General features: G+C 37.7%; 5 protein-coding genes across 5 annotated transcripts; 3 read left to right on the top strand and 2 right to left on the bottom strand.

Moving 5' to 3' along the window:
- Nucleotides 1-1994: 1994 nt before the first annotated feature.
- On the bottom strand, nucleotides 1995-4105 carry LOC104436713 (putative GDP-L-fucose synthase 2). Its single transcript, XM_010049572.3, has 3 exons — nucleotides 3898-4105; nucleotides 3144-3573; nucleotides 1995-2941 (listed from the first exon to the last, which is right to left on the bottom strand). Exons 1-3 carry the CDS (start codon nucleotides 3914-3916, stop codon nucleotides 2416-2418), a joined length of 975 nt encoding a protein of 324 aa, XP_010047874.2. The 5' UTR covers nucleotides 3917-4105; the 3' UTR covers nucleotides 1995-2415.
- A 12625-nt stretch (nucleotides 4106-16730) lies between these two features.
- LOC104436715 (probable LRR receptor-like serine/threonine-protein kinase At4g30520) lies at nucleotides 16731-21532 on the top strand. Its single transcript, XM_010049573.3, has 11 exons — nucleotides 16731-17152; nucleotides 17244-17376; nucleotides 17491-17562; nucleotides 17847-17990; nucleotides 18226-18297; nucleotides 18531-18590; nucleotides 18673-18770; nucleotides 18900-19031; nucleotides 19128-19472; nucleotides 19692-20071; nucleotides 20606-21532. Exons 1-11 carry the CDS (start codon nucleotides 17047-17049, stop codon nucleotides 20972-20974), a joined length of 1911 nt encoding a protein of 636 aa, XP_010047875.2. The 5' UTR covers nucleotides 16731-17046; the 3' UTR covers nucleotides 20975-21532.
- A 6933-nt stretch (nucleotides 21533-28465) lies between these two features.
- LOC104436716 (AFG1-like ATPase) lies at nucleotides 28466-35110 on the top strand. Its single transcript, XM_010049574.3, has 15 exons — nucleotides 28466-28705; nucleotides 29080-29400; nucleotides 29504-29583; nucleotides 30575-30675; nucleotides 30822-30944; nucleotides 31067-31136; nucleotides 31402-31488; nucleotides 31590-31655; nucleotides 31771-31863; nucleotides 32009-32065; nucleotides 32167-32298; nucleotides 32392-32482; nucleotides 32932-33020; nucleotides 33427-33620; nucleotides 34655-35110. Exons 2-15 carry the CDS (start codon nucleotides 29181-29183, stop codon nucleotides 34758-34760), a joined length of 1509 nt encoding a protein of 502 aa, XP_010047876.2. The 5' UTR covers nucleotides 28466-28705; nucleotides 29080-29180; the 3' UTR covers nucleotides 34761-35110.
- A 6515-nt stretch (nucleotides 35111-41625) lies between these two features.
- Nucleotides 41626-43871, top strand: LOC104436717 (cinnamoyl-CoA reductase-like SNL6). Its single transcript, XM_010049575.3, has 6 exons — nucleotides 41626-41991; nucleotides 42102-42262; nucleotides 42373-42561; nucleotides 42811-42964; nucleotides 43295-43487; nucleotides 43596-43871. Exons 1-6 carry the CDS (start codon nucleotides 41844-41846, stop codon nucleotides 43675-43677), a joined length of 927 nt encoding a protein of 308 aa, XP_010047877.1. The 5' UTR covers nucleotides 41626-41843; the 3' UTR covers nucleotides 43678-43871.
- Nucleotides 43872-44799: 928 nt separating this feature from the next.
- On the bottom strand, nucleotides 44800-52027 carry LOC104439150 (5'-deoxynucleotidase HDDC2). The gene is made up of 8 exons (XM_018870043.2): nucleotides 51669-52027; nucleotides 50818-50942; nucleotides 50038-50075; nucleotides 49237-49347; nucleotides 49089-49168; nucleotides 46402-46438; nucleotides 45831-45872; nucleotides 44800-44983 (listed from the first exon to the last, which is right to left on the bottom strand). The coding sequence occupies exons 1-8, from the start codon at nucleotides 51840-51842 to the stop codon at nucleotides 44916-44918; spliced, it is 675 nt and encodes a 224-aa protein (XP_018725588.2). The 5' UTR covers nucleotides 51843-52027; the 3' UTR covers nucleotides 44800-44915.
- Nucleotides 52028-67025: the final 14998 nt, after the last annotated feature.

Raw genomic sequence — 67025 nt, 5'->3', positions numbered from 1 at the left:
AACCACAACCAATACGATAAAAATAAAGCATATGAAAGTAAATTTAACGAAGTGTCGAGGAAGGTGGTGACGTGTGTGGGGTGAGCTCGAGCAAATGCGGCACAGAGCTGCTATGCAGAATGTGAGAAGAGAGATGAGTGATGCAACACGGCAGCGAGTGCAATAGGGCATGAGGGTGACGGTGGCGACACCAGGGCCGCGTCAGAAGCGGCAACAAGAGCCGCCGAGAAGGCAGAGAAAAGTAGGGACAGCCTGGCCCAAAACAGACCATGGAGGAAAGAATGAGGCTGAGACCTTTCATATATCTTTCTTTCTCTGATTAGATAAGAAAAATCGGACCTGAAAACAGTAGAATCAAGCTAAGCAATTTGAGCATTACATACAATGCATATTTTCCTTTTGTTTGTGCTCGGTTAGCAAATGACCATGAATCGTCACGAGCGTTCATAAGCTAGTTAGTACATTTTTCTTCTTTTGCCAAACACAAATCGGTCGCAAAAGCTTCAATTTATCTAGTTAAGCAATAACATGCATCACACATCATACGGAAACGTATCACAAATAACCATGTGAATGTTCATGCTAGAACGATGACGAACACAATGCCTGAGTTCCACAACCGTGTGGTCTTGCAGGTAACAAATCTCCAAGTTGAAGAAACCATGAACAATAATCTGCACTTCATCTTTTCTCTAATCAACCACATCAATCTCAGGCTCCTAACCCAATGCTCTGTTTCTCAATACATTGACTCCAACCATCGAGTTACCATAATATTATTACATGGCTAATCGTCAAAAAAAGAACACACACACACAGACACACAGTTCCAAAGGATAGTGATGGCCACCTTAAACCTGATCCCAGATTCAATGTAGTGACACTAGCACTGAAGTATCAGATCCATACAAAGCAGAGAAGGATGAATAATATGCTGGACATCCCAGATACGCTGCCTCAACTTGAGCTTGAATAGGTGCAGGCAAGTACAAGATGAGAGCTGCATTATAGGCGCCGAACTCACTAAGGAAAGAAATCTCAGAATTCTACTTGATATCACCTTTAACAAAAAACAGGTCTTTTTGAAGAGTCAAAAATACATCAACACAGAGGTTGTGATGCATGCCGTTATGCCTGTAATTCGACTCTCCTTACCCTCACACACACCTCTTAGATTGTCCTTGAGTGGGTTGGACAATATCAGAGTTGATATGTCCGCTTGGTATCTGACTAATTGGATCTTTTGCAAAAACTTAGGTAATTCACCATTTAGGAAAAACAAAGAAGTGTAGGCATTTAAATTATAAGGGCACATAACAGAATTCATGTGATTCAAGCAACTTCTGTAGCCACCTAGCGATGGTAGGAATGGAAGAGGAGTCACTGGTCAACATAATTCCCATAAGCTTAGCAGCAAGATTAGTGACTCCTTGAAAATGGAGATTTTGAGTATGAAAACTGGTCTATTTCATGGTGAAGAGTTGAGTCTTTACTACATGATCACTGTTCGATATTCTACCAATTAAACAATTTGATAGGGAAACTATATCTAAGTGCTAAAATAGGGAACTACAACAAGAAAAAGAAAAGTACTGGTGCAGGGAATGTGTTGTTGCACCTAATCAAATGTATAGAAAGAAGCGGCTCAATGAAAATGTGAATTGAGAATTACAAACATTTCTACAGGAATGTCTAAACAAACAGTTAGCCACATAAGTAATCAAGTAGTGTTCTTAAGCCAACGACAAAGCAATCTCAATAGATGAGCATCAAAACACAAGACCTATAAAATGATCCATATAATAGACAATACATAATCAAAATGGCTAATTTCTTCAAAGAAACCAAGCAAAAGGTTCATTCAGACTGCATAATGGAAGAAAGGGAAAAAACAATACTCCATATCTCTCTTTTTCTGTTGACTAAATAAAATAGTACGTATATCTTTATAGCACATGTCTGAATGAAGAACAGCATACAATAATTCAGCTCAGTTTATGGAATCCTCAACATTCTCCATAAATGCTGATAAAAATAACAAAAGGATTACAGTGTTGAGTTTTTGGAAAGAATATTTGACTAAAGCATCCAACAACATATATTATACACATCTAAGCAACTGACAAGATGCAGTAACTAAGAGCAGTACTATAACCGGCAGAAGCATCGACATCATGTATTGTCTGCAATTGACAAGGTAATAGGTACAACTCACAACTCTTATTCTCTCAATAATAACACTAACTGGTGACAAATGCTCATCGAGTGGTAATTGACACATGGCAGAACACCAATATCGGAAAGACCAAAGCATTGTTATACATGTTCATCTCTACTGCAATGAATCAGTGAAACAACCAAAGAAAACAGAATATAAAGAGCACCACAATAGAGATCTCCAGTGAAGCACCTGCATCATTGCTTCACGTTCTCCAAGTACCATTTATAAGTATCGCAAAGACCCTCCTTCAGAGAAATCTTTGGCGTCCAACCTAAACTTGCTAGTTTTGAACTATCCATGAGCTTCCTAGGAGTCCCATCTGGCTTCGAAGAATCCCAAACAAGCTCACCCTTGAACCCCACGACCTCCTTCACCAACTCAGCCAATTCCTTGATAGTCACCTCCTTCCCGCTCCCAACATTTACATGCCCCAACCCACTATACTTCTCCATCAGAAAAACAACCGCATCAGCTAAATCATCCACATGCAAAAACTCCCTCAATGGACTCCCTGTTCCCCACACCACAACCTCCTTCGCTCCACTCACCTTTGCCTCATGAAACCTCCTCATTAATGCTGGCAAGACATGAGAATTCTCAGGATGAAAATTGTCATTCGGTCCGTACAAATTTGTGGGCATTCCTGATATCGCATCCCAACCGTACTGAATCCGATAAGCCTGACACATTTTAATCCCAGCAATTTTCGCAACTGCATACCTAACCATAAACAGACAGCTCCAAATCAGAGACCAGAGCGCCATTGACAAAAACAACAGATCATGACAGATCCCAAGTCTCTAATGAAAAACAAGATAAGAAGAAATTAAGGTAGACACCACAGGTAAAATTAAGGTTGACTTACGAGATAGCACTTGAATAAAAAACCCGAATTCAGTAAGAATAGGACTAGTGGCATTACCATTCATTAGTGGGTTCGAGGGGCCCAGTTAGCAAAGCATCTTCCGGAATCGGCTGGGGTGCAAATTTCGGATAAATGCAAGAAGATCCCAAAAACAAGAGCTTCTTGACGCCATGGCGATGGGCGGAGTCAATGACATTGGTCTGTATCTGAAGATTGATGGCAATGAAATCTGCCGGGTACGTGTTATTGGCATGGATGCCGCCGACCTTAGCAGCAGCAAGGACCACGAACCGCGGCTTCTCGGCAGCGAAGAAGTCCTCGACATCCGACTGGCGTGCGAGGTCGAGCTCAGCGTGGGTTCGAAGGACCAGATTGGTGAACCCCAGGTCCCGGAGTTTCTGCACGATGGCCGAGCCCACGAGACCGCGGTGGCCCGCGACGAAGACCTTGGCCGATTTCTCGGAGAGGAAGGAGTCACCAGCTGCATCTGCCACGGCAAGAAGGAAGATAAAGACAGCAAATCAGGGTCAAAAGACTGGAGATCTGGAGAATTCAGGCTCTGTTTCGGTTGCAGAGGAAGACCCAGATCCCAAAACAGGCAAATTTATCCTTCCCTCAATTCATCCGGTCAAACGAACAAGAAATACACGAAAAACAGCATGGATAGAACATCCGCATCGCACGGTAACTGAACAAAACAAGCAAATCGCATCATGGGTATGATTGATCACGAGTCTTTTTCTTTCAGACATTTCTTCAGCAATTTGAAGTGCATTCCCACATCCACCAGAGAGAGAGAGACAGGACATACCGTTGGGTCCTCCCATCATGAAGAAGAGGAGATGCAGGCGACGGAGCTGGGCAACAGCACAAAGCGGGGACTTTCGTATAGGGGGGAAACGGGAGTGTCGTTTTCTTCGGGGGGGAAGCTCTAGGGAAGTTTCGGACAGTCAGATGCTGCGCGGACAGCCACGTTCCACGATCCAAGCGAATCGTGTGACCGTTTGTCGGAGGAAAGAGAGTTGAATTGAAGGGGAAAGGAAGCCACGGTCGTCCTGCGGATCTTGGATCGGGCTTTGGCATCCGTGGATCGAGCAGCCTTGGGTCTCGGCTTGCTTCTTTCTTACCGAGAGACAAATTCCTTGGGCTTAAAGCCCATTACACATACCCATCTTGGATTTTTGGACCCAACCGATGAGCGGGTTCGGGGCGACCCGGGCCCGATACCGAGATAAAAAACCCTTGCCCCGACCTAAATTTCCCATGTGAGACGGATCGGAGCCGGGCCGTGGTGGACCTGACTAGATCGGGTTAGTTCCCAAGGCGCAAACGGGTTTGTCCGAGGCTCGCCTGTTCATTTATGCCTCGGGCATAGTAGACCCGGGTTGGCCTTCGCAGGCTATCGAGTCGTTGAATCCATGATCACCTCTCTTATGGATTATAGCGACGCTACTCTTGTAGGCCAGGGAGAATACAAACATTATTTGAACTATCTACTCAATGATTTTACTCCTCTAGTTTAGAACCTTGCATTTTGCACATGTATCTCACATAGATACTTGCCTGAGTGGTTTTGAAAAAAAAAAAAAAATAGGTACTTGCCCGTATGGTTAGACTTTCACCTTTTTTTTTTCACTTTCTAAACTTAATTTAATGGTTGATATTTTTCTACATCAAAACTCCAAAAATTTTCACTCACTCGAGTTTTGATTCATAGATTCACTTATAACCTTTTCACACTTTTAGCAAGAAAAAAAAAAGTATTCTTTGCTTTGGTTTGAATGGAAAAAAAAAATGCACTTGAAGGTGTAAAACCGTAGAATTGAGGATAAATTTTGTAGCAATTTTGACATGGTACTCAATTCAGGCTATAAAAAAACCTCCTTTTTTTTTTTTTTTTTTTTTTTTAAAGGAAAAGGGAGATGTCAATGTGCCCCACCGCGACGGTCAACGAAGTGGTTGTTCCTATCTTTGGTGTCGTTTTCATGCTATTTTGGCATTCAATGCTTGGTCCGGATTATGAGGAACCTTATCTGTAGAGAGCGGGAGTTGGTCCAAGTTCTAAAAGTAGCAGCAAAGAAGATATGGGAGAATCATCAGCTTCTAAAAATGTTAAAAGAAATTACAGGATAAATAAATAAACAAAAATAACTAAAAAGTAGAAGATAGGAAAGCAACACAAATAGTTTCTAAACTTTGGTTCAATATACAATATCGTCCATAGACTTTTAATTTGTTTAATTAAATACCTAATTTTGATCCAGTATTCAATGTAGTATGCGAACTTTTAAGTATTTTCATGTAGCTTAGGAACCATATCAAACATTTATCAATAGTTCAATGACTCACATTAAATAAGTTAAAAAGTTTAGAGATAACATTGTACATTAAACTAAAGTTAATAAATTACATTGCACAAATTCAAAGTTTAAGGACAACATTATATATTGGACTAAAGTTCATTGAAAATTTGTACTATTATTCCTAATAAATACAAACTCCAATCCTATAAAATTGCGACTACGGTGCATGAAGAAATTGCTTTTAACATATTTAGAAAATGATAAAAGAGTATGTCCAAGATATGTTTAATTAAAGAGAACAACGAGACATAGATTTTGATATTGTCTAGAAAAATGAACTTAAATAGCTGGAGAAATCCGATATATCTCCTCTTAATCAATGCACCTACTAATTTGAGACCTATCATTGTAAATTAATGAAGCCTATAAGTCATGGTAATGTTTAATGTAATTCCACTATTGATGCCCTTCATTGACCTTAGAAATTGTAAGTCTTTCAAAAAATCAATATGGGAAAGTTATACTTTTAAACTCTACGGACAAAGATTAATTCAGTAGCCATTTTTTCATGGACGGTGAGATTTAGGCGGTTTTAGAAACCATATAAAATGTCTTGACATAGCTATCTGGCTGGCTCTCTATGCATCAAAACTCAAATTAAGGATGGAGGGAAATGTTCAAAGTTTAACCGCCACACATGTTTTTGTAGTCGCCGGTTCAAACATGCTTATTATTATAGCTCTTAATAATCAGATGTTTCTAAAGAGGGTCTTTACAGCAACAGTAGATTCGCTCGATCGAGAAGAATTTCAAAGACTCTACAAAGTACAGTAGCTAATGCCAATTGTCCTTTCCACCTTCTTTCGTCTATCAAATCAAAAGAAGAAAGCGTCATTACATGGAGATTGGAGCTTTTTGACCCAAGAATATTGAGTTGATTTAAACTCAAATCAATTCAAACATCAAATTGCCCCAGAGGAAACTCGCTCAGGATCAGTTCTTTTGCCTTCGGTCCGGAAAATATAGGAATCTTGATTTATTGAGATTAACCGGGTATCCAAAAGCGAAGAGAAACTTCCATATTAAGTCAAGACAGCTCACTTTTTCTATTCCTTCCAAACTGTCCTACAGAATAATATGAAAAACATTAGCAACTAAATTCTTTCAATAATCCAGGCACCCACTTCACCACTCCATTGAATAATTACCTTCACTAAAAAAAAAAAAAACTATCTCAACAACTCTTAATCTTTATTTTCTTTTATTTCTCCATTCGTTTCGTAAAAAATAAATAATTTATCTTTTTTCCTAAAAACGATTAATTATATTATATCATTTGAAATAATTAATTAATGAATAATATTCTCATTATTGATGACAATTTTTATATAGGTATTTTTGTATATGATGAAAATGTTATCCGTCTATTCATTTTTGTAAGTAATACAAGCAATCATTGTTAAAAAATTATTTCACGAATCATTTATTTTCTACGAAAATAAACCGAGCCTCTACATTTATTGATTTTTCAAGTACATATGGCGCGCGCTCAACCCTAACATTTTTTTAGGGAAAAAAGGAATTTAAAAAAATAAAAAAACAAAAACCAAAAATGGGAACACGGTGGGCCTAGAAAAAGTTGAGGAGCGGGTGGGTTAGGAAGGAGGAGGCACGAGCGCATCGCCTTTTGCTTTTTTTCTGGGGAAGGAGGGCGGCTCTTTTGCTTTTTCCATCTCTCGCTCTCTCTTTAATAAATTAGTCTTAAAAAGACTGAGACCGACGAAAACGATTGGCAGGCGAATCATTCCCGATGGCAAAGAAGAACGAAACGCACTCCAAAAAAGATTGTGGTTTGTGGGAGGAGTGCTCCAATATAGGCATTATATAAAGTTTGTCTAGTGATTAATTTTTATATTTAATGGCCATAAGATAACGTTGGTGGTGGTGGATTTAAATAAAATACGATTAAATGTGCCGGATATTTAAATATATATACGAAAGATTTGTGCGGTCCATTGCAATCATTTCACTATTCCTTAGATTCATGGACCCGATTCAACGTGGCAAGATCTTTCATTCACATTCTTTTTTTCTGTCGAGAAGGTTTTAGAAAACTCTCGGATCCCTGAATTTTAGAGTACCCTACTTTCACATGATAAATGGTTTTTTTCTTCTTCTCTTTTTGGTTCTGATCATGAGTTTGGATTTGAGTATGCAATCGTAAATCTTCTAACGTCTTACTTAATCAAAGGCCGAGGGGAAGAGAAAATAAGTCCCACGCCGAAGAGAGATGTGGTGATCAAGCAACATATAAACTAGTTCCATGGTCTTGAGCGTTTTGATCCGCTTTTGCACGACAGGCTAGGTTCTATGTATTCTATAGCAACTCATTTTCATCAGATTTGTTCTCCCGATAAACTCCACTTCGATTTGTGTCATTGTCTTTCTAGAAACCACTTATTAAAAAAAAAATTGAGTCAAAAGAAATATGAGTAGAGAGAAGATGAAGAGATGGAAACGTAAGATATAGCACTAATCTAAGGTTGAGCGAGAGCGAGAGTGAGACTCTGAAATAGGAAAATCACAAAAGAAGAGGAGGAGAATTTAAAGTTATATACCTGGGGTTTGGAAATAAAAAATAAAAAATAAAAAGATAGGGCTGGTCCGGATTGGAATAATTCTAAAACCCCATATCAAGAACCAATTCGCACAGTATGGATTTCAACTACCTCAAGACCGTCTGGGTTGGGTGGTTCCAGGGTTGATCACAGGTCAACCCTAAACTAATGCTCACCCATACGTGCTTTGTAGTGAACTAAGGGACCGAAGAAGCTAGATATAAAGAAAGGAAAATAAAATTACTAGAAAGACGAGAGGTGGCTCTATGGGTTTTCCATTTGAGCCAGTTCCATCCATTTTTATATTTGATTGTGCTCCATGGCATTAGGTATCCTCCTGGAGATAGGATTTATTGAGATATAGACTAGTTGCCAGTATCATAAAAAGTATCTTTCCATTCCAAAAAAAGAAAAAGAAAAAAGGCAATCAAATGTCAAATCAAATGCTTGCCTCATGTGGTGAGGCCCGAAGGTGTGATTAGGCAAGCTCGAGCAATGCCCAGTATAAGCATTGCATAATTTTTTATAGTGTCAAGGCCTGGGGCAAAAAATATAATTCATGTCTCACCTTAGTCAAGCTCGAGGCATCTAATAGTCATCCGGTCTCTTTAGTGACCATCATAATAAGGGGTATGTGGGATAATTTGCTAAATCTATAGGGCATGCGGAACTCATATGATGGAGTAAGTTTTGGATTCCAAAATTTCGGAACCTATAAATACATGATAGGTTCAAGAGTTTAGGGTTGCACGGGTTATATCCAGCACCTTGTATTGTGTGGATGACATGCTATAGAAAGGCATAAGATCAGTCGCATAATATTTTTAATTAAATACATGTACACTTAATTATATATGACTACATTTCTATACCAAAGTTTCACATTTAAATGTGTAAAGTTCTAACTACTCAGCAATATATGAGCCTATTAGGAAAAAGAAAAAAGTAGTTCTCCAACCCCACTTAGATTCTCTCTCACAAGCTATGTTATATCTACCATGATACATTTCAATTCGTGCTTTATATTATATCTTTCATTAACTTTTTTTTTCCCACCAAGAACATTTTATAAAATTCTTGGACCCTTGAATTTGGAGTATCCTTCTTTCACATAATCCACTGGTTTTCTTTTCTCCTTTTGGTTCCGATTATGAGTTTAGTTTTGAATATACAATTGTAAGTCTCCCGATGTTTTCCTTAATCAAAGATTGAGTTGAAGAGAAAAGGAGTCCCACGCCAAGGAGAGGTGTGATGATCGAGCGATATACAACCCGGTTTTGCAGTTGTAAGAGTTTTGATCCGCTTTTGCACGGCAGGCTGGGTTCTATGTGTCCCATAGCAACTCACTTTCATCAGATTTATTATTTCAATAAACTCCACTTCGACCTCTGTCATTGTCTTTCTAGAAAACCAATTATTAAAGAAACTTTTTCAGTCAAAGGAAATATGAGTAGAGAGAAGATGAAGAGATGAAAACGTAAGATATAGAGATAATCTGAGGTTGAGGGACAGTAAGAGTGAGGCTCTAAAATAGGAAAATGATAAAAGAAGAGGAGGGGGTTTGGAAATAAAAAATAAAAATATGGGGTTAGTTTGGGTTGGACAAACCCTAAGGTCCCAAGACAAGGGATTAATCCGCATGGTAGGTCACAACATTCGTAGGATCAACTGGGTTGGGCCATCCAAAGTCATATTAGAAAAAGGAAAGAGGCAATCAAAGGTCAGATTAGATGCTTGCCTAAACATATGGTAAGGCCGGAAGGTGTGATTAGGCAAGCTTAGGCAATGCCTAGTACAAGCATTGCATAATTTTTTATAGTCAAGGCCTTGGGTAGTAAGTTAAGTTTGTGTATCGCCTCGGTCAAGCTCGAGCAATCTGATAGTCATCTATTTCTTTAGTGACCATCATAATAAGGGGTATGCGGGATAACTCGCTAAATCTGTAGATCATGCAGAACTTATATGATTAGGTAAGTTTTGGTTGCAAAATTTCGGAACCAATAAGTATATGATAGGTTCAAGAGTTTAGGGTTGCACTAGGTTGTATCCAGCACCTTGTATCGTGTGAATGATACCCTATATAAAGGCACATGATCAATCGTATTATATATATATATATATATATGTGTGTGTGTGTGTGTGTGTGTTAATTAAATAGATGTATACTTAAATATATATGACTACATTTCTTTGAGAAAATTTCACATTTAAATGTGTGAAAGTCCTAACTAATCAGCAATATCTAACTTTGTCAGGAAAAAGAAAACAACAATTCTCCAACCCCACTTAGATTCTCTCTCCAAGCTATGTTATATCTACCATGATACATTTTGATGCATGCCCTCTTTTATATCTTTCATTCACTTTTTTTTTTCACCAAGAATGTTTTATAAAACTCTCGGACCCATGAATTTGGAGAATCCTACTTTCACATGATCCACGAGTTTTTTTTTTCCTTCTCTTTTTGGTTCCAATTGTGAGTTTGGATTTGAGTACGCAGATCTGATGTTTTACTTAATCAAAGACCGAGTCGAAGAGAAAAGAAGTCCCATGCCAAAGAGAGATGTGGTGATCGAGCGATATATAACCTGTTTTTGCAGTCTTAAGAGTTTGATCCGCTTTTGCACGGTAGGCTGGGCTACTATGTATCCCATAGCAACTCATTTTCATCATATTCATTTTCCCAACAAACTCCACTTTGACCTTTGTCGTTGTCTTTCTAGAAAACCACTTATTAAAGAAATTATTTTAGTCAAAAGAAATATGAGTAGAGAGAAGACAAAGAGATGGAAACATAAGATTTAGCGATAATCTAAGGTTGATGGAGAGTGAGAGTGAGACTATGAAATAGGAAAACCACAAAAAAAAAAAAAAGGAGGGGAGCCTATAGTTATATACTTAGGGTTTGGAAATAAAAAATAAAAAGACAAGGTTGGTCCAGGTCGGACCAACTCTATAATTCCAAGATCAAGGACTAATCCACCTAGCTAGAGGTTTCAACAGCCTCAAGACCGGCTGAGTTAGGCCATTCCAAGTTCAAATTAGAAAAGAAAAGAGGCAATCAAAGGTTAGATTAGATACTTGCCTAAATATATGGTGAGGCCTGAAGGTGTGATTAGGCTAGCTCGGGATTAGGCAAGCTTGGGCAATGCATGGTACAAGCATTGCATAATTTCTTATAGTCGAGGCCTTGGGTAATAAGTTAAGTTCATGTATCTCCTCGATCAAGCTCAAGCCATTTGATAGTCATCTATCTCTTTAGTGACCATCATAGCAAGGGGTATGCGGGATAACTTGCTAAATTTGTAGATCATGCAAAGCTCATATGATTAGGTAAGTTTTGGATCCAAAATTTCGCAACCAATAAGTACGTGACAGGTTCAAGATTTTAGGGTCACATCAAGTTGTACCCAGCACTTTGTATCGTGTGGATGATATCCTATAGAAAGGCATAAGATCAATTGTATAATTTTTTAAAATTAAATACATGTATACTTAATTATATATGACTACCTTTCCTCACGAAAATTTCACATTTAAATGTGTGAAAGTCCTAACTAATCAACAATATCTAACCCTATTAGGAAAAAGAAAAAAAGCAATGCTCCAACCCCACTTAGATTCTCTCTCCAAGCTATGTTATATCTACCATGATACATTATGACTCAAGCCCTCTGTTAGATTCATGCCCTTTGTTATGTCTTTCATTCACTTTATTTTTGGTTGGCCAAGGATGTTTTATAAAATTCTTGGACCCATGAATTTGGAATATCCTACTTTCACACGATCCATAGTATTTTTTTCCTTCTCTTTTTGGTTCGAATTGTGAGTTCGGATTTGATTATGCAATTGTAAGTCTTCTGACATTTTACTTAATCAAAGACCGAGTCAAAGAGAAAAAGGAGTCCCATGTCGAAGAGTTATGTTAGTGATCAAGCTATATATAACCTGGTTCTGCGATCTTAAGAGTTTTGATCCACTTTTGCATGGCAAGCTGGGCTCTATGCATCCCTTGACAACTCACTTTCATCATATTTGTTTTCCCGATGAACTCTACTTTAACCTCCATCATCGTCTTTCTAGAAAACCACTTACTAAAGAAATGTTTTTAGTCAAAAGAAATATGAGCAGAGAGAAGACAGAGATTGACACGTAAGATTTCAAAAATAATCTGAGGTTGAGGGAGAGTGAGAGTAAGACTTTGAAATAGGAAAACAACAAAAGAAGAGGAGGGGAGCTTATAGTTACGTACCTAGGGTTCAGAAAAAAAAGAAAAAAAAAGAAAAGATAGGGTTGGTACGATCAGACCAACCTTAAAGCCCCAAGACTAATGATCAATCCGCACAATATAAGTCTCAATGGTCCAAGGACTGCCTAGGTTGGGCCAATCTAAGGCCAATCCATGGTCAACCTTAGAATGATGCTCACATTTATGTGCTCTACAGTGAACCAAGGTACTAAAAAAGATAGATACAAAGAAAAATAAAATTACTTAAAAATAAAGATGACTTTATTGATTTTATTTTTAAGCCAGTTCCTTCCAATTTTTATGTCTATTTATCTTATATGGCATCTGTTATCCTCTTGAGATAGGATTTATTGAGATATATACTAATTACAAATGGCATAAAAGGTATCTCTCCATTCCACCCTCCTTCCCCCCCCAAAAAGAAAAGAAAAGAAAAGAGGGATCAAAGGTCAGATCAAATGCTTGCCTAACCATGCGGTGAAGCCCGAAGGTGTGATTAGGCAAGCTTGAGTCATGTCTAGTACAAGCATTGCATAATTTTTTATAGTGTCGGGGCCTTGGATAATAAGTTCAATTATCGCCTGCCTCAGTCGAGCTCAAGCCATTTGATAGTTATTTGGTCTCTTTAGTGACCATCATAGTGAGGGGGTACGAGATAACTTGCTAAAGCTATAGACCATGCGAAACATGTATGATTGGGTGATTGGGTAAATTATGGGTTCCAAAATTTCAGAACCATTAAATACGCAATAGGTTCAAGAGTTTGGGGCCACACTAGGTTGTACTTGGCACCTTGTATTGTGTCAATGATACCTCATAAAAAAAGTATAAGATCAATCCTATGATATTTTTCAATTAAATACATGTGTACTTAATTATATACGACTGCCTTATTTTTTTTCCTTAACAAAAATTTCACATTTAAATGTGTGAAAATTCTAACTAATCAGCAATATCTAACCTCGTTAGGAAAAAGGAAAAAAAAAACAATTCTCCGGCCCCATTTAGAGTCTCTCTCCAACAAACTCTGTTGTATCTACCGTGATTTATTTCGATTCATGCTCATAATAGAGTAAGACATGTTTTCATATGAGATCATAAATTTAAATGATTGGTGAAAACTTCTTTATTTCTCTATCTTTTAAAAAAAATCATGATGCTATACCTTTTTAGAGAGTATCCGGCACCATTTCTTCATAACGATTACCAAAAAAAGAAGTCAGGCTGGAAGCCCCCTTTTTAATAGAAAATATAAGTTTAAAACACTGATTACATTAGTGAAGTAATTATCTCAACACAACCTGTAGACATTATGACTTACGAGGCTGTTAGTCTATGATTAGCGATTGATCAACGAGGATTAATTAATATCAAAAGAGCAAGCCTCATCTGATCCAAACTTTTCTTTTTTGCACGTGCGACCCCAACACCCTATTATTGGTCTTCTTCTTTTTTTCTTTTTTTTTTCGTACTATGATTTTTTTACACAACTCAAACTGCTAGATTTTAGGCAAACTTTTTTTTTCCCTATTAATTCAAGCAAATTAAAGTGTTTCTTTACGCCTTTTTTTAACCAGTAAGAAGAACTTTCATAGTTATTTTCATTAAAATGTAATATACTTTCACATTTTAAGAAAAACTTATGATGGCTCATATCCACAATTTGGTATTTTAACTTAATCCTACTTATTTTATTTTACCAAAATTACACTCAATTCAACTTAGATTCTTGATTAATTAAGGAGTATATGTGTCTCTATGCCAACCACGTGGAAAATCAAAGCCAATGATTTTTTTTTTTTGCTGTAAAATTCTACTATCATCACGAAATTTAGTAAATAAAAGAAATTAAATCTATAAAAAAAACAATAATCAACGTGTCGAAAAAAGATCTTTTCAAGTTCTTATCCACAAAGTTTAGTTTGTTACTAATTTTCTTATGTTAAAAAGGAAAGTCTCTTAAAATATGGTAAATGGATAAGAAATTCTTTTGACTCTTTTAACAATTTTATTAGTTTTTATCGTGATAGTTTTTCTTTAATAATACAAAATAAAAAAACCACAAAAAGGTATAAATTTCAAAGAAAAACTAAGTTCAACTAATCAACTGACTCCATGTTTTATTTACTAATAAAAATATTGAGATGTTTTTTCATTGTTGGTGACACGAATGGATGTTTGTCCCATAATGTATCTTCGAGATCTATGAAACATTTTTATCTAAAAGAAAAAAAAATGGAAAAATAATAGAAGAAGAAACCTTATCTCTCTCTTGTTATTCGTAACATAGAAATGAGATATTTCATTAATACCATATCTAAGTGAAGTGAATAATCACTCATACAAGAGCATTCTGAGTAGAATCATACCATGAGAATGATGATGAACCCATTGGCACATTCTGTTTTAATCTCAAACTTTCACAAAAAAAGTTAAAAATCCTATGAACAGTCCATGCTTGACATATTTTACGACAACATATGTTTTATAAAAAAAATGTTAAAACCTGAATATAGTCAATTAATTACCAACTCATTCAATAGATATTCTACTTGCCACATTTTAATTCAAGTCTCCGTCATCTCACAATCCTTTAAATTCCTTTCATCAATTAATTCACATCTTTGAATCTCTCTCTCAAAGAATTAATTTAAATCTATATAACTTTGTCTTTTTTGTGAGAATTTATTTTAGGAGATCTCAATAGGTATAATTTTACAAGCCATATCCATTATATTAATGTACAAATAAATTGGGCTTACATTTTCCTATCTTTCGTACATCTGTGTTTCTTCACAGCGCAGACTAATCTGGAAGCCATCACCAAAACCAAAATAAATAAAAATAATTATAGTTATATGTGTATGTCCTATCTGACTTTTATGAGTCGCCAGACAACATGAGCCCTAGCTCTGAAAATCAGCACACTCCCTGCCAAAACATCCCTTGATGTATCATCTTTCTTATTCCGCTTGCAGGAAGGAGTAGGTATTTTCCTTCTGAAGAAAGCCAGGGTCTAATCAGTCGTATTTTCTTGTCAGAACATTTCTCATGCAATAAAACAAAACAATAATATTAAAAAAACCTATTTCAAATGGGAAATAACAAAATTAACTAAGGCCGACAAGGCTCACAATGATAACCATGAACAGTTTCCACCGGAGCAGAGCTATATACTGTCAAAAAGAACAAACTAGGTCACTTTTATATTATATATGTAGCATACTTATATCGAGAGCATTTTTTTTAATATTAAAAGCTATTGAAGTCAAATATACAAATTTAGTGGCATAAATCTATCATTCTTATTTTATCAACTAACATAAAGAAAATGAGACTATATCCAAATTTTTTTCTACTATTACAAATTATCCAAAATTTTTAAATTATACTTACTATGACACCAATATCATAGAATTTTGTCATATTGCTACAAATTTTGAGTATTAACAACATGAAAAAAAAGGTTGGGATATTAGTATCATTGTGGACAGAGTGTATTTTTAGTGGTAAATAGAGGGCATTTTGTCATATTAGTACAAATTTAAGATTTTGATGGCATCAAAAAAGTGTAGAGTAATGGTGCTGGATAAACATAATTTAGTGTTTTTAAGGTATTTTCACCAATAAAAGAATAGAAACCCTATTTTCCCGTTTCTCTCTTTCCCTCTCTCCATTCTGTTGATATGATATGCCAGCACACAATGCCATGTAAGCTGGAACAGGGAAAGACCAGAAGATCATTTGCCAAAATTGAGATTTTTTTTTTTCACAACAATGATTTTCTAGATCCTTGTTTTTTTTTTTCGGTCAACAATAATTTCCTAGGTTCAGCCTAGCTTTCTCTTCTCCTCTCAGCCGGTAGGTTCAAGCTCCGCCTAGCCAAGTGAAGAAAGCTAATCATAGCAACCGATGTGATGAACCATCATCTAATATATAAATAATAAAGTACAATCATTTCATTAAATACCATTAATTATGTGAAACTTTTTGGCAAAACTTAAATTGTTAAATAAAACTACACTTTCCTCGTATTTGATACGGTTTTTTTGTCTGATATTAATTGTGAAAATTCAATTAGATAAGTAAATGGAATTCAAAAACATTCAAATTCAGAATTTTCAGTATTAATATCACGTGGGATTTTGTAGAACTTGCTGTCAATTATTTTAATAACCTAAATTATTAGAATAATGCATAATAAGTTGTTAAACGAATAAGTAATTTAATATTTAATTACTCCAACAAATTATACCAATCAGATTTTCTAAAATTCGATTTCAGATGACAATAAGCTTTGTATGCTGTTCTTCTTCTCCTTGCTGTTCCGCCCGTCCTTCTCAAATTCTGCGCTCCACCCTGGTCTGACAGGCCGTATCATCTTCTCCCCCCTCAGACACGCAGATGGAGCTTTGGCTCTCTGCTTTTTCTTTTTCTTTCCCTGGGCTTTTCTTTTCCTTTTTTCCTTTCATGTGTTCCCCATCCTTTTTCTTTTTCGTTTTCTCCCCTATCTTTTTTTCGATTTTCTCTTTGGTTATTATTTTATAGGGAAGCAAATCATGCTGTCACGTATGCAAATGCACTGCAACGAGTCTTTTGGGAAGGCAAAGTGGGGAGGGGATGGACTGAAAAGGACTGGTAAAGCAAAAGAGAGCCGAGGAGAGAGAGAGAGAGAGAGGTTGAGGGAGATAGAGGGAGGCAGGATACAAAGGGAAAGTGAGATTTCGGGCACGCCATTTGTGTTTTTTTCTGTCCTAACACGTTCACGACTTTCGTTCTTGGACTAGACCATGGCTGCCAACAGGCTCTTTCCTGTTGTCTTCTCCGTTATCTTCGTGATTCTCTCTGCTTTGCTCCCTACTCCCTGTCTCTGCTACGAGCCTCGCAACCATGAAGGTAAACCCATCAACTTTCCTCGTACGCCAAACTTTGTGTTGGGGTGGTGGTGACATACTGATACCCTTTTTTTTTCTCGGTGGTCTTCCAGTGGAGGCTTTGATCGGTGTGAGGAGAGAGTTGAACGACCCACATGGAGTTTTGAACAACTGGGATGAAGATTCTGTCGACCCCTGCAGTTGGGCCATGATCACTTGCTCGAGTGACAATCTAGTCATTGGCTTGTGAGTTATCTCTCGCATTTTCCATGGCGAATTTGGTTCCTTCCTTTTCCTTTGGTCGTCCTTCGAGAGTTCTTGTCCTGGATATTCATTTTTTTCTCGGACCCTGTTTTGCAGAGGAGCTCCTAGCCAGTCTTTATCGGGAAGTCTGTCTGAGACTATAAGAAATCTCACCAATCTCCGACAAGTGTAAGGAAACAGGACATATTCCTTCAAGTTTACCCTTTTGTGTTTGCAACTTTTGAATTTCTCGTTCAACTTCTGTTTGTTTGCCCTGGGAATTAGAAAAAAAGAACAGGGGAAGGGAAAACGAACGTGTTGGGTTCGGTAGTTTTTCTTTGTCTTGTGTTTTTTCCATCCTCAGTTTCTTGATTTTCAAAGAACATATGTTTGACCAGCTTCAGCTTTTTTCCATCTTGTGTCGAATAATTTCAAACTTAATATGCATGTCGTGTGGTTCTTTTGTCTTTTAGGCTACTGCAAAACAACAATATCTCAGGCGGCATCCCACCAGAGTTGGGTACTCTTCCAAGACTCGAGACTTTGGATCTCTCCAACAATCACTTGTCTGGTCCAATTCCTGAGTCTCTAGGGCAATTGCGTAGTCTGCAATATCTGTGAGTACGAAATTGTCTATTATTTCTTCAGTTTTCTTTTGTCTTTGCTTGCGTGATATTGTTTAATCCAAACCGTTTGTGCCCTTTTTTATTTTCTGGGGTATGAGCAAATTGTGATTTCTGTTTCTTGTTCGTTCCTTCTTGTTGCCTAATGTGTGTTTTTTCTTTTCTTCCCATTTTCGATGTTCTTGACGTCGTCTAACACCTTGTTTGTTTTGTCCTGTGGTGAGGTTAGGAGGCTAAACAATAATAGCTTGTCTGGTGCTTTCCCTGTGTCTTTGGCCAAAATCCCACTGCTTGCTTTCCTGTGAGTACGGTTCTCTCTCTCTCTCTCTCTCTCTCTCTCTCTCTCCCTCGTTTTCTCTGTTTTGAACGATTCGATGCCTTGAGAATCGTAATCATTCAGCTGCGAAACCTCAAAAGAACTCTTATAAAAAAGAAAAGAAAATCAAAGCTGAATGTTTGGGGCCTGGGTTTCATTTATTTTTCCCCTGAAGGATTTTTGGTGATGATGCTTTCTGTTTAATTTTTTTTTTTCAGGGACTTGTCTTACAATAATCTCAGTGGACCTGTGCCCAAATTTCCTGCTAGAACATTCAAGTATCAACTCTCTCTCTCTCCAAAATTATTCCTTACTTGGTTTTATATTTGTAATTTATTTTTGTATGGTTGAAATCTGCAGTGTTGTGGGAAACCCATTGATATGTGGAAGAAATCCAAGTGAAGGGTGCGCTGGATCAACTATTCCCATCCCTCTTTCCTTCTTGAATACTTCTGCTGGTAACTTCTTCAGAACCTTCACTTTTATTTTAATTATTATTCTCTCGACAATCCTCTGTTCTCTTTAACCCATTGAACTGTCTTCTTCCTTATCTTTTTTGTTATTCTTTTTCTTCTGGTTTTATACAGATGAATCCAAGTCCAAGAAATTGGCAATTGCGCTCGGGGTCAGTCTCAGCTTTGCCACACTTGTTCTGTTGGCTATTGGGTTCCTTTTACATGCGAAGAAAAAGAAAAATCTTATCATCCTCGACATCAATGGTTAGTGTCATAATTCTCTTTAGAAAAGAAACTCTGTCGTGATACGTCATTGACTGATGTGATGTGCTGATTGGGGCCTGTCAACTGTTTCTGCAGAGAAGCAAGAAGTGGGGCTAATGAGCCTGGGAAACCTCAAGACCTTCACTTTCAAAGAGCTGCAATTGGCGACAGACAATTTCAGCTCCAAGAACATACTTGGTACTGGAGGTTTCGGCAATGTATACAAGGGGAAGCTTGGGGATGGGACTATGGTCGCGGTGAAACGCCTGAAAGATGTAGTTGGGACAACTGGAGAGTTGCAGTTCCGGACTGAACTGGAGATGATCAGCTTGGCAGTCCATCGCAACTTGCTGCGATTGATTGGATACTGCGCCACTTCGAACGAAAGGCTTCTGGTCTACCCTCACATGTCCAATGGTAGTGTTGCTTCAAGGCTCAAAGGTTTGTTTATAATCACTCTAGTCAAATCGACATGGTTGACTGGTCAAACTACATTTCGATTTTGTTGAAGAAATGCATTTGAAACCCCAGGTGGTCATACTATGTCCAGAGCAATGTCATGATGGCTCTAACGAATTGAAAGTGTGGCATTATCTGCAAGTCTGGTTCCTGCTCTGATTAACTGGTATTCTTATACATTCATGACCTTCGGTTGTACAGCAAAACCAGCGCTAGATTGGAACACAAGAAAGAGGATAGCCATTGGAGCTGCCCGGGGTCTCCTGTACCTGCACGAGCAATGCGACCCAAAAATAATCCACAGAGACGTGAAGGCAGCTAATGTGCTCCTTGATGACTATTGTGAGGCTGTCGTCGGTGATTTTGGCCTCGCGAAGCTCCTGGACCATGCTGACTCCCATGTCACGACTGCAGTTCGTGGTACAGTTGGACATATTGCTCCGGAATATCTCTCAACGGGCCAATCATCTGAGAAAACTGACGTCTTTGGCTTCGGGATTCTCTTGTTAGAGCTTATAACAGGAATGAGAGCTCTTGAGTTTGGCAAAACAGTAAATCAGAAAGGAGCGATGCTCGAATGGGTAAGTCATTTGTGCAGATTCGTTTTTATGTGTGAGCAAGAATTAGGCGTACGAGTACAATCGAGAATGCACTAACAACTTAGCAGCCTAAGTCAGCACTTGGCCATTTCCCTATATGTTTTCACCGACTTACTGTGTACTGTTTGAAAAGCATCTTTTAGATCTTATGATTCTGGTATTAGGCATTAAGCTTCACTTATTTCTCCTTGTGCATTGATGCCCGTTTCAAACATTTTACACTCGAGGCATGTCGTTTAGACAAAACCATTTCAATCTCCATAACATAATTTTTAGAAGGTCTGTGCATCCACGTGCACGCAATGTGCATATAGAAACCTGTAAAGCTTAAGTTCAATCAACAAGTCTTCAGAACATCTGAGTTCAGTGTGATCCTACAATGCGCCATAAGATTAGACATTGCTCCCTGTAAATTCGCTGACCCACAAGCACATTAGATATGTTTTCTCTTACGGCATTTGTATTTAGTTTCATTCTTTTGGCAAGATATCTAACAGGTCTAGTTTTTTGCGACAGGTCAAGCAAATACATCAAGAGAAGAAAGTGGAACTTCTGGTGGATAAAGAGCTAGGGAGCAGCTACGACGGGATCGACGTGGGAGAGATGCTACAGGTGGCACTCCTGTGCACCCAGTACTTGCCGGCCCACCGCCCCAAGATGTCTGAAGTCGTCCGGATGCTGGAAGGCGATGGGCTCGCTGAGAAATGGGCTGCCACCCACAACCACTTGAACCCCGCCACCAACTTCTCCCTCATCACCAGCGCCGCCAAAGCCAGCATTCACGGCCCCGACCGGTCGACCATGTTCGGCGGCATGTCTGTTGACGAGGACGACGACGAGCACTCCCTGGATACCTACGCTATGGAGCTCTCCGGCCCGAGATAGCCGCGAAACGAGGAAGCAAAACCAAAAAGAAGAACAAGACAGCAATGCGTGTGCACGATTCTTTAGAGCAAACTGTTCAAAACCTCTCGTGCCTCCTTTTTCAATCTTTTTTTCCCCAATGGTGGTGTACATACACATCTCTTTCGTTTTCTTTTTTTACCTTCAAATTTCAGTTCCTTCTTTAGGGGCTTGTTCTTCACTGTGCAAAATGTAGATGGGAGCTTTGGGGAGACCGTATAGAGTTTCAGCCTTTGTTGGGTCTTGCTTTTGTGTAGGAGAGATGGGGAGAACGGCATCATCAGATGCTGCTGCTTGTGTTCCCGAGCGTGGGACAAGAGGTTTGAGAAGCTTGAAAACTTTTTTTGTGGTATTTGACTAAGGAGTTGGGTGGTGAGAGTGACATGAACATGGCTTGCTGGAGCTTCTTTATCTGGCTAAGTATCCGAAGGTTGTACTGTAAAGCAGTGTCGAGCGTGAGTTGTTACGGGTCGCTTTCGTTTGATGCTCTCTTTCCCTTTTTATGTCGTTGCCTGTGGTGTCACGCGCCACTTTCGTCCATCCTTTTGGCCCCTTTTGTGTTTTCCATGTCCCTGGAAGTATCAGAATCTGGCTGTCCTCTTTATGCTTGCTGTTTTGAAATTTTAAAATGGTCCATGAACCTTGATGTATTGTAAGTTTAAAGTACTCGTAAATTTGAAAAGATACTGAGCAAAGGAACCGACTTCGTGATGGCGATTTCAGCTCGTGTTTTTGAAGTTAATCATTGGTCTTGCACTAAAAAAACACGGGCTTTCATAGCACCTGTGACGGCTACTTTCGGTCACGGGCGTATTCTGTACTTATGTGAGGAAGTCGGGTTTGGGACTTCCCTCTGAGAATCTGTCCTGAGTTCGAGTCGGGTTCCATGCATGATCGAGGTTTCTGGGGATGTTCTAAGTTTTTGGGATGGTCGGGGTACCATCGGCTCTTTCAAACCCGTCTCGTTGTCAGCCCTAGTGTTATCTTGTGCTTTTAAAAGTTTTTAGTGCGTTAACACAAATTAGGCATCGATATTTGCCATCTCTATTATAACCTTTGTTACACCACCGTGTACCCATCATCGTCTATCGGAATCTTCAGCTTCTCTCTCTACTCGTCTTGAGTTCAAATTCGAGATGGTGTTCGTGCTTTCAAACCAATTCCGTTGTCCTTTATAATCTTTAAGATGTCAAGGCAAAACGACTTGCAACGCAACGCAAGCCTTTACAAATAGGCCACTGCTCCCATGGCCCTATGCAATGTGTGATCCAAGGCCCATCACCTTTCCATGAGATCAATGTGCAGGAAACAATAAATTCATGTCATCATAAACAAATCGCAACATTTTGATACTAATTGTCGAGGATTATCAACTGTTGGATCACAAAAGCATAGATACCAATCGCATACTTGTGGTTACAAAAAGTTATGGTGAGAAGATGCATTCCCCGAAAGGCTATGCAAAATGACTTATAATGCTGATTACTCCGCTATACGACATGAGTTTATACTTAACTTGCATAGATTTTACTGGGTTATCTGCAAATGAGAGAGTAATAGTACCTTAGTAAAATATATTATTTATGTTTAGTGAAGTATATATGCTTATAGGCGAGAATGAGGTACTAATGTGATAATGCGAAAAGAGAAACCCTATCATAGTCATTTCAGTCCATTTCATGTACTTCACAAATAGAGGAAATGCCAATGGAAAAGCAAACGAATCTGAGCTCATATGCAAAGCAAGAATTTATTCGGTCTTTCGCTTTATGTTATGACCGCTGGAACTAGTGAGGAAAATAAAAAAGAGCATAATTCCCCAATACTCTAAGAAACCAGCGTGAGCAGATCCTCTTTTAATAAAGCGGTTCTGTTTTTCTCGAAAGGGAAAGTTTACCATAAAGCGAATCCTAAAGTACTTTGCAAATCCGTAAATTACATAATATGCGAAACAAAACCCGAATGAGTGACTTTGATAAATTTTATTTTCCCGTAAAAGGGAGACCAGTTCAAATTTGCATTCGAAGATACCTCAACTTTGATATACTTCTTTATGGACATGTAATATATGGGGATATTGTCCATCAGTCTCAAGAAATCTATTATACATTGCCAATTCAAACATAAACTCAGTAATTTGTCAATGTAATTATAAACTTAGATAATTGTCCAAAAAATCCTAAACATATTGTATAACGATCAATCTAATCCTAAACCTTTTAATTGTGCCAATTAATCTTAAACATTTTAATGATTTGTTAATTTAATGCTAAGTCTTTTCACGATTTGCCAGTTTAGTCATTTTAACTTTTTTTTTTTACATAAAAAATCACTAATCGGGCAATCAGTCAACATCAACGTCCTACATGACATGATCAATATTAACTTGGACAAATTTTGTATTATTTTTATTTTTTCTGAATTTTTTTATTGTTCTTATCTTTCTTTCCAACTCTCGCTCGACTAGGGCGTTGGGCCCTCACCTAGATCTAGGCAAGGCCATGACCCTTGCTTGTTGGCTGGCGAGGGCCAAAATAATGGTCGCCAACCCAAAGTTGGAACAAAAAATAAGAAAGAAAAGAAAAAAAAAGGAAAGAAAATAATTTTTAGAAGATTAAGGTATGACGGTTGACATTGATTAGACTACTACATTAGCGATTTTTGGACAAAATTAAACTAAATTACTAAATTAGCAAATTATCCAATATAGGACTAAATTGGAACTATTATAAGATTTATAACTAAATTGACAAATTATCAAAATATTTAAAACTCAATTAGTACAATTGAAAGATTGAAGATTGAATTATTACATAAATTTAGTACTTTTGGACAATAACTAATGACAAAGCTACCCTTCAAAATATTTAAGACTTTAGAATCAATTAATAAAAAAAAAAAAAAAAAAAGTTATGCGTGAAATTTCAATATAATCATTTTGACTTATTATCATTAGAAATTGCTAATGTGGCAGTGTAACATGTAGCGTGATTGGCAATGAGTAGACTGTTGGCAATTTTCTACAGAATTTGATTGGAATAAATAAATTAGAATTTTGCACAAAAATTTTGATTTTGATATTGAATTAGTCTTGGTACATTAGGTTTAAGACTTCTTTATATATACATATAGAAGAACTACTTTTGTTTGTCATCAGGAGTTCTAGACAAAGCCCAAAGAAGGCTAGTTGGGAGGGCTGGGCAAACCAAGAAGAGGGAAGAGTATTTTTTTTTTCTTTGAACAAGAGGGAAGAGTATTCAAACGTTGGACTTTAGCTATCCGATCATTTACCCTTTTTTTTTTGGTCGGTGATCATTTACTTGATTCGCCATTCTTTCACAGCGGGCCATGGGATTCCTAGTGACCTTTTGATCGGATAAGAAAAAGGGTTTCTTGAGTGCAGAATATCCATGGTAGATACCTCCTGCTGATGTGTATCCGTTAGGTCAAGCTCGAAGTCATTGTCTCGACCGCGTAATGAGACCGAATAACATCAATGTCGTCGAGACCTCGTGGCCCTATCCTCTTGGTGCAAAAATATCAAATAATCTTTGTTAATTTGTTTTCGTAAAGTTGGCTTAGCTCGGTTTGGACAGTATAATCAACACGAGGCTCGATGTTGAGATACCTGCCGGTCTCTTCATTTGCGGAAGGACAACGTAGATGCGTCCGAGTGAAAAAAGGGCATCAGAATGGATTGTTGCAGCAAAATCTTCCTAATTTTTTAAACACCAAAGGATGAAAGTTGTGAATTTCTCGTGCACCATTTTGTTTTGGATCACATACTTTCTTTCTTTTTGGTCTAGAGAAAATACCACTCTCGCGGCTTCTATGCTCCCTTCTTAATTGCCATCGTGCTTGAGCCGCTGTTGTCACCGCACCTTTAAACCCCCTTCAAGCGGCCCAAAGTGCTCTCTCTCTCTCTCTCTCTCATACACATTAAGTAAAATTGATTCAATGGTTACTTTTACAATTGGCGTACGTGAATTGGGCATATGAAATGTTACCTCATTTATAAGATAAGTAAGATATCTCATGAGCTTGAGTTTTATCTGTCTAATATGAGCATTCTTGTCATATGAAAATATAAAAGAGATTAAGCAAAATGCTCGAGATAATTAACGATAGTGACCATTTCTAAAGTTTCATAGTTAGATAACTCATGTGATAGCCATGGCCATGCTCCATTAGATATAAAAATAGACTCAATAGAGAATAAAGAAAAGAAGATAAGAGGGAGAGAGAATAAAAAAAAGTCCATGCGGTCGACAGCAATGGCCGATTCTCTTCCTATTTACCGCGACGGCTCGGGCTCAACCAAACCCCTCCCCCTTCGGCCAATCTCCACCGCAGAAAGTGCCTGCGGGCCCCTCCCACTGTGCTGATCGCGACCTCCGACGAACAATCTGAGCCGTCTGATTTCGGCCAACGGCTAAATCCACGTCCAGCTGGACACCTTTCGGAACAGCCTGGGTGACTTTAGAAAGGGCCCCACACGGAAAGGCCAGGCCCTTTTTGTGGGGACCGCGAGAGGCCGATGGGGATTCCTCCTCCGTGGACCGCACTCCAGGTGCCTGTCTCCTTCGGTTTTAACGAAAACGAGACGACGTGAATAAAGTGAATTATGGCATATCAGTAGACCTATCAAAACGAGTGATAAATTTATTTCTTAATTCATATTTAATGAGTTGAAACTTTATTTATGTTAATTATATATGATAATTGATTGAGAATGATTAAACCGATTTGAGAGATCGGAGGGCTTTCTCCTGTACTTGTAGTTATTGCATGCTGTATGATTTGCTATTTTAATATTAGTGATAGAACTAAGGAACTTCGGTCTGTCTTTTTGCTTGTACTGAAGTAACCGAATTCTTCTTTGAAAGTGAATTAGATAAAATAATATGAGTGTCACATGAGTGCACAATTTATTTAAATCCAACTTACATTTATGACTCTCTCTTGCTCTTACTCGGCAAACCTCACTTTATATATGGAAGTATTTGAATAATATAGACTGGGTGGGGGAAAGGTAAAAAATGTTATAAATCTATTGTATTAGTATTAATTTTAAGTCGGAAATCACCGACGTAGACATTTTTCTATCTTTTTTTTATTTCTTTCCTTTTTCTTTTTACCGATGGCTAGCACAAGCCATAGGCGAGGGTGGGCAAGTGCGAACACTACCTGGCGAGGAGGGCCTCGCTAGCGCTAAGCCTCAACTAAGTGAGGCCAACACTTGCCTGTGGCTAATGGCCACCAACAAAATATATGGAAAAGTAAATATATATATTTAAAAATATCCATGTTAGTGCAGCCGTGTCATATAGAATGATTGGCATCCACGTTAGTAATTTCTAGCCTAAATTGGCCAAATGAACTGAATGGTATTAATGTAAAAAGTTTACGATTACATTGATGCTAATACAATAAATTTATAATTTTTTGGTACTTTTCTCGATCAGGTGGAGTATGAATCCTTAAATTTATAGTGCATAGAAATTGGGTCAAAATAGTTTAAATAAGTCAATTTAAGTTGGACCAATTTCTATCCAACTTTACTCATTTGACAGGTGTATTTAATTAGTAAGCTTTCAAAAAAAAAAAAGAAAAAAAAAATCTTTAAAATTATCTTCCCCTTGGAATATATTATGCAATCTTTCTTTTGATAAGACCTTTAATTAAGTAATAGTCACTTCGCCAGGTCTATTATTATCCACGCGGGTACTGTATGTGAATGAAGACGTGGGCAAGTGGAGTGTGGGAAGATTAACTGCAGGAGAACTATTTTTTTTTTTTTTTTTACTAATTTGGGGCCACCCTAAAAGTGAGGTCAACCGTTATAATAGTAGAGAGCTAATTTAAAAAAATAAAAATAAAGAAAGAGGAAGACAAATTGATTGTAAATTACCATAGATATAAGTAAATTAATATGATCATGAAATGCAATTGTCTTATCGAATTCCCTTCTCATAGAAGTCGATCAAATTCGAGGGTTCATTATTAATCCACTTACAAATTTCCACCTATACCATCAAATTCCCCTCGCTCGAACCTCCTTTCACGTTGAACACAAAAGCAAACGGAAGGCATTTTTGTTTCGAATTTTTATACCAATTTATTGTCAATCCAAGTGATTAAACGCTATCAAGAGGAAAATGACAGAATGATTTGACGAGATTTAGAGGCATGCTCAGGCTAGATCAAGCAAGCATTTTTCCATTCTTCAACTTGACTTGCCCAATCAGGTCCAGCCGGATATGGTGACACCTCATCTACATATATAGAAAATGTGCGATATACCAATAGGTCAAACGATGACTTTTAAACTTGATCCAAATCTAGGTTGCCTGTCAATTTGATGATATAAAAATTCGTTGACAATATGATTCTTTGGAGGACGACTCTTGAACAAATTCTTAAATTCTTCCATAGATGATAAAAAGAAAAATTAACTACTAATCTAATCCAATCCAATCCAACCCAAAAGATAATTGGTAAACCTGCCCCCGGCTTCCGGAGCGCCGTGTATTGAAAGGAAGAAGTGGAATGTGGGAAGGTGAACTGCAGGAGATTTAAGTATTTTTACTAATGTGCCCTTACGATCTCTTAAGTAAACATTGATGTGAGGATCAATTTGGGTCCCCCTAAGAGTGAGATCAACGTTATAATAGTAGAGAGCCAATTTTAGAAAATAAAGGAAGAGGAAGACAAATTGATTGTAAATTCCCATAAATATAAGCAAAGTAATATGATCATTAAAAGCGCTTGTCTTATCGAATTCCCTTCTTACAGAAGTCGATCAAATTCAAGGGTTAATTATCAATCCACTTACAAGTTTCCACCTAAAGGGAAAACGTAAAGCATGTTCAATTCAAGTTTTTATACCAATTGATCATCAATCCAAGGAATTAAACGTTATTAAGAGGAAAACCACATAACAATTGGTGAGATTTAGAGGCACGCTTTGGCTGACTTAAATCTGATCGGCCGATTAAAAGAGCATTTTTCTCTTCTTCGGCTCAACTCGCCAATCAACTCCAACTAGGTCTAGTGACGCCTAATGTACATGCATAAAAAATGCACGTCATACCAAGAGTTGAGACAATAAGTACTATATTTAATTTCAACTTAATTATAACAATCCGGTCACAATATGAATTTTGGAGAACCACTCCCAAACAAATTCTTAAATTCTTCCATAGATGACCAAAAATTAACTACCAATCCAATCCAATCCAATCCAATCCAATCCGAAAATATAATCGGCAAATCTGCCTCCGGTGTTTCCGGAGCTTTGGGTCTCGAAACGGATAAAAAGTTTGGGACGCTCGGAAACGGCGAGAGGACGACGGCCACGGGAAGGCGTGCGGATGCGGGACATCGTGATTGATCCGTGCGGGCATCGCGAGTCAACCACTTCCAACAACGTGTAAAAAGCCCATCAAAAAGCTCACCATCTCTCTCTCTCTCTCTCTGTCTTATATTATTCAAGTTTTATCACCGTTTTTCGAGGACTTCTCCGCGACTTTGGGTGCTGTCTTTGCCTTCGCAGAGACCCTTTTCCTCGGTTTTTTTTCCTTCTCTTTCTTCTGCCACCCAAAGTCCAAGACCCATCTGCAATCGTGTCTCGCCTGTTCGATCTCGCTGAGACTCGGCTGCTTCTCGTCCCCTCCATTGCTGGTCACGTGGGCTTCCCGTTTCTTGATTCCGGTTAGATTCTGGGCTCGTCCGCTTCTCTGTGTTTCGTGGGTCGTGCGCTGTTTCGATGAATTTCTCGGTTTTGGGTCCGTGGGAATTGTGGGATGGTTTCTTGGGTTCGATGAATTCCGTAGAAAGGATGGCGTCGTGGGGTCGTCGGCTTTTCTTTTCTTTTGATAGAATTCTTCTTTTTTTTCCCGAAATTCTTTTGATAGAATTCACGATGCGTTTTTCAGTAAACTTCGTTCCGATCAGCTGAAAAACTGTCCTTTGTTTATTCTGGTTTGTCTTAATTGTGTGCCCGTGAGTTGTTTTTGTTGCCGTATCAAGAATATGCTCTGCTTTTTTCCTACTTTTTTCTTTCTTTTAATATTTCAATGTTTCAGGATCTTGCGTCAATTTGAGACGTTGAACCGCTCCTAAATCTCATCTAGTTGAAGGAGATTTGGGGTGGTGGAACTTAACATTCCGTCCGTTCCGATTGAAGATGAGAGCGGTAGCTCGGTTAATTCGCCAATCTCGAGCTGCTTTCCAGCACCGACATTATTATCACGCCTGTAATCTTGCCAGGAGACAGGGATCCTTGGTCTATTCGAGTTTAACGCGAAGGCTGCCTAGGTACTATGACGAATTACCTGTATTTGGACTACCTAACTTGGGGACCTCCAGAGCTCTTTCTGTCGATGCCGAGAAAGTTAGTGCTGAAGGTTTGTTCTTTCAGGATGCACATGACGCGATGTTTTTCAATTTTCGGTGTAAGCCGTGAATTGTTTCCGTGTTGTTTTCCTAACTATAATTCTTCATCTGCAGATGCAAGTCGAGCGGGGCCGCTCATCGAGTATGAACGTCGAATTGCTGCAGGTGAACTCGTGGATGGTGACATGTGCCAGGTATGATGCGCCGAGCTTCAGTAGAAGAACAAAAGTCTGCTGCCTCCTGATAATTATTTGTGGTGTTTTCTGGTGGTGTGCGTTGTTTGGTATGTGCATCGATTGATATGTGAAAGTAGATTTACCAAAAAAATGGTGAAACTAGCATTTAAGTGGTGCATGTTCGATTGAGTGTCAAATGCCTACTGTATCTTCTAGCAGATGTTCTTGTTCTGTATTTTCTCATCATTGTTTTTACCACCTCTCTTTCCTAGTTTGAGAGAATTTTTACAAGGATATAGGATAATTGATCTTTAATTAGTGAATACCAAATAAGTTCTAAATGACAGAAAAAATGAACTAATAATGTACATGCGCATTTAAGTTTGAAAAGGTGCATTCCTTAACCTTAATATTTGGGAGACAGTTACCGAATTCTTTATATGAAGTTGGTATCTTACTCAGAAGATTCGTGTGTTTAATGACAAGAACAGAGAACACTGATTCCTATATGCTCAATCTATTACACTATTAAGTGACCTTTAATTGAAGTGATATTGAGTAAGATCATCTAAAGTGAAGTTTCTGTTAGTTCAGTAGTTTAAATAATGAAGCTCATATGATTAGCTTTCCGGTTGGATGTGTCGTTTGTGCATGGATGCATATGAATATGGTTCAGGAAAAATGAGGTAAAGACAAGGTCAAATTCTTACTATGGTGGTTGACAGTAGCCGTTTGAAGCATCCTTTTCCTCACCTTTCATACTTTAAAGCTCTTGTTATGTTAGAAAAATTGTTATTACCTTTTGATGTATAGGAATTGCAACTCCTGAGTTGAGTTTCAAATCGTTGGAATCGCCAAAACAAAAATCCATCTATTTCATGGTTTTTGGTGGGATTGCTCATTAGACTCCATAAGATAGATTACTTTCTGGACTGGCTTGAGTTTGCTGTGTGCAATTGTTTCTAGTTGGTATTTTGTTGAATGATTTGCACATTATGATTTTTTTCAGGTAGGCACTCTGCAAGAGCTACAAAGACTTTATGATGAACTTGTTGCTTATGCTGATGCCTGTAAATTGGATCGTTATTCTGCTTCAGAAAAAGCTGGAAGGTACCAGGTCAACATTCTCAGTGCTTAGCCAGTGTAGTTCTTTCTCTGATTTCAGTATCTTTTCCCCTTGTCATTTGTACTGTTGAAAAAGGTGACTCTTTCGCCCATCATTTCTCAAAAATTATGTTTCTGAATTTGTGTTTTAGGAGTCGGTGGTTGTGGTCTCGTTTTATGCCACAGAGTACATTCTCACCTGTGAAAGGTCTATACCTTTATGGTGGGGTGGGCACTGGAAAAACCATGTTGATGGACTTGTTCTTTGATCAGCTGTAAGTCTAATTTGCCAATCCAATATTTTATTGGATCATCTCGTGGAGATGTTATGTAGAATTCAAGATTGACTTTTCTCATTTTTCTGTACTGATGAATGTCAATGTGCCCTTCATGACAGGCCTGGAAATTGGAGAAAAAAGAGGATCCATTTTCATGACTTCATGCTAAATGTCCATAGCCGCTTGCAAGTAAGAATAGACATGTGTTCTTTCTTATTATAAAGTGTCTTTAACTACTTTTTTCCAAATTGAGGTTGGCTGTTGCTTCTTTTAGACCTTCGATCATGTATGGCACTTGAGCCCTGTAAATTTCTAGCATGAATAGTAAGTCGTGCATTTAATATATGCCGGTCATCTGAATGTTCTAAAGCTCTTTGGTGCTGATCTCCTCGGCCATATTTAATGTACAGTCATGGTATCTGTAGCAAGTTTGTCTAACTCTATATCCTCACAGAAACATAAGGGTGTGGCAGATCCACTTGAAGTTGTTGCAGGAGAAATATCTGATGAGGCGATTTTGTTGTGTCTCGATGAATTTATGGTATAGCAAATTTGGAAATTCTAATGATGGTGATGTACTTATTGATTTATTTGGATTCTGTTAAGTCTCTTACTGGCGTGTTTCTTTTTGGTTCGGACTAGGTAAATGATGTTGCTGATGCCTTGATCCTTAATCGTCTATATAGACATCTATTTGCCAATGGTGCTGTAAGTGACAACCTTTCTGGATTTATTGATGCTTCTATGCATCATCAATTTGGAAAAATTCAAGTTGGATAGTTGCAAAATTGTCATATTATATGCTACTGTGGTGCAACTACAGATACTTGTCGCAACTTCAAATCGTGCTCCCGATAACCTCTATGAAGGTGGATTGCAGAGGGATCTTTTCCTGCCGTTCATTGCGACTTTGAAGGTGAGTATGTGTATTTACTTTTGTAAGTTAGCAGACATAGAGAGAGAAAGAGAGAGAGAGTTAAAAGCTTAATGTTTTTATGTATGGTTCTTGCATCTGCTCAAGTTAAAAGTTTTGATTAATTTCTAATGTCCTTTCTATGCAGGAAAGATGTGTAGTTCGTGAAATTGGATCTCTTGTAGATTATAGAAAGATGACTTCGGTGCAGTTGCTTAACTCTTTCTTCACAAAATTCCACACCCGCTGCTCAGTTGGCAAATCACACATCTCTATGCCTAACTTGTCTTTTATCTCCAATCTCAGGCAGATCAAGGTTCATACTTTGTTGGCAAAGATTCATCTGCGTATCTCCTGCAGAAGTTCCAGCAATTGATTGGGGAACACACAACCGCAAGACCTCAAGAGGTTGAAGTCGTAATGGGACGGAAACTACAGGTATGTGCCACACAATGTAGTGACCGCTTGTATCCTTATGCAAGGTTGCTTGTGCTTCTCTCCCTTAACTGCTTTATATTATATCCTGCTTAGGTTCCACTTGGTGCTAATGGATGCGCCTATTTTCCCTTTGAGGAATTATGCGACCGGCCTCTTGGTGCTGCGGATTATTTTGGGTTATGCAGTAAGTTATTTTTAGGTGTTTAAAGAAGTGATAGTAGTCTAGGCACTGACAAACTTAAAACTACTTTTTATGCAACAAGTAAACTAATCAAGATTAAGGGAATGTATACATGTTATAATGCACGCTGCTACCTTTTGTCTTTTGTTTATCAAGTTTCTTGTTAGTTATTGTTGTTGCATAGCCATGCAAACCATAGAGAATTTTGTGATTATGGTCTTCTATGAGGTTGAATAAATTGACAAATGGATATTAGTAGATCCTACTCAAGCTAGGGGCCTCCAAAATGCCAATTATTAAATTGAAATAGGTAGAGCAGTCAAGAGTTGGAGATGTTTCTTCTTCAGTCCACTGTTAGGGGAGCCAACTCTGTGCCTTCTCATGATTATCTTAAATGATCATGCTATTTTTCAGATATTGTGGGCTAAATTCTCATTTTCTTTGTTTCGTAGAGAATTTTCACACCCTGGCATTGGATGGTGTGCCGATTTTTGGACTACACAATAGGACTGCAGCTTATCGGTTTGTCACTTTAGTTGATGTAAGCCTCAAATCTGAATAAGTTTGTTCTTTAAGACCTTATATTTTCTGCTTTTTGGCTTTACAATTTGCACAATAGGACTGCAGCTTATGAGCTTTTGGCTCTTCAATGTGCAGTATATCTTAAAGAAATATGCGCTCTTCCTTCTTAACCATATCTGGTTGATAGTCTGATGATATTTTTAAACTGTTGAGGATGCCCTTTCGGGATTAGTTAAAGAGAAGTACAATTTTAACACAGAATTTAAAGTGGGTATCATGTCACCTATGCTGTGCTTTAGGGAGCAAAGTCAATATTTTCTTAAAATTTATCCTTTTCCTTGGCTCTTTTTTATTCTCAGGGTTAGGTTTATGGGAAGTTTTTGAGTAGACAATTAATTTAACTACATTTATTGACTGATTACCAGGTCATGTATGAGAACAGGGCTAGGCTACTGTGTACGGCTGAGGGCAACCCACATGAACTTTTTGATAGGATAGTGACAGTCATGGATGCACAGCAAATGGCGCCCAGAACCTCTTCGAGGTCAAGGAGAAGCGACGATTTGGACCTTTGCGTTGACAATGAACTTGGATTTGCTAAAGACCGTACTATTAGCCGGTATGTAAACCTCCATTGCTTACTATTGAGAGTTTTTTTCCGTATTTTATATTGTATTGATGGCCAATATTTTCAAAGATTTTCAGTACTCCCCACCGCAAAACAAAATCTATTGTTTTAATTACTTTATATTGCTTTAACGACTATCAACTGACACACTTGTTTTTGGAGATCTTTGTGAATGTTTGAGGCTACCTCTTCCACTGAGGTTAGCGAGGCACAAAGCACTGTCTGGTGCTGCTAATACATCTAAAATTCTTCATGGGCTGCCTATTTAAAGTTTCCGCTTGGAATTTAGGTTCAATCTCTGATTATTTGGAGTTTGTGATAAGTTCTGCTTTTCTGCGGATATACTTATGTCAATATGTGGACAACTGGTGGTGAATGGCAGAGATGCATGGCATATGATTATGAATTATAAAGCCTGTAATTATGTACCTTAACGATCTTATCATCAGAACGCAGAATCAACTTTTCCTCTAAAAGCTACAATGTACTTTGCTCGTGACTGAATAAGCTGGACTAGGTTACTGAAATTTCCGACAGTTTGGTCTTTGGCATTCGGTAGTGGAAGGTGGCTGCTTTTGATGGTTTCTCTACCTGATTGAGAGCATCATTTTTGGATTACTGCATGTACTTCTTGTTCTCTAGTCACATTTAAATAGGGAAGAGAGAATGGTCATTTACTCATTGTCTACTTCTCGTCTTCATTATTACCACAGAGAGGAGAAAAAGGTCTTGATACATTATGTTGAAGAAGTCCCGTAGTATGAGTTACAATCGCAATTGGGATGCGATACATCCTTCCATTGATTAAATGTTCAAGATACCCCAGTGCATGGGGTCCTTTATAAGCATGCTTGACCATAGATTTACCGTGAGACCTTTGATGCTGCTTGACCCTCCGAGTTGTCCATTCTTATCCAATTACTAATAATTTCGGGATCATGCGGTAGAAGCTGATTCATTTGGACGGCCCACTTATGCAAGCAATTCTTTGTGGTGATATCACTGACTAAGAGATACTGGTGCAGATTAACAGAGATGAACAGCAAGGAGTACCTAGAGCACCACACGGCCATGTTGACGGGGAAGGATGTCGCCGAAGAAAGTAGCGAGGCAAATGCTGTAGCAGGATGAAGAATAAACTCGAAGACCAGCAATCAGACTGTCGTAAGCATAAATAATTTGCTAGGATGGGTATGGCTTTTGGCGACTGTACTAACCATCTACCCGGTGTTCGATTCGAGCCGGTGGAATAAGTCCTGATTCTCTGCCGCTAAAGGCCTTCTGTAATTTAGATGCGAGCTGTAACAAATGGTTTAGAGGGACAGCTTCAGCCAATTGAGGAAATTATGGTCACAATTCACTGTATCTTGAGATGTCTGTAGCTTGGAATTGAAGTTATAAATGTGGCAAGGCTCTAGCCATAGTAAGCAAATTCAGATGACTCTTCTTTTGGTCAATGTGAGGATAAGAATTATAAGCCACGATCTGTTTGGCATTTTTCTCTCTTTTATAATGACGAAGAAGACCACCCTTTCAGGTAAATCACAGATTAACGAAATATTCGCTGACCTCAAGAATCATGTAAGATGCAAGCAAAGGTCCGTGATGGATATTTTGGGTGAATAAACCACTATATTTAAGGGGTATTTGTACCCTAATAATATGCACGGCTAAAAATAGGATCTGACAAGGATCAATCAGCATTTCATTCATACCGAGAAATCTTGTAATATTCTGGCGTTATTCTAAATTTACCTCAAACTCGAGGTGGTTTCAAGGAAACCAACTAGAGTTTGAACAAGAAACTAGGAAATTGTGCAAGGAGGAGGAGCGTTTGGATTATACACAAGAAAATAGAAATTTACGCAGGGGAGGGCCTTGTGAGACCATCCACGGCTTGATCAGCAGAAAAGACATGGACAAGATCAATAGTTCCTCGAAGAAGATGTTGTCGAGTATAGCGACAGTCATTCTCAACATGTTTGGTGCGCTCACAAAATATTGATTCAAACGGTGACGTTATGTCGCACCAAATAATAATAGGTGATTTCAAGGGAATACTCATGTCTTTCAAAAGCCAATGCAGTCAAGTGAGTTGAGCACTGGTATTCGCCAAAATACGATAATTAGATTGGGCTCAAAGACATGAGTTAATGGTTTGTTTCTTACTAAGCCAAGTAATCAAGCAACATCCCGATACAGTCCGCACTCAAGTGGGCATGTAATTCCCACGTAGTGTTGGAAGGATGGTAAATATCATATCACAAGGTCCCTACTATATTGCAAAGATATATAGCATATTAGCATGGCAAATAGAATGCAAAGTAGAAAAAACTAATTCTTTGATATGAACCGAGAATGTCATGTCAAGACGGGTAAGAGTGTGATTTGCTAAATAGCTGACTGTTGATAGAGTATAGTGTCTTGCAATAGAGGTCCATTAAGAAGGTCCAGCTTGGCTTTGGGCTCTAGTGCGGTAGAAGTGACCTTGTGGTGGATCAAACCTACTCACAAGAAAATATTAGAGCCATATTCGGCTCAAGTGAGACAATTGCCAATTGAACTAGAAGAAACTCCGTCTCAAAATGACGAGTGAGAAGCAATTCCCTTGAGGCCATCTCCTATGACGATCAAATCATCCACATAAAGTATAAGTAAAAAAAATGTCTCGATTGCTTTGACGATCAATTAATGCTTCGTCATGAGAACTAGATTGAAATTCAAATTGCTCGACAGTAGCATCGAATTTGGCAAACCATGTGTGCAGTACCTATTTCAATCCAAACACGGATCTCCGGAGGCGACAAACCTTACTAGGAGGACAACCATAGCCAAGGAAGAGGTTGCATATATACTTCCTCAGTAAGATCAATGCATTCTTGACATTCATCTAAGTTCCATCGAGAAGCTTAGCATGGAGACAAGTCGTGCAACAGTGGCAAAAGTCTCCTTTAAAAATTGCGGTAAACTGTTGAAAAGCCTTTAGCTACCTGCCGTGCTTTCTAAGTGCCGTGTTTGATTTCTTTTCTAATGCCTGTGATTCTTCAGACCTTGGTAGCTGCCACAGAGGGTTAGACCGAGCTCCTTGACAGAACTGAGGTTCATAAAAGGTGGCAGAAAAACAAAGATAATCTCGAAGGTGAGAGGGAAGCTGCCTCACCCTAAAGGAATGGCGACGAACTAAAGAATAAGGAGATACCGGAATGTTTGAATCCACCGGACGGGGTAGATTCCACCGGAGGTATGGCTGTAGTCGTATGAAAATAATTTCCTTCTATTCATTTTTGCAAGTCATATAAGTAATCATTTATAGAAAAATATCTTCCTAATCATTCATTTTTTTGAAATAAATGAAATATGAAGTTTAACAAATGTAAAGTGAACTTCGCGGATGCATATTTCTACAATTTAGTAAAAATTCGAAGCATGCTCCGACTTTTCAAAATCTCATATGTTAAAGTTCCAAAATGAACCCTAGGAGCATAACCCGACACCATGTTCGAGGATCGGCCCCTTATGTGTATCGGGGTCTAGGAGTCGGACCGAGGCATTGACCTCGCGCCATCGGTGCCAACCTCTTTCTAGTGGCAACATCAGAAAAGGGTCAGCCGCCATGATGAAAATTGCAAAAGAAACCGAAATCATGGAGTATTTTCACGGTTTACAAAAGTACAGGTCTTTCCCTGCAAATTACCCTCAAATTTGTTCATGTTCACGTACTTCTCGAAACAATTGTGAAGCCCTAAAAAGATTTAAAGTAGCAAGAGAGTCCCTAAGCTGTTCGGGTGTTGGTATACCAAACTCCAATAGAGGGTTATCCAACGTATCCATTCTCAGCACATATTTCTTAATTCCCTTTAATAATGCAATATTCAAGTAATTCAATCTAATCCCACATGAATTTTAATTAATCATTTTAATGTATCTGAGTTTAGAGCACCAAATGAGGGGGCCGAAAAATTTATTTTAGGAGGCTTTACGTTTAGTTATGCAAAATCTCGCAAATACTTGTACAATGTTAACATAAAAACTTTATGTGGTCCTTGAAAAGAGTCATTAATTTATTTTCCTCTTTAAATGACATAATCAAGTTTCGTGTGACTAACTCTAATATATCACATATTGCGACTTTTTTTTTATATTTTATATTACGGTATTTCATAGTAAATAATGCCAAATGAAAAGATTTCACAACTGATATTTTTTTTTAAATATGGAAAAGAAATTTCGTAAACCGAATTGAGGAGGCCCCACTAGGTCGTATTTCCTTTCCATTGTGCTGGCAGTATCCCCGTGCCTACAAGGACACCCTAAAAGGACAAAATAACTTTTCCTCGTGGGCCCCTTTATGATTGCCAGGCGACAAGACTTAATTAAAAAATAATATAAATGACTTTTAATTTATTCAGATATCTAAACTTTAATTCAATATATAATATTTTTCATAAACTTTTAATTTATTTAATGTATCCATTAATTTTTTTATATACATTCAATTTAATCCATGAATTAACTAATTCAGAAATTAGAATAAATTTAGAAATATAATAATTCATAGAGTAAATGGAGCATTTATCAAAATTTTATGGATCATATTAAACAAAAATCACATTACATATTAGATTATATTTAAATTATTATACTGCATGATGGGTGAAGTTTATGGGCTATTTGTGTAATTATTTTATTAAATATCTTGGTAACTAAAAGAGAGTGCAATAGTTGGTAACCTGGTACGTTGATGGTTCCCATCATGTCCAAACTCAATATGGATTATAAGAATTATTTTGGTATCCAAACCTTTCGACTTGGTTAATTTTTATGAATACGGAGCCATGCAGCCAGTTTCTTTTCTTGTACGGGGAGGGGGATTTATATTGGGTTTGACTCCCCGCCACCAGTTTTAATTTTCTTTTACTTTTTAAATCAAGATAGTGTTCTTTTTTTGGTCGAACATCAAGATAGTGTTTTCGATTTGCCTTTTAACTCGAAGGTGCCAACGTTTCATCCGGAAAAAAATTTAGCTCGATTACTCTCTCGTAATTACACACACCCTCCAAACATGTGAAATAAAAATATTCTGTAAACACATTATCAATCTGTTTCCTTCTTACCGGAAAACTTTTGCAAGGAAAAAACTGTTTTACTTTTTTTTTAAAAAAAGAATAATTAAAAAATATATATTATTTAAAAATATATATATATTAAAATGATTGTTTGATTGCTTGAAATAATTAGTCAATGAAAAATATCTTCATCATCAACAATAATTTTAATCTAAATACGATGATTTTTTTTTTTTGTTCATTCGTTTTTTCTAAGCAATACAAGCAATCATTTAAAAAATATATATTTTCAAATTATTCATTTTCCGCAAAACACACTCAAAATTTGAATTTTCATAAAACCCTCATTTTTTTTCAATATATATATATTTTTCCTCTAGCTCTTCTGTCTTCATTGTAGTCATTTGCTTTATGTGATGATGTACGCATCGTGCATATCGTGTGTAAAGCTCAATACATACACTGGCAAGCGGATTATTGTGCAACCCTCCTAAACTTTTGGTGATATCTCTCAAATTCCATGTAAATGATTTTCAAAAATATACTTAAATATCCAAATTTCATAAAAGATTAAGGTTTCAGGAAAACAGCCCACAAGAAAAACTGGATCCAAAAGGTATATACATAAAACGTCCTCATTTTAACCATTTAATTGCTCTACCATATATATTTAGTTTGATAAAAATAGTATTAATATCTTGAAAAATCTCAAACTAGTACATCCGTGATAAATTTGCCCCAAATTAGTATATCTATGACAAATTTACTCTCTATTAACTTCCATCAAATTTTACCGTTAAACTTGTTGATGTGAATGACGCATAATGACAAGTTACAATGACATATAGTGACATGTTATGATGATGTGGCAAGTTCACCTGAAAATCCATAGGATTAATGCCATGAAAAATTCCAAATTTATCATAAGTGTACCATTAAATTTATCACTTGAGTATCGTTAAATTTGATATGGGTATACTAGTTTGAGATTTTTTGTGATATTTACCATATAGATTTCCATGTCCATATTACATCACCATGTGTCGTCTTAGTCAACAAATTTTAATATTTAAATTTGACAGAAGCCAACGAATAATAAATTGGTCACAAGTATATTAGTTTGAGGTTTTTAGTACTCAAAAAATTAATTTATGGTGAATTTGTCACAAATGTATTAATTTTGAGATTTTTCATAGTCAAAAATTAGTTTTTATGGTAAATTTGTGGTAAATTTATCACTAGTGTGTATCAATTTGGGGTTTTTGATGATCAAAAAATTAATTTTGGGTAAATGTATTAGTATACTTCATGAGTATACTAATTTGAGGTTTTTGGTAGTTAAAAAATAAGTTTATAATAAATTTATTATATGTGTACTAATTTAGGATTTTTTAGAGTATTAACCCATAAAAATATCATAAAAAACTGTAAACGGTGTTAATTATGACACTAATATTCAAAACTTTGTTTCGTGTCATTTAAAGCTCATAATTGTACTAGTGAGATAAAAGTTCTTTGTGTCAACGAGAAAAAACCCTAACTTAAATAGCCTAAGCTTTTTTCATACCACTAATATCCTAAACTTGTATCAATATAACAAAAGTTTTATAGATGCTTTGAGATGTTATTTATTTTATTTATTTTTTTTTTTATTTGTGTCATGATGGCAATGGGACATACTTCAGAATTTTTGGCGACATGAAAAAAAAGTTGAGGTATTGGTGTTACAATGAGCCGGAAGGATCAAACTATTTTTCCACGACCAAAAGCCATAGTTTTGGCTTCTCTAGCTGGAAGCCAATTTGTGATTATGAAAACTACACAGAACACGTCATAATATTTTCATATAATATGAATGATGAGACCCACATAAATGATCACGATATAATTATAATAATTATTTTCATCTCTACTCTCTATATCTTTACACCGCACTCTTCATTTCGCGTGTTTTCATCCCATATTAGAAAGTTCCATTTTTTTTAAAGTTGCCTTCATTTCCTTTTTCCTTTAGTCAACAACAAATTATAGTTGCACGTTCTCCACCTACCAACGGCCGAGCTTGCTATTCACCAAAATGTACGAGGCCCTTTCTTAGCCCTCCTTGGAATTAAGTACCGTGATTACAGAAGCCTGCTCGTGGACACAGCTCCCCAATCTACTCTCATCCATGTGGAAATTGAAGAAACTAGGAGCACCTACCCATCTCAACACACCATCTTTTGGATCCATAAGCAATTTCCTTAGTCCATCGCCCAAATTGAGATTGTTAAAGATGTTGCAAAATAACGCAAAAGGTAACAGATCTTATAATTCAAGTCTCTCTTGGAAAGAAGAAATTAACAGAGAAATCGACAATATATAATAAGGACATCAGAGATTTGCGAGATTCAATTTGATGTGTTAGTACTACCCCACGAGGGGAATAAGCCACTAGTAAATTCACTATGAATCCGGAGAATACCAAGTCTACAATTGCTCGAATGCTTAGGTGTTTTACAGGTTTAAGTTACACCCAAGACAAACTGATAGGGTTTTTACAATTTTTCATTTAAGAAATAGAAAACTCACTAAAAAAATTTATAGAAGAATATCTTATCACTCTCTTGTTGCCACTCAAATCAAAAAACATGTGGAACCCACTGAGGCTCCTGTTTTTTTCACGGAAATCAATGATTTGGAAAAAAAAATTCTTAATTTTCATCATTTACATTTCTTAAAAAAATGGGGAACAAAAAATATTTTCATAATCAACAAAAATGTATGGGCACAAGTTGCAAATATTGAAGATATCTTTCATACACTCATCTAAAAGATAACAATGATTAAAGTTAGGAAAGCCAGTTTATTGATTTTCCACAAATAGAGTGAGAGATCTCATCTTTTTTTTCCCATAAAGCTCAAACTCAAAACGTATCGTCCAACTGTTGATATGGAAAGCATATGACAAAGTCGTCCGAGCACAAGATTGTGAGCAGATGAGAACGTGTCGCATGATAGTTCACCAACTCTTCCTCTCTGACGCCTTCAAGAGAAGATGAAAATCCACATCCCCTCTGCTCTCCTATAAACACAGCACAACTCATCAGCACAAACAAGACGCAGAAAAGAAAGGGAAAAGAAGAAGAATCCAACAAAGCAAAAGAAAATGGAGAGGGAAGAGGCGAATGCAAACATGGCCGAGATCGACAAGCCGGCGGTTTGCGTCCTCGATGCGTCGACTTACGTGGGGTTTTGGATCCTCCAAGGCTTGCTGAGCAAAGGGTACAGTGTCCATGCTGCAATTCAGAAGAATGGCAAGTCTTTCTCCAATTCTCAGCGTCTTTTTGGAAGGACCCTTTTGAGGTCTTCTGCTTCTTTTGCTCAGCGGGTTCTCTCTTTGTTCTCTCTTCATCGAATCTTGCAGGAGAGACAGAGATAGTGGAGAAGATCAGGGACATGGAGTTGATCGAAGAGAGATTGGTGGTCTACAGTGTGGAAGCGCTGGATTACAGAAGCATTCTCGAAGCATTGAAGGGGTGCTCTGCTCTGTTCTGCTGCTTGGACAGCTCGGATGGCTATGACGACGTGAGAAAGTCCTTCCGAGACAGATATATCAGCAATCCAAAGCAATCGTCAATTCTTTTTAGTTTGAAAATGATTCCATTTTTTTTCTTTTTTTTTCGGGTTTTCTTCAGGAGAAAAATGCGGATTTGGAGGTGCGAGGAGCGATCAACGTGGTGGAGGCGTGCGCGCAGACCGACAGCATCGACAAGGTCGTCTTCAGCTCCTCCCTCACGGCGGCCATATGGAAGGACGACATCTCGTCCCAGGTAGACGTGGACGAGAGGTCCTGGAGCGACCCGGACTTCTGCAGGAAATTGAAGGTACACCACCATGTAGTACACCCCATTCCGGGTTCTAAATGACTAGTCAATGTCGATATTTCGCGACCTACTAGAACCTTTTGGCTTCTCTTTGACCACGTCCTCAACTGCCCTCGTTACTTCCCGGTTTGATCTTTTCGAGTGCCGAAAACGAAAGGGGTGTGTTTGGTGTTGGTGAGACTTGTTCTTCGGATTTGGATTTTGATTGGAATGTGGTTGTTGGTTTTGGTGTCGATCGGACCGGTTCAGCTGTGGCACGCACTGTCGAAGACGCTGTCGGAGCAAGCGGCATGGGCGCTGGCCATGGACCGGATGCTCAACATGGTCTCCATCAACAGCGGTCTCGTCCTCGGCCCCGCCGTGGCTCAGCAGAATCCCAAATCGACATTGGCTTATCTCAAAGGTTAAAACGCTTTCAAACCCTTTTACTCAGTGGCTAGTACTAGCAATGAATTTTACTCGGTAAATACTCCTCCGGGTTGCGACACGGCGACAAAGGGATAGAATTACTCAATAAGGTGAGGAGTTCGATTCCTCGCGTGAAAGGTTTTGACTGCCGTCAATTTGGTTAGTTAATAAAAAAGTGGGTAGTATAAGAAACAGCGTCTGACTTGATTGGATGAAGCCCTCTGTGGAACTTTCTTCGTACACAGCCATGAATGCCTTGAGGGGTTCAAAATTTAATGCGAGGATGAGGACTGCAAACATTGCTAAAGGATGCGATTTTATGCAGGGGCTTCCCAAATGTACGAAAGCGGCGTCCTCGCATCCGTCGACACTAATTTCCTGGCTGACGTTCACATCCGGGCGCTCGAGGACCCCTCGACGCGGGGCAGGTACTTCTGCTTCAACCAGGCGGTCAACACTGAAGAATTGGCCGCGAAGGTTGCGCAGCGGCTCAGCCCTCTCATATCCCTGCCTCCGAGGTACGCGATTCGCGATTTGCATGTTCGAGATGAGGAGAGAGACACCGACCGTCGGCCGTCCTTGCTCGCCCGGGGGTTAATAGCGGGTTTTTGTTTGTCCGAGTGCAGGTACGAGCAAGGCAGCGAGGCGTTTGCCGAGAGGCTGAGGACCAAGAAGCTGGACAAACTGGTCGAAGGAACTGCCTATTGATGAGGGGGATGAAGATGCCCCTCCCCCCCTTTTCTCCATTGTTTTCTGGTCTCTCTGCCTTAGAATGTCAAAGGACATGTGTTCGTGGTCCCATTTTCAGTTGCGTTTACGGTTTCACTTTCATGGTGATGGTGGTGGCGATTGCATTCCAAAAGAATAAAAGCAATGAACACGAAAAAGACATTACAATCTCATGAGTTGAGTAACGAATAGAGCGCGAAATCATCTGAAGAGAAGAAGACTCACTACCAAGACAAGACATTGTTTCTTCACCACAACATCCTCCGGGACCTCTCAAACTGAATAAGAACAGACGATCTGATTACTGATAAACTAGTTAAGAGGTCCGTGCAAAACTGCGCATAATCAAAACTCAATTCACGCAAATGCAGAATCAAATTTCGTACAAATATGTTTGCTTTCTCCAAGTTATATCGGTTCATTTCCAGGTCTAGTTTATGCAATTCCTATATTTGACACGTCCAAATCATGATCCACAATCGTGTGAAGCCCTAGTTACTGCAGTACCATGGAAGAGATTTCACTTTCTAAAAACGTCCTTTCCCTTCTTCATTTATGAAATTAACGTATTTTTAACTTTAAACTACAATATGCCCTTAAGGACCACCCCAAAAAAAAAAAAAAAAAAAAAAAAAACCTATAATGTGCCCTACTCAATTAGTTAAGGATGAAGGCATTTACCTTCTCTTTAAAGAGTGTGAACTTAGAGACTTTCATATCGCGAGTTTTATCCTTTTTTCGACTAGAGCAAATTTTAGATAAGAAATTCCTGGACGAAGGCTATTTTTTTTCCTTCCTAAAATTGAACTTTTTAATAAGGGAAACAAGAACAGTTATCGACAAAACCCGCTATTGCATGTCAAATCAATGTTATTTAGAGCGAAAAAGTAACACACCAGTTAAAAAACCAAGGATGTGCTGCAGTTAAAGATCATGGAGAAGTCCAAACCGGAAAAGGTCTGGAATCAAATGTGTAGCAGGTAACATGGAATCATTGCGGAATCAGATGAGAAAAGAGCTTCTCAATTTAGCAAAGGTCGATTCCTCGGGTAACGGCGGCTGTAAGATATGAAAGTTCAGAGAGAGAGAGAGAGAGAGAGAGAGAGCAGATGCTACCAACCATTTCACTGAAATAGGGTCATTAATTTCCATGACGTTCATATCACTTGCCTGAAGTACCGTAGATTCAAATTTGAAAAACTTCAAAAATATTTTAACTACTGCCTTTTCCTTCTTGATGCTATCTCTGATGCCCAAGCTTTGCCCAACTCGGTCTGAAATTTTCCTGCAGAGAAGATGGTGAAATTTTTTTGAGTTCGTTCCATGTGGAACAAGTATAATGCAGATAGCATTGTCCGATACAACTTAATCGTGACTGACACAAGATCATGAATGAGATTAACTTGTCTTTTTCTAGAGGTGCTGCTTCCTTGTATGTAACTACTAACAAAAGATTCAATCATGCACGGTTTGAATTGAGCATTCTTGTACATACAAATAAATAACAGGTCACAGTGCAATACTATGCTATTAAGAAGATCATAGACTTGGCAAGATTTTGATAGGAACTTTACCGTTGTTCGAAGTCTATAAAATTATTTAAGGCACATCCTCTCTATCAATTTAACAAGAGAAGTAAGATTTTAACCATTGAGAAGATGGTCTGTCCAAAACAAATAGTGAAAGTACCAGGAAAGAAACTGAAAGAAATATTATCACCTTAACCGAAAAGGCAATAACAACAGTTCAATATGATCTCATAGTTACCTATTTGTGACAAATAAAAAGAACTATGATAAGGCCAAAAATTGATAGGAAGGGTGAAATGGCCATTAATGGTGATTAAGAGTTGAGAAGGGGTGCTTCGCAATAATCAATAAACTATTTCTGGCTTTTCAACAACTAGGAAACCTATAAGGCAACAAACTCAAAGATCAGGGAAAAGGCGAAAATGAATTACGGTTGCAAATTGCAACAAAACTATTAGGTGAGCATGCTACATGCAATTTTCCCTTAACGCTTTAAACCTAATGCACAAAATACTGATGAAATCATTGCTTTCACTTCTCTATGTTTAGTCAAGTGGCAAACATATTGAAAGTGTTCATGAACAGCAACAAAGATAAACGTACCAGCAGTCGACACAAAAAACTCGTCGAGATCCTTCCCTTGCTCTGCATTAAGATGAAAACATTTGAATCATCACCCTAACTTGATAAAGATTACAGCCAAAGGCTTTCTCTGTTTGCAAAGAACAACCCAGCAAGAGATCACAGAAAGATGCTGACAGCAACTGTTCTAAAATCGCCTCACAGAAGCTACATACATGAGACTAAAGTGAATGAATGGAAAAGTAGCTCATCACTTAGGGAAAGGGCCAGATTTCCAACATATATGGAGGCAAACAAGAAAGCAGCCATCATCCAAGAAGAACTGAAAAGGAAATGGCATTTTGCAAATAAGTAGCAGCTACTTAGCATCCGCATATTCATATTGCCAGTCTCTTTCTCCTTCTAACAAATCATGACTCCTCTTCTCTCAACCTTCAATGCCACAATATTGCACAACAATTCAGTCTATTGAGCAGATAATCAGTGAAATGCGGAGTGTGAAAGAGAGAAAAAGAATTGCTCATCCAAAGGAAAAAAGGTAGGGAAGTATTTTTCTCATCTTCAATCCATTGTCGCAGAAGAAAAGCCTTACCATTTTCATACTCCAGGGCTTGAAGTATCATCTCCACCTAATTAACATGAAGGATTGTTAGAATTAAAAAATGTCAAAACACATTTCTCAAGGTTAATTACAACAATGATAAGTCTCGAAAGAGCAACTTCATTCTTTTTGCATCACTAAGAAGACAGCATCTGGTATAATATGGGTGTGCTCACATTCACATATGTACACTACCACCAGCTCTTCAAACCATTCGAATTGTTTAATGGCTTCACTCGAAATTGTCACAGTTTCTCTTGCAATGGTCCAAAAAGATGTTTAATCATGTTCTGGACATTATGTGTTGCACTCACTGATGCACTTATCTAATGATTTAGCAACTTGGACGAGCCCATCAAAGTGAGTGCCCGTTGTATGTGATTAGTATATCAAATCAATCACTCATGTTATCAACAAAATACTTTATGCTTATTAAGCTGAAGAGATTCCGAATGTGTTGAAGGCTTTAGATCCTAACCAACTAGATGAGAATGTTAAGATGAACCATTACCCCATTTAGATTCTTTCTCAGAAACGAAAGGTAAATCATATGTAGGAACAAGGCACTATAGCATGTTGTTGTTTACAAGTTAATTCACCGTGGTTCTTATTGAACCTATAATCATTCAAGCTAAATCTATCTTTACAATTTGCATCAAGTATTTCCATGATTTTAATTTCATTTCACCATCCCAAAGAGTGTCAAGCACATCTGTATCTACCTCAAGGTAACTCATACAGTTCCAAAAGCTTCAAACAGTAATCATGAAGCGACCATAACAGAAGTAACACCAAGAATAACAACCAGTACAGTGTTAAACATACTCAACTGATCTCATGCCATAACTTGAAGATCAGCAACTTAAAGTTAAAGCGTTAAAATTAATTTTTGTAGGTTTTGCAGTCCACAAATAATGAAAACTATTACAAAATCTCAAGACCTGTGTAATATGGCACAATAAAAATTTGAATAATAATATATTTAGAATGTCAATTTCCTTCAGATTATAAAGTACAGATGACCACTTAAAATGGGATTCTAATTTCACCTACTATGCTTAACTTAACATACAAAGATGAAAAGACGCAGTCAAAGTAATGCTTAACCATATCCTTCAACTTAGTCATCAAAACAAAAGAAACCAGCAAGGACAAAATGGCTGAAACACCAAATAATTTTCATGGTAATTATATCCACAAGCATGATCCACAAGAAGTTGATAGGCCTTCTCCTCTCCTGAGGTAAGTGTGGATTTCCTCACGTGGCAATTGAGACCAATGGCAGTTAGAGGTGAACATGGTCCGGGTTGGGTTGGTCCACCCTTAACCCTAAGACCAACCCTATTAAGCTTGGGACCGAAGACTCAATCGATCTAAGGGTTCGGTCTGGTTCCAAGGTCAACCCGGGACCAACCGATAATTTTTCTATTTCATTTTTTATACCCCTGAAAAAACGATCGAGAACTAGACAAACCCAATGGATTCGATGACAAGCGAGGTCAACTAAGAGAGGTAAGCGGCAAACGTCGAGCGTGTGGTGAGCGTGGGGTGAGTGTCGAGCGGGAAAAGTAGCAAACAACAAGCAAGGCAAGCATTGGGTGATGGGCGGCACGAGTGACTAAAAGTGAGCGAGGCGAATGTCGAGTGACGAGCAAATAAATTATTTATTTTGATTTTGATAAATTGAAGGCTAAGATGACAAATAACACAAAAGAGAACAAGTACTAGAAGAGCATGCCATGATAATCTATTTATGCCATTTTGGATGTTGTGATGACTTATCATAAAAACATTTTCCTTTTTTGTAAATTATGATTATTGATACCGTAAAAAACATTAAAAATCTAAGTTATTAATACAAAGTGTAAAATTACTTAGATTACTCACTAAGGAGCTGTTTAATGTTGTTAATGCCGTTTGTTTTAGGTTTTTTCTATATAAAAATTTATAAATAATATATTAGATATATAATATAAATACAATCAGAGTTGGTTTGGGTTAGACCGATCCTAACCTTCTAGGACCAAGGATCAACTTGCACAATGCTGGTTCAAGGAATCCCAGGACCAAGAACCGACCCAATCTCCCTAAAAATCGGACCAGGACCGGCAAGGTTGGCCGACCCAAGATCGGTCCAAGGTTGAGCCTAGACCGATGCTCACGTCTAATGGCAGTAGGTTTAATCATCTAGACCCTAAAACCCAGTCATAGGTCAGCCGGCAGATTTACATGTCGTTATGCGTGAGTAAATACAATTCCAGATTTAAACCAATTCCAATACAGAAATAGACATAAAACCTCATCTGGCATTGGACATTCAAGTATATATGTTTCACCTATTACCATCAATCAATTATATTAAAATAAAAATCTGACGTCAGCCCATTTCATCTGGGCTTTAGATGGCATTTTCAGAAAAGAAGAAAAAAAAAAAAAAAAAGAGGAAGAACGGAGAAATCATAAGCAACTTAGGGAAGATGATGAAAGATTTCTACCATAAATAGAATGGTTGTAATGTTTTTGATTTTATGGAAAAGGGATCACCAGTTACGTGCCATACTTTTATCCCATTGATGAGAACTAAGAGAATTCGTGAAAGAATTGTCCATGAGTAATAAAGTAAAATTGAGGCTAAGCATTTGCAAATCATATATAATGTAAAAGGCAAACACATGCACCTTGTCCAAATCCTTAACAACTTTGGCTTCTGGTGATAAATTTGCCTCATACTCCATCCATAGTTCATTTATCTCCTTTGCTGCAATTGCAACTGGGTAAGTGAAGAAACCACAAATATTCAGGCCAGAAAAGAAACACAAAGGATACCCTGTGATTCTCCACCAAGTAATCTGCACATATGATCTAATGCTTCCCTCTCTCTTCGGCTTTTCTCCACCTTTGAGATGCCATCAGAAGGGGTTATATCGCCAACAATAGCTAATTCAAAAAGTTGAGAGGTAAGATCAATAGCAACAATGCATACTTTGGGGACAAATCTCTCTTCACAAATAAACTATTGAAAGTACATTTATCTACAATTGAACCAACAATCCGTCAGATCAACAAATGACATTGTAAGGACATTACATTCTAATCATTATGACATCCCCTGTTACGTACTCACTACTCATCATTATGTCCTTTAGGCAACATTTAAAGTTGAACAATCAAATAGCATAATGCTGAAGGCCCATTTGCTCCAATGAGGGCATTAGAATCAACGCAAAAATTTCCTAGCAGAAAAGCTTGCAGCTCAATTGACATGCTTTCTTACATATGAAGTTGAGCAATTAAATAGGATAAGATTGAAGCCTCATTGCTCTACCCTTGGGCAAAGATTCAACACAAGAAGTTCCTAATGAAAAAAGGTTTAAGCTAGGTGACCACCGTAATCAGTAACTTATTTCTCAGAACATCGATTATCATGTAAAACAACTCTATAATTGGGAAAGAAGCACAATGTCAGGTAAAAAGAACTTCCCCATCTTCCTTTTATCCTTGAATGACATGCTATCTTGCAATTATCTTGCAGTCACTATCAGCAGATTACACTTATCTAATGACTTTATTTCATCTTCTTACAACAGAGGAAAGAAAAAGGAATGGTAGTCTGGAAAAGCTCCATACCTTCAGCTATGTCATGTACAATTGCCATTTTTATACACCTGAAATAAGAAAAATAAAATAAAAGACAAGATTACAAAATATTCAAAAAATCTCAATCGAAAGCAACACACAGAAAAGAGGAAGCAGATCATGTTCGCATGATTGGTGGCTATGCTTCATGACTGTATAATCCAAAAATAAATAAATAAATGGAGGGCCCAGATTCATTTATCAATAATAGACAGATTGTATTCACATACTTTCTTCATTAGCTTGACAAATATAGACTCAGCAACGTATCTTCAAATATGTTTTAGACTTCTTAATACGTAACTGACATCTAAAAGCACACTTTTAAGGCTAAACCGATCTAAGTAATCTAAGAAAAGGGAGCAGGAACACTAAAAGAATATTTTAGAACTGGACATCATAGCAAAGACATTGAAAGTTCAAAGACATTTCACATCCTCTTTTCCTTAGCTTAAGTCAAAGATATTTCACAATATTGCTAATGTGGTAGATGAAGGAGAACATTCATTGTTAAGCAATAACACTCACCACTGCCTGAGCAATGAACAAGAAGAACACCATCCAAAGCCACGTCAAAAGATTGTAACTAAGAAATTTTCACATTTCAAATCCAATACTCTTTCTAATTAAGTACTCATTAGAATACGTAATATCTAAGAGAATATATACAGGAATATGAACTGAATAGAGATCCAGGTAAGTCCAAAGAATAAACTAAGCAATTTTTCTTAAAATTATAAACCAAATAATTAAACTAATAGAAGTACCAACTTGTTGCGGTCAACACCAGGAATATCCGAAGCAATAAGCGCCATCAATCCCATTCGATACATATGGTCCCCTATGGACTCTGGATCCTTTACATCTCTCTTCACCCAACCAGCTCTTTTGGTCGTCTGATACAATTCAAACTCAAGCAGTGACAAATGGAGGAGAAGACAGAGAGAGAGAGCATAGTAAACAACATGCATGATTCCAACCATATGGAAATGAAACAAAATCAAAAACGAAAAGACAGTTTCAAATGTAGGTAAAGGAATGCCAGTCGGTATAGGGCCAAACTATCCAATTTATTGTTTTGTACAAAAACAGTGCTTTTGTAACTTGAGGGCCACATTTTCCCTTCTAAAAAATTCAACTCTATAATCAGATAATACCTATTAATTGAGTAGAATCTCCCCTCACTAAAGCAGCACAATTAAAGTGCATTTATCTAAATTCAGAAGATGGACAAAAGAACAATTGGAGACAACAAATGAGTAGCTACATTTAGCTCATAATCTGCCATAGCGTCTATCAACCTTTTGATAACGGGCACTGACAAAAGTGTATGTACGCCTAGAATCAGAAAACCAAGCGATCAAACTGCCGAAGCACATACCAAAACCATCGAAATAAGCTACATCTATAAGGTGCGGCTATCTCTCTCCCCTCCAATCATGATAATCTTCCTCGACCGCAGAATCAAACAAACGCTCTCCATTTCCATTCGAGTTCATCAACCTCCCTCTCGCGAACGGCTTTCCGTTCACGATTATCACTGTCCACGCTCCGTTTCTCCGCATTTTCGGGAACCAAAGCAGAAGCTCCAACGGAGCTCTAGGAGAGACCGGAGGAGATACCTTAAGGCGGTGGCAGAGAGTGAGGAAGTCGATGGCGGAGGACGCGGAAGAAGGCGACGGCGACGGCGACGGAGGAAGAGGAGAAGCGGAGGCGGGAGCGGTCCGCTTCTCGACTCCCGGGGAGCCGGCGGCGTCGCCCGACGGCGAGGCGGCGGCGGAGGCCTCCGTGGCCATGCGGCGGCGCGCGGGGATCGGCGGCGAGGGAGGGCGGGGCCCGAGCGGGTTGAGCCGGGACCGGAGGCGGTGGGGGCGGCGGCGGCGGAGGCGGCGGCGAGGGAAGGGACGAGGAAGGCGAGGGAGGGCGGGGCGCAGAGGAAGAAGGCTCGGCTTCCGCTCCACATTTTTTTGATTTTTTTCCCGTTTTTATTTATTTTTTTTGGCTCTTTTTTGAGTTTTTTAAGTTTTTTTTCTCTCTCTCTCAAGAGGCTTCGCCTTTGGCGACGAATGGATCCGTTGGGGATGATTCGGTAAGATGCGAGTCGCCCCGCCCGGGGAGAATCTGAGCCGTCGATTCGGTCGACGGGCCGATGCTTAGTGACGTGGCCGCTCCGGGGAGCTGGAGCCTCTTCGGTGGGGACCTTTTAGGAAATTTCCAGAAATCCTCCAATACTTTTCACTTTACACCCTATATTTCCCAACCACTGATTTTGGACGGGGACTTGTTTCCAAATTGGTTACAAATGCCCCCTGATTTGTCATTACCCCATTTTTCTACGGTTGAGGTTGACTCAGATAATCGAAGTAGTTTAAGGTCTTGCTTAGGACCACAATACTTTCACTTTACACCCTATATTTCCCAACCACTAATTTTGGATGGAAAAAATTGTCTAAAAAAAGTCATAAACTTATTAATTTTATATTAATTGAATCTTAATTTTTTAATTTTACCAATTAAGTACCGAACCTTTTTACTTTTTTTTATTAATTAAGTCCATTTTGACCGGAAATCAATAATATGAACAATTTTTCATAATTTTTTACAAATATATTTTTATTTTATTTTATTTTTCCTTTTTTCTTCCCTTCTTCCTCTTCTAACCAATTGGCAATCACACCATGTAGAATGGCCAAATTCATATAAGTGATTTCAAATCAAAATTGGTTGAATGAACTTAATTGGCAAAACATTAAAACGTTTAAGACTCGATTAGAAAAATTAAAAGATTTATAATAAAATTGATTAAAGTGCAATAAATTCATATATTTTTTTGATAATTTTCCCGATTTCCATGAGGTGCTCCAACATTACGCACCCATTGATACGCACTGCTACTATTTGTCCATTGGGGCTCACCTTTTTATGTTTTCTGCCTCTTTAAATCATCTTTTTCCTTCCAATAATAGGATATCACAATTCTGAAATTTCTCACCCCTTAGGAGATCCCAAGATCATAAAGGAAATCTCTTAACCTAACATTAACAATCATTGTTGTTTTTTTGTTTTTTGGTCGAACAACCATTGTTGTTAACATTCGAAACATGCAACCATCACCCATCTCAACTCCATCCCTCTCTTGCTCTCCCACTCATTCGATCACGAGAGTCATAGTATTAAAGTGCTTGAAGGCCACGAGTTTTAGGACTTACCCTATAATTGTCCATATTTTTGTTAACTGAACGAGGTCTTAGGCTGCTTTTGATCACTAGGAAATAAAAAGTTATGATGGAATCGAAGAAGAAGCAAATATCATGGATCAAATCCCTTGTTTAGATTTATATCGAATAAATATAAAACCAGTCATAGACATATCTTGTGTTCAAGCATTGAGGACCTAGTCATGTTGCCAAGAGCCCAAGAATGAGCATTAGGGTTCTCGTATTCAAATGTCAATACTTAGTCATCTTTTGAATAATGATATTTTTTAAAATAAATCATTTTCCTGAATTTAAGCTATGATATAAGTAGCATCAATATCGACATACAATGCACGACACGACACAACATAACACGCCGACATGTCATTTCTCAAAATAAGTGATTTGATATGTTGTATGATAATTGAATTTTTTTTATTTGTATATGATAAATTATCATTATTTAAAAAGAGCATAGAATATCATAAATTTGATTGAAATTCATAAATAAATAAATTTACACTAAAAACATCTATCCACATTTTTTAAAATCATTCATTATTTTAATTGGACAGATTTAATTACATTCCATACCAATATTTTATAGAACTTGGACATGTGTCAAGGTGTTTGACACCGACAAGGAGGCTTCGTAAGAGTGTCTGTACTTCCTAATTTGTAAACTGCTTTATCCTACTCTTAGATTGCCCAAAAGTTATAGATATTTGATAAACGATTACTTAAAACTTTTGTTCTGTGGAATAGCAATGACTAGCTTGGCATTTTTGCAAGGTGACAAAAGTATATTTGACATTGCATAGTCCTTCATGCTTGTTATGAAAATATTGAATGGATGAACATGATAAATGAGTCTTGTCTTGCAAATGATGATGAATGTTATGCTTGTTTATTTTAGCTTTTTGCCATCACATTTACTTGTAGTATGTATTAAATATATAGTTCTTGTAATTGTATTTTTTGTAGAATAACTTCAACGTTAAGCATTGCTAGTAACACCTCGAGTACACAGCCACCTAGATCTAGCAATGAAGATTTATATAAACCATTGCTACTCATAGTGAAGCACGGGGGAGGGGGGGGAATTTGGTTTGGAAATGCAATATTTGTCAAAAAGATTTTAGGAGTTCATGTACAACATTTAGGGTCCATTGTTTATGATAAGTGGAAAAGGAATTGGAAAATGCCTAAAATTAGAAAGAAAAAAAAAGGATCTTTTGGAGATGAAAAGATTAGATAAAATGGTCAACACTAGATTAATGAGTTTTACACCTACAAATGTACCTTTGTCCCTTTCTAGTTTTTCAATTGGTGACGGTAGTGGCGGGATGGATTCATCCTTTGACTACAAAAAAACGAAATTGGAAGTGGGAGTAGAGGATGAATTGGGAATGCATTCAACATGACTCAATGTGAATGTTTAGATTATGAAATTGGTAAGAATTTCTATTTGGCGAGCTTGTCATTTGAAAAAACACCAACAGTAAAGAACCTGAGCCAAAATTTTGGCTCGGAGAAAGAGTGCGTGGTAGCTAGTAAGGTTTCTTCTTCATTTGCACAAACTGTCCCTCGCTCTTTCCCTCTCTTCACACTCTTTTGATCCGATTTCATTTAGCCACTAATCATAATATTGTTCATTTAGGAGATGGTTAGTTAATTTCATTGAATATAGACATCCTTTTGACTTTGTTATGTTAGGAAAAATAGAACGTGAAGGTTGGTGGAGTTTATTAACGTGATTAATTATCTGTCTATTTCGGAAAATTATCGTTTAATTAGGTTGTGTCTATTGGAAAATTATCCAAAACACCCTCAAAATTTTAACTTTATCAAAAAGTCATCTTGCGTTAGTGAAATTTATATTTGAATTATAGTCATAGTCCATTGTAAGTGGTAAAAATCCACCATAAGTGCTTTTAGGAACTTGTCATCTCTGTAAGTATTACTAAGATACAGACTAATGCTCTTAATTGTTTGCATGGTTCATATATTATCGAGAATTCGAGATAAGTAATGATGTCTTCTCCTAGGAGTGATGAGAAGAATATCTTGCTTGTTTTTCTTGGTCTGCAAATTACAATGCTTTCCTGTTTATTTATTTTCCTTCATTTTTTGGGCTTTGATTCATATGCTTCATTTTTTGGGCTTTGATTCATATGCATATTGAGCTTTACTCTTGTAATTGCTACTTCTCTTTTAAGTTCCATGGTTTGGTTATTCAGTGTTTAGGGGGTGAAGAACTTGAATAACTGATAGCAATTCATGCAATAGTTTAAGGACTATTAAACAATATCTTGGAAGGAATTTGCTTTGAATTTGTCTCTTTTGTTATTTTTTAGTATCTTAAGACATTGTCCTCGATAATGTGATGGTTGGGTAAATAGGTCTTGGCTTGTTATTTATTTCTACCATTTTCTATGTTTTTAACTGTAGTGTCAAGGCTTTACGTACGATTTTAAAGTCAGAGCTTGTTATTGAGGGGACGCAGCAATCTTAATTTGTTATTGGTTGGTGGCATTATGTTATGACCACGATGTTCTGGATGTGCTTGTTCTGATATTCTGCTTCTTTTTCCAATTGTGGATTTACTAGTTTTATTATAGAAACCATTGAGGAAATTCAATTTCAGCATTGGAGTTGATGTTGTTTATGTGATGACTTGTTAGCATGGAAACATAGCATAAAATTAAATGATAAATATCCACTCAGATCGTTGTTTGAATCCACATCTCGTGTTTCACGCTTAAGATTTAAGATTTAAGAGAATCCAAAGAGACACTCCGTGCATTTAGGATTTAAGAAAATCCAAATGATTTAAGAGAATGCAAATGGACACTGTGCATTAACTGTGAAACACAAGATGTTGATTCAATTGACAATCTGAGTTGATAAAAATCTCAATTCTACACTATGTTTCCATGCGAACAAGTCATCAAATAAACAATATCAACTTCAACACTGAAATTAAATTTCCTCAATGGTTTCTATGCCCCATAACACAATAATGATATGGGAATATTATAATGAAACCAGTTAAATCCACAATTGAAAAAAGAAGCAAAATATCAAAATAAGTACATCCAGAGCACCGTGGTCACATCATAATGCCACCAACTATCAATAGATTGAGATTGCTCTGTCCCCACAAGAACAAGCTTCAACTCTAAAATCATACAAAAAGTCTTGACATTACAATTTAAAAAAAAAAAAAAGAGTAGAAATAAAGAACAAACCAAGGCCTATTTACTCAACCATCATATTGTCCAAGACAATGTCCTAAGATACTGAAAAATAGCAAAAGAGAAAAATTCAAAGTAAATGCCTTTAGGACATTGTTAATAGTCCTTAAACTATTACACGACTACTATCAACTATTCAAGTTCTTCACCCCCTAAACACCGAATAACCAAACCATGGAACTTGAAAGAGAAGTAGCAATTGCAAGAGTAAAGCTCCATATGCACATAAATTGAAGCCCAAGCAAATGAAGGAAAAGAAATAAATAGGAAAGCATTGTAATTTGCAGGCCAAGAAAGAACAAGTAAGATATCATTCTCATCACTCTTAGGAGAAGACATCATTACCAATCTCCAATCCTTGACAATATATGGACCATGCAAACAACTAAGAGTAGTAGCCTATATCTTGGTAATCGTTACAGAGATGGCAAGTTCCTAAAAGCACTTATAGTGGATTTCTGCCACTTACAATAGACTGCTACAAAAATTCAAGCATAAATCTTACTAAAGCAAGATTATGTTTTGATAAAGTTAAAATTTTGAGGGTACTTTAAATAATTCTCCAGCAGATAGCCTTATCTAACGTTAACAATCCCAGGCATAACAAACAAGGATGCCAATGAAGTTAACTAACCATCTCCTAAATGAACAGTTAAGACAATTTTTTCCCTAAAAAAAAGAAGCATTAATCAACTAACCGACCCATCAAGTGCCAAACTGCCAATGTAGCACCCAACCTTCACGTTCTATTTTTCCCCAAGATGTCTTGTGCAATTCTGTACTCGCCTAGGAGTCAAAAAGTGATAGAATCTTGTCTATACTCTTAAAACAAGCACAGAGCACCGCACATTCGAATCTGATTTGGAAAATAGGAGGAAGGAGAAAAGCGAAAGCGAGAAATGACCTTGACGTTGGAGAGGAGGACCGAGGACTTGAAGAATAAGGTTGAGCTAAGCCTCGGCAAGATCGTGATGCAAGCAGACTTGAAGATAGGCAAGCCGGTGGGAGAGAGGAGGTCGAGCATGAACATTCCAGTGTGCAGGACGAGCCAAGGCCAGATTCGGAGCCGAAGGTGTGGCATGGTGATTGCCGGTTGGGCGAGTTGGTTCATCATCAAAGAGAGGGAAGGTAGAGAGAGAAAGAGCAAGAGATAGTTTGTGTGCAAGAAGAAGAAACCTTGCTAGCTAGCGCACGAGCACACTCTCTCTCTCTCCCAGCCAAAATTTTCACCTTCCCAGGCGTCTTCCTATTTGCCATACTGGAATATTAGACTCAGCCAATATTTTGTCAAATATTGATAGGTTGTGTTTGCATCTGTCAAAATGGATACACAACCCATTTATCAACCCATGTATTTTTTTAAATATCATTAATCAGTAAGGTTTTCTTTCCCAAAACACTCGGGTCTTAAAAATAAAAAAATTGTGGATCTTAAATCGGTCTAGTCTATACCAGTTACAACTTATTTAACAACCCATTAAATGAACTCAGTTCATGATATCACAAACTCACTTTTTACTCCACACCACGATCTACTCTCCCTCTTTGCTTCCACCGCTTGTCGCCACCTTGGCGCCGCCCATCTCTGGTGGTCAAGGTTCTCCAACGGCTCAATCGTCATGGTATCGCCTATCTTGGACTCCTCGCAAACCCTAATCTTTATTTTTAGCAGATAAATCTCTCTAGTCACCACTGGCGGTGGAATTCAGCTCGGAGAGAGCGAACGAGGGTGGATTCTGTCTAGGGCTCTGAGTAGCTGCTTCGTGAGTTACTTGCCCCAAGACAAGGCCGTGGCTAGCGGGCTTGGCGCCAAGAAGGGAATCTTGGATTCAGTAAAGTCGCAGCGGGTGGTGGATCTTCTAAATAGAGAATTGTCGCAGTTGCTCAAGCTCAGTCCCAGATAGTTCTAGAGAGAAGGTTTTAGAGTGTTGTGTTTTCTGTTGTTTTTACATGCCAACGAAAGGGTGTGGGGGAGTAGAGTAGATGGGTTTGAGCTCGGAGGCTCGATATTCTCTCGCTTGAGCTTTGATTGAGCAGTGCTATTGCCTGGGTTTGCAATTTCCGTTGGATTTTGGTAACAACCGTTCTTTTACTACTCGATTAGGGTTTCACGTCATCAAATCTGTCGACTCGGAAGCGGAATTTTCCGTAGGCTATGGCTTAGTGTTTCTCCTTTACAATTGCCCTTTGTGGTGTTGTTTTTGTGGTGTTGTTTGGTTCCTTCATTACTTATGACTCGCCATTTTTTTGACATTTTTTAACTTTCTGGTGTTAATGTGTGAATGTCTTTGTTGTGCCATATCCTTTCCGTAGTTTCGCTATTTTTTCTTCTTTTTTTCTTCTTTTTTTTTTTTGCGAAGATGGTACTTGATCATTGTTAGTTTGCTTGCTTCAGTGCATTCTAGGAGCATTTAGATGGGAATTTTGTGATAATCAACTGTCATCTAAAGAATTTATTGCAAAAGCAAGTTTTGAGCTTGTTTTTCCCCGCCATGTCTGGTTATTGGTGTAGACAGGCTTGTCATTCACCGTATTATGTGGTATTATGTTTGAGCCTGCAAAGTTTAGCTTTCTATATCATGAGATGATCAATTTACTTCTTCAACTAGTCGAGGTAACATTTTAGTTGAGGACATTGATGACAACATTAGGGACAACATTGATGAGTATGATGCATTCGAGAGTGAACACTTTAGATCACAATCTACTAAGTTAAAATTGGATTTGTATTTGGAGGAGAATATGCTTGCTAGAAGTTCCCGAATCTCAATGTCCTTGATTATTGAAAGGCTCATTCTCATCGGTATTCCAAGTTGTCTCTCATGGCACGTGATATATTGAGCATTCTTATCACTACCGTTCCTTAGAACCAGCCTTCAGCATTGGAGGATGCATTTTAAATAAATATCATAGTTCCCTTTCATCTAAAGCGTAGGGTCTATTTGATAACGCTTTTGTTCCGAGGAACAATTTCTTTTGAGAAATAGTTCTTTTCTATTTCTATTCTTGGAATAATTTCTGAGTAAAATAAGGCGTTTAGTAACTACACAAAAATTTTATTCTTGGAATAGAAAAAAAATTGGAATACGGTTGGTACGATCCACAAATTTTTGTATTTTTTTCATTTTTTCTTCTTACTCACGAACGGCCAAACGTCGACCGTTGCCCATTGCCCACTACCGCCCGACCGCTGCCTACTGCTTGTTACTGCTGCCCGTCGCCACTTGACCATTGCCACCACCGCTAACCGCTAGAGGCGGACAAGCAATCGCAAGAGGGGGCAATGGCCTATAGGCTGTGGGCGGCAGTCGAGTAGCTGCAAGCAATAGTAGGCAACAACCGGCGAGCGACAATCGGTGGCCATCGGTAGGTGATTGGCAATCAATGGCCAACACGGTGGTGATCCATGGTTGATGGTCGACGGCAACAATAGCAACAACAGGGTGGTCGGAGGACGGCGGTGGCGGTGTCGGCAATCGGCAGTCAACAGCAATCAACAAGTGACAAAGACGACCAGCGGTGGCTTCAAGTGGCCTACAGTGGCCATGGCGAGAGAGAGAACAAAAGAAAAACAAAAAAGAAAATTTACTTATTTCTAGAAATTGTTCAGGGAACAAGAAGTTACTTTATTTTTTTTTTTTTTAGTTTCATTCCCTAGCTACTTTTCCATTCCGAGGAATAGAAAAATAAAGTGGCGTTATCAAACGGATTTATGTTCTTTTTTTGTTCCGAAGAACAAAAGAACATAACCGGAAGAAACATAAATATTACCAAACGGGGCCGTAGAGGCCGAGTTGTTTGGAGTTTTACCTATGGAAGATTTGGATGAGGAGTCTCTCAACATTGACTTTCAAGATTATTTGCATTATGTACCTTTTTCATCTTATTCTTTTGGTTTGCTCATATGATTTAATATACTTGGTCTTCATAATGATGTAATCTTGGTATACTTCTAGTGTTGTGACTTATAATCAAAGTTGATGCTTTTTCTTTTTAGGTTCTAGACTGGATGTTGGGTCATGATGAGGAGGTACAAGTTACACTTTTTCCATAAAATTGTTGCATGTTAATGGGTTCGAGAAAGAAGTTACATCTTGATTTTCTGATGGTTCCTTTTTCATTCGCAATTCTGTGTTTAGAATATTGGCAAGGAAGGTGAACTCACCCATGATGAGAATGGGATCATTAGTGGAGCTTTAGATTTGATTGAAAAAGTTTTCGACCTAAAAAAAAAAAAAAGATTTGATTGAAAAAGTTTGAACAACGATCAATTTGCATAAAATAGCTTTAGATTTGATTGAAAAAGTTTGAACAGCGATCATTTTGCATAAAATAGTGGCCATGACATATGTCTCTACTAGGGGTGATCGGTTCCCGGTTCGGTCCGGTTCCACCCAAGAACCGGGAACCGGACCGGGAGGACCGGTTCCCACTTTTCTGGACCGTGGACCGGACCGGCTATCTTGGAACCAAGAACCGGACAGGACCGGTTCGGTTCCAATGAACTATCACTTGTTTTCATTTTAGAATTCCAATATATAATTTCAACATGCATTGAGTCAATTTTAAAAATTTTCAATAAATAAATGGTCAAAATGCAAATATAAAAATAACAAAGGGAAAAATAAGAAAAATCCTAATTTTTTTCCAACTTCCATTCCACACACAATTTCCCCGACCCCCTCCTCTCGTGCATCACTCTCTCTCTCTCTCTCATTGATAAAGAAATCCAAATCGATCACTTGAGGTAGGCATGTGCCCATTACTTTATCAATCGCTTCATGAGAACGGATCGTGGTTTTTTTTTTTTTTTTTTTTTTAAATATTGAAGTTTAGTTTCGAATTTTGGCAACTGCGGCTTCTTTATCATCTGGATTGATGACCTTTCGTTTTGCTCAAGCACCTCCCTCTTGATCTCATCGTAACTCGTTTCGGTCCTCTCGCTCTGCATGAGTAGCGTGCAGATGAGTTTTAAAGTCTCTGAATGCATGTGTTTTGTCGAGCTTGAGAGATGGATTTTGAAGGGAATTGAAAGATAATGACCATGTGTTCAGTTATTAGCTATAGCGTATTAGCTCCCGCATCGTTTCTTGAATGAATTGGATGGTTTGAGGTCCTAGTGACATGGGGGACCCCAAAAACTATGAATTTTGTTTCTGTAATGATGAACCTCTTTATCTGATTTTTGAAAAAGATCAATGTTGTTTCTTGAACCGGGAGATCCATGAATCGGAATCCTAATGGATGGAGATATAAAAAAATTGGTGCAATGGGAGAGCAAGAATTTCTAGAAGTTATAGATATCTGGTTGGAGAAAACATAAAATATATCTCTTTGAGGGAGAGATGGTTTAAGACATCTTGTAAACTAAGTAGCATTGATATCAGTATTAACACACGATACATGGCACGACACGATATGCCGATATGTTATTTCTCAAAAAAGGAAAACTCCAACACATTGAGACATGTTGCATATTAAATGATTTTTTTATATATGATAAATTATCATTTTTGTAATTATTTCAATCAAATCAATTTGATTTAAATAAGGAAAAAAAATCCACATTTTATCATAAAATATAATAAAAATTCATTCATCTATATTATCCACTTCTTATGAAAGAACAACAAACTCCATTTTCGGTTTATCAAGTGAAAAACTTGCAACTTCAAGCATCTCAACATCTTCATCGTGTCAAATGCATCTCTACCAATATCTCACATCTTGGTCTCTCCTTTTGCATGTTGTGATTTTTTCTTGATAGAAGACAAAGGTTGTTGTAAATGAAAATTACATCTTCTACACATATTGGGTTTTTTTTTTTTTGTGCTGGAGGAACCGCCTCCGCTGGTAGCCGAAGCGTAAACCCCCAAGTGCTACGTAAGCGGGAGGACCCACCACCCCCGGTAGCACACTTAAGTCACCAAGTAACTCCGCCAGAGCCTTTGCTTTGCAAAGGTTTCAAACTCCTCACTTCTCTCGCAAAGGTTCACTGAAGCCTACCCAGCTGAGCTATCACGGCCGGTGGTATTTTGGGCTTATTTTATTTATTCTCACTGAGTGCACAAAAGAGTATGTACTCCAATTCCTTTTGGCATATGGTGATAAGAAGGTTGTGCTAAAAGTTATAAGGTTATGCTTCAAAGAATCGATACACATGCACCATAATTAGCCTACCAAGCCTTATGTCCCATAGAATATAGATTTTGAATGGAATCAAATTCTATAAAATCCTCATTTTGCTTGCAGTATTCCAAATTCATCTTGTTGCACTTATCCAAGTTAGGAAAGTATTTCCTAAAACAATTTAGTTTTTCTCGATTGATCTCCTTATCCTTATATGGAGAAACTCGAGTAGGATTTTCACTGAGCCATTGATCACTATAGTACATTATTTAATGAGAAAATTTCAATTAAGGGCCTAAAGTGGAATCGTTATCTCAAAAAAGGACCCAAAATGGACATTGTCTCAAATAAGAACTTGAAATGATCAACTTAGTTTCAAATAAGGGCCTCAACTTAAAAGCCAACAAAATCTTATTTGCATCTAGGGGTATTTTTGTCTAAATACTTTTTTTCCTTCTTTTTTTAATTTATTTTCTCCTTCTCTTTCTTTTATTCATCATCATCATGCCTTTGCCTTTTTCACTCTTTAGATCGCATTCTCCAAAGTCCATCTTTATCTTCCTTGCCGAATTAACTATCAACACCCTCAACCTCATTCGTCATTGCCCTCAACAACAATTCCAGTACCTTTGTTGAAAGATGAAGGTCAATCCAAGCCCTAGATTGAGCACGAGTGGACCAAGATGTGACACTCAGCTTGATTCGATCCCCGCATCTTGTGGTCGTGGTCAAGCACGAAGCATGATGAGGTGTAAGCCATTAGCTTGCTGCCCTCGTTGTCATCGATGCTTGAATTCAAATCGGTGCTCACGCAGGCTATGATCGATCTTAGCAAGGAGAAGCCAAATTGAAGTGCCTAAGCCAAATTTATTAGAGGTTTTTGAGGATTCTCTAGGATACTCATGTGCATTGATTTGTTCAATGAAATATGTGGTTTTGGGAATTTCTAATCGATTTTGCACTTTTTTCATCTTGTTATTCTCTCTCAAATTTGTGTAGATAATATTTTAGAGTCAGTGAGGCAAATTTGTTTGAACATGTGTAGACCAGAGTCATTCGTTTTTTTAGATTAAGTGTTGTCTAATTCGAATCGCCACCAAATGCAAGTATCTTCAATCACGAGTTAAAATGATTCAGCAGCCTTTGAAAATAACTAGCATGCACAACACAATTGGACCCTCTTAAAAAGCCACATATTTCACCTCAATGCAATCTGCGTCTGTGAATGTTATGAATAATCCAACCCAGATCCAATAAAACATTCCCAAGAAGCTACGAGTGAAAGTTATCGTGGCATAGGCAATTTCATTGGCGGGGAGAGCATGAAACTGTTACTTTAATTGCCATAATAAGTTTTTACAAGCAAATTGAATAAAAACAAAACTCACTGATGGATATTTCTTGATTCTCAAGTTCATTATCATCATCGGAGAAGGTGAGTGGTGGCGAATAACTTAAAAACCGGCTTATGCTGAAATCAATGAGTTCTTGGGTGAGGATGCAAAATTGCATAATGTAGAGCATGCGCTTTGAAGTTTGCTGATGGGGAGGCCTTTAACCTGAAGTATGCAATTTGCGGTTTGCAAAACGCATAACTTCTCGAATATCTTTTCATTTTCTCCTTTTCCTAAATTGTTCAAATTGTTTTGCACTGCGCAAGCTTGTGCGTGAGGAGTCGATGCATTTGTCAAGAAGGAGGTGAGCAAGATGAAAAAGAAAGAAAAAAAAACAAAAAGGAAAGAAAAAAAGTCTTTAGACGAAAATACCCCTACCTGCATATAAGATTTGATTGGCTTTCAAATTGAAACCCTTATTCGAGACTTAATCAGTCACTTTGGGCCCTTATTTGATACAATGTCCAATTTAGGCCATTTTTTGAGAAAACGGTTCCACTTCAGGCCCTTAATTGAAATTTTCCCTTATTTAATAAATAAAATAAAAATAGAAAATCATAATAAGTAAATAAGTATTATATTATCATGTCAAAAAAAGAATAACTAATAAAGTAATAATCTCACACAATTGTAGAATTTTTCCTAATATTCAAGACATGTTGCCAAGGAATGAACGGAGTGTTGTTGTCCAATGATTTACAAAAATCGTATGAACCACCTCATAAAATATAGACTCTTCATTTAGTCTTTTCACTTTATGCACATATATAACTTTCTTTACTTTTTCAATTATTGAATCCTACATATTATAAACTAAGTGAAGACATGACTTATCAGTGTCACAAATTCTCATCATGTCATGAATAGCAGCAGTGAAGGAAAGTATATAATCAATTAAAACCTAGAAAACATCATTCAACACCTTCTCCTTGATAAACTTAGCCCTCCAATGATTATCATTTCGATAGATTTTACATTTGTCATGAATTTCATGTTTTGAAGACCACTATATATTAAGTCGAACCTCTTAAGCGTTACAATCATCGAAGTAAAACGTGTATTCACTTCGAAAAGCAACTTCAAGCTAACAAACTCATTATATATTGCTAATATCATGGAATGGTTCATGAGGAAATATTTGATTTACATAACTTCCTTACAATATCTGAAGTCCAATGACATTTTTCATAAACTACTTGATTGGTCTCCATTTTTTTGCGGCACATATATTCTTCAAAACTAGATTAAGGGTATGCACCATACAAAGTATCCAAACAATGGATAAAATTTTTTGTTCAATGAGTTGTCTCGTACCCTTACAATTTGAAACATTATTTGTAATTATTTGAACCACATTTTCATACCCAATTTCATTGATAACTGCTTTCAAAAAGTAAAAATGAAACGAAAATCCTTTATTTTTCCCAAACAATCAATCAATTTTATAAACATAGGTTCTCCATCCGATAATGCCATAAATTTAATAAGTGGTGTCATTTGTGAGTCACTCTATCCATCACTCACAATACTTATACCATTTCCCCTCCACATGCTTCTAATAGGTACACACAACTAGACTTGTTAAACCGGCGATCGGGTCGAGTTTGGGTTGGACCCGTTTATGACCAAGATATATATAACGTAATTTTTTTGACCTATACCCGATCTGACCCATATTGATAAAACACTTTCATATTTAACCCAATTTAGGAAAAATTATTCTTATGATTTTTTTAAAGATTATATTGCTAAAATACTTCAAAGCAATACAAATCTAATAGACATTTTTTTTTTTTTTATAAGTTTCATAATTTTTTATATTTTCTTTTTCTTTCTTTCTTTTCTTCTACATCCAGAGAGAGTTGTCGGCCAACCTATTTAAAACCCATTAAATTATTAAGTAGCCCATTTATGACCCATGTAAACATGTTTTTAAAATAGTGGTGGCAAAATGTGTGTAGAACCCACATTTGATGATACAAGTCGTAAATAAGTTGCCTTAAGAATGGATAATTTCATGGACAAGTTACAAAGAAGGAGCTGGAGATCATATTATAGATTGGGGCTTAAAAGGGTGGCGGAACTTCAACCCAAGCCATCGACAAATCATGAAACAGATTTGAGTTCTGATTTTTGTTAAATATAAATGAGATCTTAATATATGAGTTAACGACAATTCAATAATAATTATTTGATATGATATTTTCGATTTTAATTATCGACTATGAAGTTCTAATACCCATATAGAAGTGCGCAAATATAAAGTAATGAAGTCAATAATTAAAACTATGCAAATTGATCATTCTTCATACTGAGGAAGTGGAAAAAAAAAAAAACCATAAGAATCGCAAAGATGACAGTTTTGGCATCACTCTCTGATTCAGGATAAGGGGAGCCAACTCTACTAGAATGGTTCTAGCTAATCTTGTTTTGTAGTTTCCTCAGTTGAATTATGCTAGCCAACGTTAAGGGTGTGCATGGTCTGAGCGGGCGGTTCCCGACCTAGAACCGGGAACCGTCCGTTAGTTGCATGGATCCACCCGGGAACTAGACCGCCGGTCCGATCCGGTTCCCGGTGGATCCATAGAATCGGTCCAACCTCCATGCCTTCCCCTTTTTGCCTTCAACTGGTTGCAACCCTTGCTCCGCTTTTGTCTTGGCCACCACCACCATCTTGGCCACCGCCTTCATCGTCTCCAACTCCTCCCTTGAGATCGACAATGAGGAGGACAATGGGGACGATGAGCCGTTCTTAGACCTAGAGTTTGCCCGTCCTCGAAGATGAGGATGATGAGGAGAAGCCTGAGGAGGGGGAGGAGGAAGAGGGGAGGTAGAAGCGGGACGAGCCCAACAACGAAGAGGACGATAGTGACAGTGAATGCGGAGGTGGCGACGACGTGGAGAGAAAGTTCGAGTTTAAGGGAGGAAAAGAGAATTAACTCACTGTTTTGCTGAGTTCGGACTAGGACTCAAAGGGAGATGAGTAGATCCAGGAGGTGAAT

The sequence above is a fragment of the Eucalyptus grandis genome, chromosome 3, assembly GCF_016545825.1.
Source record: "Eucalyptus grandis isolate ANBG69807.140 chromosome 3, ASM1654582v1, whole genome shotgun sequence".
NCBI classification, from domain to species: domain Eukaryota; kingdom Viridiplantae; phylum Streptophyta; class Magnoliopsida; order Myrtales; family Myrtaceae; genus Eucalyptus; species Eucalyptus grandis.
The sequence above is the reverse complement of the archived record's forward strand: the minus strand, read 5'-3'. Positions and strand labels throughout refer to the sequence as shown.

Excerpts from the sequence above, each read along its gene's own strand:
- LOC104436715 (XM_010049573.3), top strand. The coding sequence starts at position 17,047 with ATGGCTGCCAACAGGCTCTTTCCTGTTGTCTTCTCCGTTATCTTCGTG. Across the intron at positions 17,153-17,243 it reads CGAGCCTCGCAACCATGAAG|TGGAGGCTTTGATCGGTGTG; the intron begins GTAAACCCATCA and ends GTGGTCTTCCAG. Across the intron at positions 17,377-17,490 it reads GACAATCTAGTCATTGGCTT|AGGAGCTCCTAGCCAGTCTT; the intron begins GTGAGTTATCTC and ends CCTGTTTTGCAG.
- LOC104436717 (XM_010049575.3), top strand. The coding sequence starts at position 41,844 with ATGGAGAGGGAAGAGGCGAATGCAAACATGGCCGAGATCGACAAGCCG. Across the intron at positions 42,263-42,372 it reads GCTCGGATGGCTATGACGAC|GAGAAAAATGCGGATTTGGA; the intron begins GTGAGAAAGTCC and ends GGTTTTCTTCAG. Across the intron at positions 42,562-42,810 it reads ACTTCTGCAGGAAATTGAAG|CTGTGGCACGCACTGTCGAA; the intron begins GTACACCACCAT and ends GGACCGGTTCAG.
- LOC104436713 (XM_010049572.3), bottom strand. Across the intron at positions 2,942-3,143 it reads CTCGAACCCACTAATGAATG|GTATGCAGTTGCGAAAATTG; the intron begins GTAATGCCACTA and ends GTTTATGGTTAG.
- LOC104439150 (XM_018870043.2), bottom strand. The coding sequence starts at position 51,842 with ATGGCCACGGAGGCCTCCGCCGCCGCCTCGCCGTCGGGCGACGCCGCC. Across the intron at positions 49,169-49,236 it reads ACTTGGTGGAGAATCACAGG|CAAAGGAGATAAATGAACTA; the intron begins GTATCCTTTGTG and ends TTGCAATTGCAG. Across the intron at positions 44,984-45,830 it reads GTTTTTTGTGTCGACTGCTG|GAAAATTTCAGACCGAGTTG; the intron begins GTACGTTTATCT and ends TCTTCTCTGCAG.
- LOC104436716 (XM_010049574.3), top strand. The coding sequence starts at position 29,181 with ATGAGAGCGGTAGCTCGGTTAATTCGCCAATCTCGAGCTGCTTTCCAG. Across the intron at positions 29,401-29,503 it reads CGAGAAAGTTAGTGCTGAAG|ATGCAAGTCGAGCGGGGCCG; the intron begins GTTTGTTCTTTC and ends CTTCATCTGCAG. Across the intron at positions 32,066-32,166 it reads ATTATAGAAAGATGACTTCG|GCAGATCAAGGTTCATACTT; the intron begins GTGCAGTTGCTT and ends CTCCAATCTCAG.